Source organism: Chenopodium album, chromosome 5 (assembly GCF_948465745.1).
Source record: "Chenopodium album chromosome 5, dcCheAlbu1.1, whole genome shotgun sequence".
Classification (NCBI taxonomy): domain Eukaryota; kingdom Viridiplantae; phylum Streptophyta; class Magnoliopsida; order Caryophyllales; family Amaranthaceae; genus Chenopodium; species Chenopodium album.
Window position 1 is genome coordinate 49101740 of NC_137838.1, and position 72089 is coordinate 49173828.

At 39.2% G+C, this 72089-nt stretch overlaps 2 protein-coding genes across 2 annotated transcripts; both read left to right on the forward strand.

Moving 5' to 3' along the window:
- Positions 1 to 42647: 42647 nt before the first annotated feature.
- On the forward strand, positions 42648 to 45266 carry LOC145632880 (uncharacterized). The gene is made up of 3 exons (XM_081685209.1): positions 42648 to 43105; positions 43212 to 44168; positions 45089 to 45266. Exons 1-3 carry the CDS (start codon positions 42648 to 42650, stop codon positions 45264 to 45266), a joined length of 1593 nt encoding a protein of 530 aa, XP_081541335.1.
- A 990-nt stretch (positions 45267 to 46256) lies between these two features.
- On the forward strand, positions 46257 to 47030 carry LOC145632881 (uncharacterized). Its single transcript, XM_081685210.1, has one exon. It carries the CDS (start codon positions 46257 to 46259, stop codon positions 47028 to 47030), a length of 774 nt encoding a protein of 257 aa, XP_081541336.1.
- The last annotated feature ends 25059 nt before the right edge of the window (positions 47031 to 72089 follow it).

A 72089-nucleotide genomic window follows, 5' to 3' on the forward strand; every position in this document is an offset into this window, starting at 1 on the left:
CTGAAACCCATATGTGTTCTCCATACGGACATAACCCTTTGGGAATTCATGCTCCATCTACCTGATTGAACGCTCAGAGCAACAAAGGGTACATCTGAGAATGTTGAATTCACCAAACCATGGAAGCGAGTTTTTCTAAACTCGCGGTGTCCCATCCACTCGCGCCAACCCTTTACGGTTAGGCTTCCGCGCGGTGCATTCAGACAATTAACCATGGACCCTTTTTGACTAACCCATATCCTGAACTTTAGAGAACTAGAGCCATGGTTAGGTTGCAAACTCATTGCATCATATTGTGCCTACTTGACTACATGTGCATCTCTTACTTGTGCATACTTATTATGTGACTAAGCTAACCGTTTGGTTTGACTTGTGCTTGTAAATAAGCCTTAATGAACTAATTAACGACTAACTGATTATTCTTAATTAATTAATTAATATATTTGAGCTAATAAAGATGTATAAAATCGAGTCATAGTCCCTTTAAGTCAACCCGGATTTTTATTCACGTATACTGCACAAGCGTCAACATGTTTTGGTCATATCCGGGGTTCTAAGAATAACTACGAGTCATACAACCTGTTGATCTGTTGCCCCGAGTTGTATCTTTAATTTGGCGTTGGTTTCATCCCAATCAAAGTTACAGATCAAAAGTAATGACTAAAATACCACAGCCTGTCCAGTTTAATGCATATACGTGAAGTCTTAACTTAGTCTTTGCTTGAGTCTAGTCACATAGTCTAGCCACATGGTCATGACACGGGTCTTAACATGTCACCTACACACTTTGAGTATATATATCACCATGACCATGTCTTAGGTTCATGCATGAGTCGGTTTTTTCCGTCATTTGAGTTGGGGGTACATTCTATTCCTAATTTTCCACATCTCTCCATCTACATGCTTTCTCCATATCACCACCATCATCTTTCTTCACTTCTTCCATTCATTGCATGTTAAATCGAGTTTGAGTCATGTGATTGACCAAAATAAATAAAAAAAAAAGAGGGTAATGATGAAACAAATGCACAAGCAAGCTTCTCACCAAGATTTCATGCTTTCTTCTTTTTTTTTTCAAACCCTTTCCCAATAAGTCTATCATAGGCACCCATCATCTTCCTTGAATTTATTTATTAGAGTTTGATTTTTACCCTTCACTTATTAAATAAAATGAGCATTTATTTTCTTGCATATGATCATGTCATTACATTGTATTAAAAAAATAAAATAAAAATCCATGTCAAACTAAGCACAAGGTATACCAATGATTCAAGGCACCCCTTGTAGCCACATCATATTACCTTTCACCCTTCAAATATACAATCCTTTTTTTGATAAACCACTTTGAGCCTCGTCTAACGATAGACCTTTCTTCTTTAACCCATATCTACCTAACCTTGGGATGGGATGGTGTGCAACTTATGAAAAGCTTGAGTGACTTCAAAAGATTAAAATAGCAAAAAATAAGCAAAAAAAATAAATAAAAGTGTACAAAAGGGCAAGTTTTCCAATGTCTTTGACATGAACGTGTCTTTGATATGAACACGTCTCAAATTGTGTCTTTGATGTAGAAATCATGCTTAGGTTGTTATTATGATTCCTAGTGTCATGTTAGGGTGTTTTGATCTTCTTAGTATCATGTCTAGGGTAACTTTAATATCAAGAATGATTAAAAGTATAATGCCTTTTATGTTCTTCCTAATATTTATGATTGTTAGTATCATGTTAGGGTTAAAGCTTTGATTTTTATGGTTTAGTGACATGCTAGGGTTTGTTATAAATCTTATTAGTATCATGCCTAGGATCTTCCTATTATTATGCTTAAACATGATTATCATGATTATTTTTAATTATGATTATTATTTTGTTGCTTGATATTTATTGTTATTGCTTGATAACACCTTTTATGCATGTTTAAAGGGAATTAGAACTTGTAATCACGCTTAATAAGATAATTAATAATCATATTAGGGTTAATTTGATTATAATTCAAGTGATCGCCAATAATAGATTTATTTTTGCATTAATATTCAACCAACATAGATAAACAAGTTTAGGGTAAACCTATTGATTGCATGTTAGTCAGAAAGCGCACATGAATACGATAAGAATAAAGTAGAGGCCTATTATTAGGGGAGGTTCAATCTCTTTTAGGTTGGATTTGTACCTTCATCCCCGAACTACCAGTCATGGTTCAAGACCTATTGGAGTTGACGATCTCCTGAATCGTTAAGGGGCGTAACCTTTACCATGTGAACGGTTTACAAGTTCCTAAAATTTGTTGGCGACTCTTTTGCTCTATCTTCTTTCCCTTTGGACGCCACCGTACTTTAGTGTATGATCACTGTGCGGTTCAAGCTAGGGATAATGCTTGAAATATTCCCTACAATAAGCCTAAAATTTATTAAGCTTAAATTAATCAAAAAGTGTTTGGAAAGGGTTTTGAGACAAGGGATCAAAAAAACGTAAATTCAATGTACAAACCGAGTTGTAATCGAAAAAAACATGATTTGCATAGCGCGAAAAGCTGGTGTCGAGTCGATTCTCTTTCACCAGACGTTGATTTTGTCGCCAAGCGACATACCTTGTCGCCAGACACGGTTCCAGTCGTCTAGCGTTTAGTTTTTTAATCCGAATCCTTTCGGGAAACATACTGTACCAATTTTATGCATAAATAGCCCCCAAATCTGCTGATATTTGTATATTTCGAACAGATAAAAACAATAGTTATAGCTTTAATTTTCTTTAAGCAATCATGTAGGGAGTTTGGATAAAATTTTCATGGAGGAATCCAATACCATTAATTGTTGGAGAAACTATGCTTATTTTGGATGAATTAAAGAAAAATCCAAAAGCACCTTTTCGAGGCTCTCCAATTTTATTACAGGTAGAAAAAATATTATTTTTAATTACGGAAATCAAAAACCTATATTTTTGTATAGTAATATTTATTAGTTACATTGAATTTTTGCACATGTGGCTAATAGAGAGGCTAGAATTAATTAGTCCTCCTAATAATATTGACAAATATACACCAAACTGCTTTGTAAGGCAAAAGAAACTCTTTTCCATAAAGATGGGTCGTCGGGAGTGGAGCAAAATATTCGCCTCATGTGATTTTGCTATCAAGTGGATCATCCCTTGGTGGAAAATTGAGAAGATGGTTTGTGTCAACAAGCAACCCTTCTGTCGTCTTCATAGTTTATCCAAATTGACATTTTATTAACCCTGTTCAAACCATTCCCTCTGGAGATCTTCGTCGTCCTTATGAATTTCCTGTTTCACAAAATATAGAGAGGTTTGATACTTATTGGAGTACTAGGCCTTTATGGGAAGTTGTTACCCAAAAGGTTCCTCCTTCTTTGTCTAAGGATGTGAAGCATTGGCTACTTGATAGGCCTAAAAAAGATAAGAAGAGAGTTCAAAATAAAACCAATGTGAAGATTCGTCTTGGAGACAAGATAGCTCTAAGAGGAATGGTTTCCTTCGAACAAGTGTATTATTCTGATAGTGGGTTCAGAATTATTAGAAAGCTAATATATTCAGTAAGGTCAAGTGATCGGAATGCCTAGGTGGAGGCCGCTTCCGATCAGTAATATTAATGAATAATTAATATTACAGCTTAATCTTGACTAAACCCTTCGGGTCACACCCAAGCAATTAACGAACCGACTCGACAAATTAATTCGGAAAAACTTAATGAGTCGCCCGAGTATTAAATATTTAGAAGTCGAAAATTTGAGCTTGGAGCGTCAAAACTGAGCGTCGGAGAATATCAAATGTCGAGCCAAAATTTAGGATATGGCGAGACGGGAAAATGCTTCAAGTAAAAAGTAAAATCCTAGCCACACAAAAGGCTAGGAAAGCGCGCCCAATAAGAGCGCGCCACGTGGCAACACACATGGCAAAACGTCATGTGGCAGCACGTGGCAGCCGCCAAGTGGCAACCACCACGTTGGGAGCCACCTAGTGGCAGCGTGCCATATTGGCAGCATGCCACGTGGCAGCGCGCCATAGTGGCGGCACGTATGGCAAGGGGTCGTGGACCCGAGTGACGGGTCATATAAACGGGCCAAAAGAAAATGGCCCAATCGAACCCAACTTGGGGCTCAAGGTTGGGTGACACATGGTTAGTTCACAATGCATGTGAAATGCCATTGGGACCAAGTGAGAAAGTGGTCCTCACCTAACCATGTGACACTTGTTACTTGTTCCTTGGTTTATTTAACTAAGGGTTGAATTCATGAATCTTTCCATGTGGGATCTTTTTGTGAAAAAGTCCCACATTGAAAGATAAAAGGAATTCACAAACTATTCTTCCTTATAAATAGCCAAAGCATGGCTTGAGAATTCTTAGCTTGAGTAGGAGTTCAATAGAGCATTGCATTAGCAAAAACTCTTAAACTCACATAATACTCGGGTTTTGGTCGAACCTCGCTAATCTCGAGGTAATGGACCTAAAAGTTAGTAGTTGTTTTTGCGGGTGGATCTCCGCCGGAGGTCCTCGTATTTTCGGGGCTAAGCTTCTCAAGTAAGAGCCCAATTTGTGGGGCGAAGCACGCGCCAAAGGTAAATTTTCTATTTTGCCCTTTTAAGTTTATTTATGCTTTAGTGATATTATTTAATGCGAGCGTGATCCTTGGCTCGGGTTTTTTCCGCGGTGAGTGGGACTCACTAAACCCTAACAGCGGTATCGGAGCCCCGCTCGTTTATTTTTAATTATCATTTTTTTTCAAGGTATTTTTTATGGCTTAATTTTTCTGGTTTGAGTTGCTAATTAGATTAGTAGCTCGTATTATCTATTTTAACCTCGTATTAGAGCTGACTTCAGCTCCCGAACCCATTTTTCAACCCAAAAATAGTGAATTTTGGTGGAAAATGTGTTTTGGCAATGGTTTTACCTTTTTAGGACTCGGTTTTTAGCCAAAAACGACCAGAAATGCATTTTTTGAGGGGTTTTTCGTTTTTACGAAAAATTTTAACTCTTTCTAACCCTGAAAATTAATTGCATATTTATGGTGGTTATTTTATATGCTATTTTAAACCTCTTTAGGCATGATTACTTGGTGGTAATTTGTGTTTGAAAGCTTGGTTTTATTTTTCACTTAATTGCAAATTAATTGCATTAAGTGTGAAATTGTTGTATTTTGAGGCTTCTAAGTACTAAAGATTCAATCTTTAATTATGTTAAGTGATTGAAACTTTGAGTTACTAAATTCCATGAATTTTTGTTGAACTTTGTTGATTTTATCATTTTTTTAGTTGATTGTATCATAAATTAATTGCATTAAGTGTGAGAACTTTGTTTTTTGAGGCTTCTAAAGTGCTAAAGATTCAATCTTTAATTGTGCTAAGTAATTGAAACTTTCAAAGCTAGTAAATTCCATGAATTTTATGTTGAACTTTGTTGTTTTAATCATTTTTGGTTGATTTGAAACATAAAGTTTCAAACTTTGTGATAGAAATTTGTTTACCTACATATTGGAAGATATAATTTTTCAAGGATTCACTAATGTTACTAGTTGAATTTTTCATTTGGAAATTAAAGTTCATATTTTTCTAACTCCCTCTTACTTTGTCAAAATCTCAAGATTAATTTAAATTGATTAAATTAATAATGAGAAATTGCCTTATTCATTTTGTTGCACCAAGTTAAACCAATTTAATTAAAGAAGGGTTCTTGAAAATTATTTTGGTTGAATGCACCTTGTTAAATTTTATTTAAGTTAGACTTGTTTAAATTTTAAATTTTTTCTCATTAAATTAATTCTAAAATTAATTTAGAATTAATAAATTGTCACGCGAAATTTGGGAATAAAATCCCGAGGCTATGGCATGCAAATCGAGGCAAAGCCCCCCTGGGCTAGCCGGACAAATATCAGCCCGCATGTGGCTGGTAAAGGGGCTGCTCGAGGGTTGTGTGCGGCCATATGCGTGACAAGCGCATCCAGCAACAGCAGCAACGCAACAGCAGCATATGGTGCGACTGTGCGTGTGTAGACACCCATTTGTATCTCCCCAAAACCAAACCCGCTGATGAGTACCTTTCACGTCGAATCATAATCGAACGAAGCGAAAATTTGGAAAATCTAGTGTTGAGGATAGTTTTAATTTCTTTTCTTTTCTCTCTGTTTTTGAAAATCTATTTTAAGAAAACAGCCAATCCAGTTTGGTCCATGATATGGGTCCAATAGTAGTGTAGTTGGATGGGGCTTGAAAAGAGCTTTCCAACGATATATTATAAGCCCAATTCCGATGAATAATGAGGAAGTTATGGCCAAATTACTAAAGTGGGCCCGGTTTGAACCTTATATGCAGCCCAATGATATAGGAAGGGCCTAATATGGATTTATCATTCCTAATGCAATTAGGAATAGTTTTAGTTATTTAGATTCTTCTAGAAGTTTCTTTTCATTCCTAACTCTATTAGCATTGATAAATTGACTTTTGTTGACTTTTCAGAATTTTAATCAGAATAAAAGAGTGTTTTTGAGGAAAATACAATTTTATCCTCCTGTACGCTTAATTTCTATCTGATTTAGAAAACGCGTCAAAAACTTAGGTAGCGCCTAACGCCAGCATTAGCGCCTGGCGCTAGCATTAGCGTCTGGGGCTAACTCTGTTTTTTCACGTTAGAACTCTGATTCGATTTTCTATCTTTTTGGCTGATTTTCTCTATAAATAGCTCCTAAAAACTCCATTTTCAATCATCTACAATCATCAATTCTTATCCTCTCTAATTTTCTCTCTAAGCTAAAATCTTTTCTCTCTCTTTTCTAAACCTACCAAAATTCCGCATTCACAAGACCTAAATACACCTAGCATTATTCGAAGTTGCCTTCGCCCTAGACGTCAAAAGGTTTAATTTCTGAGGGTTTGGTCCCAAATCTCTCTTTTAATTATTTAATTTAATTTTTGTTTATTGTTTTCCTTGAATTTAATAACATGTGTATTTTGTTATTAGAAAGAGGTACGAGGCATCCAAGTAAGTGCTTTAATTGATTTATTGTTATTATGATATAGAAATCATGCTTAGGTTGTTATTATGATTCCTAGTGTTATGTTAGGGTATTTTGATCTTCCTAGTATCATGTCTAGGGTAACTTTAATATCAAGTATGATTAAAAGTATGATGCCTTTTATTTTCTTCCTAATATTTATGATCGTTAGTATCATGCATGTTAGGGCTAAAGCTTTGATTTTTATTGTTTAGTGACATGCTAGGGTTTGTTATTAATCTTGTTAGTATCATGCCTAGGATCTTATTATTATGCGTTAACATGATTATGTTAATTATGATTATTATAATTATGATCTTGATTATATTTGTTATAATTATTGTTATGATTATTTATTATGTTGCTTGATATATATTTATTGTTATTACTTAATCACGCCTTTTATGCACGTTTAAAGGGAATTTGGTAATTGTAATCACGCTTAATAAGATAATTAATAATCTTGTTTAGGGTTTATTTGATTATAATTCAAGTGATCGCCAATAATAGTTTCATTTTTGCATTAATATTCAACCAACATAGATTAAACAGGTTTAGGGTTAATCCTATTGATTGCATGTTAGTCAGAAAGCGCACATGAATAAGATCAGAATAAAGTAGAGGCCTATTATTAGGGCAGGTTCAATCTCTTTTACGTTGGATTTGTACTTTCATCCCCGAACTACCAGTCAAGGTTCCAGACCTGTTGGAGTTGACGATCTCCTGGATCGTTAAGGGGTGTAACCTTCACCTCGTGAACGGTTTACAAGTTCCTAAAACTTGTTGGCGACTCTTTTGCTTTATATTCTTTCCCTTTGGACGCCACCGTACTTTAGTGTATGATCACAGTGGGATTCAAGTTTGGGATAATGCTTGAAATATTCCCTACAGTTTTTGGCCAATCCACTAGGGAGGATTTCTATTTTAATTCCTGAAATTTATGTCGGCAATGATTTAGAATGAGTGAATGAGACTCGAAAAGTTCTAAGTATTTCATGTGTGTAATTTTGATTAACATTATCGTCATATGCATAAAAAAAGATCTAATTGGAAAGACTATTTGTAATGAGTTAAAACATAGGATTTTTACACGTAGGAAATTTGAGGAATATCTTTCATAACTAGGATCGAAATAATGCTTCGTGAAACTGGAAAATTTTATCGAGCACAGAAAGTTGTGGGGGCATGTAGGAACTAGCGTCAGCGAACAAAGATTAGCGCCAACATTTTGACTTTAGCGCCAGACGACAGCCTCTTTTGCCAGGCGCTAAAGCCAAAAAGTGGCATTAGCCTCTGTTTGCTGGCGCCAAGTTCTTCCAATACCGAGCCAGAAATATACGTTTGAAATTTGACCAATTTTTAGCTCTGTTTGCTCGATCCTATTTCCTGATTGAGTTTTTCTCACTTTTCTGAAACCCATATGTGTTCTACATATGGACATAACCCTCTGGGAATTCATGCTCCATCTACCTGATTGAACGCTCTGAGCAACAAAGGGTACATCCGAGAATGTTGAATTCACCAAACCATGGAAGCGAGTTTTTCTAAACTCGCGGTGTCCCATCCACTCGCGCCAACCCTTCACGGTTAGGCTTCCGTGCGGTGCATCCGGACAATTAACCATGGACCCTCTATTGACTAACCCATATCCCGAACTTTAGAGAACTAGATCCATGGTTAGATTGCAAACTCATTGCATCATGATGTGTCTACTTGGCTAATTGTGCATTCTCTATGTGTTTTTCCTAACCGTTTTCTTGACGTGTGCTAAGATTAAATGAATTAATTCATGACAAAAAGAACTTCGCCTAATTAATTAATTAATTAATTAATTAATTCGAGTAAATAAAGTCTAAATTTTTATCAGAGTTGACTTAGTACGACTTTAGGTATACCCTGTAAAGTAATAATACCGAAAACAGTTTTAGATCGACGCTCCAGCAATGGCGCCAAAATTTGAACTTTAGGGCCACTCTGTGGAGTGTAGTGCTTGGCGACAATCCTGTCGTCTGGCGCTACACTGCAAAGAGAGGTGTCAGTCCTGTCGTTTTGACGAAAGTTCAGTTTAATACTCGAGTCATCAATTTGTGTCTAATTACACAGTTTGCTAATCAATTTGGTTTTTTACCGCTAATAATACCGCATTAAGTCATTAATTGAGTCTAGATACTAAGTCCCATGGTCTTACACAAAAGTGAAAGCATGTCATTTACACTAACCACATAACGCACACACTAATACACACTTTTAACCATGTCTAAGAGAGTCTTGAATGCGCGTTTTTTTCCGTCATTTTTTTTAGGGGGGTATGTCGGATATTAATCCTCCAATTTAAACCATTTGATTAAATACCATACTTGATTCCCAAATATATATACCTTATTTTTGCCTAAAAATATGCACCTATTTTTTTTTATTGTCCTCTTTAAAACCATAAAGTCAAGGTCAATTTGAGTCAAATAATTAAAACAAAAAATGGTTTAATTTACAGCGCGTGGTCAAGAAAGGAAGGGCGTTTAATCAAAGAAAATCTTTTTGTACAAGTCCAAATTTTCGAAAAACCCATTGCTCGTAAGAGGAAAGCTAGGACAATAATGGCAACTCAAGAAGAAGTCAATGAGCTTAGGAACCAACTGATTACCGTAACTGAGGCGTTAAAGGTTCTAACCCTCAAGATTGATGATCCTGTGAAACAACAACAGATGGACCTCATGCAAGAGAGTCTGAGAAAGCTATCTAGTGACTACAAGTTTCAAGGTATTAGCTCACAAGGGGTCTCGGTGAACAAGGATCTTCTTCTGCAGAAGTTCAATGCCAACGACATCCCAAAATTTAAAGCAGTTGATAACCCTTATTTTCATTTAAGAGCCTTCGAAACAATAATGAGTATTAAGGGTATCGATAAGAAAGTGTTTCCCTCTCTGTTCTCACTATCTCTCGAAATCGTTTGCCAATAATGGTTGTTTTCTCTCGAAAAAGAAAAAACCTCCACTTGGGAGTCCATAGTAAACGCTTTCATTGATAGATACAAATGCAATATTCAAGTTGAGACCGACTATAGGGAACTTGAAAACCACAAGCAGAAGGAGAATGAAGGCTTCACCTCCTTCTTTAACAAATGGAGAGAAACCTCAGCTAAGATGATTGAGGTGCCCAGTGAAAAAGAGTCCGTAAGGTTATTCATCAAAAACCTTCAAGAAAAGTACTCCAAGCATCTCAAATATCAGAATAATCTCCATACCTTCAAGGCCGTCTATGACATTGGAATTAATATTGAAGACGACCTGGTTAAGTTGAAAGCTGCCAACAATAACTCCAACAGTGGCTGTAAAGGCAAAAAGAACGACAATCCTTCTTCTTCCAAAACCACCCACTCAAACAATGTTAGCACTTGTAACCTAAGTGAAGTTCTTGCTATGAAAAATCAAGGACAAAAGAAACCATTTAGGAGGAACTTTACTCCTATTGGTATGAGTTATGACACCGCATTTGACCGATTAAATGCAAAAGGTCTTATAACTCCTATTTGACCATTTGGGGACCCACTATTCGAGAAGAGGACGGCCAACTGGAACCCCAATGCACATTACAAGTATCACCAAGGTAGGGGCCATCTTATCGAGAACTGTTGGAAGCTTAAAGAAGCTATCCAAGACTTAATCGACAACAACAAGCTACCATTGCACCCTTCCAGTAAGAAGCCAAGTATTGATAGTGCACCTCTCGATCACTCCTTGGCCATCTCTAATGAGGAAAACGAGGTTGATCCCTCATCTCTCATCAAACCTGTCAAAGAAATCAATGCTATCGAAGAAGAGGAGGAGATCCTTTTCGACGCCATGGATAACCTTCCAGAACTAGCAAGTAAAGAGGACATACAATTGCTTACACTTTCTATGATGGAAGGATCACACTTGTTACGTGAAGCCCTCGAAGTTGTAAAAGAACTTCAGAAGAAATATGACGAGGTTCCACCCTCAAAAAATAAACCTAGGAAAGAGATCACATCCATGGGAACGACTTATGATGCGAAACGCTTTCCTTTACAAGTCACCGATAAACCCAAGAAGAGTAATAGACTCTACACTCCAATAGGGATCCCATATGCACCTCTCCGAGAGTGGCGAGATCAAACCTCTCGAACCGAGACCATTTGAATCATTAAAAAGGACAGATAGATTCTACTGTCAATATCATCAATCAGGGGGTCACACTATTGAAAACTGTTTTAAATTTAAGGATTTAATTCAAAAAATGATTGATGATAAGAAGCTAGTCCAAGTTCCACAAGAAGAGGATGCAAATATTAATGGATTTTGGGACAGCGACGAAGAAAACGTTTATTTGAAAGACATGGTAGGTCCTTTACCTTCGGTGTCATATGCCATGGATGAGTTTTGGGTTGAAGAAGATTCATCAATAGAAGTCCTCACAAGATCCGGGAGAATGCAACCTCTTGTTTCGACACAACCTATGCCAACCACACAGCAAGTTCCCATACCTATCATAGAAGATAATGACATTGTCAAACAGTTCAAGAAAACCAAAGTTGAAATGAACATATGGAAGCTTCTGGCAACGTCTCGAGAACATAGGTTGGCCGTAATGAATGCCTTGGATAAAATAGGGATAGATTCTGACACCACTCCTGAGGGGTTGGCTAATTTCCTCACGAGTGATCTCCCTAGTCCCATCAACTTGATCACCTTTTCCGACAAGGATTTACCCCCCGAAGGTGACAAGCATTATAAGGCATTAAACCTCATAGTGGTTTGCAAGAGAATGAACGTCCCTATGACCCTTGTAGACAATGGATCAGCCATTAATGTATGTCCACCTAGAACTGCGAGAATGCTAGGCATAAGGGATGAAGACTTAACCCCGTCAACGCAAGGAATAAGAGCCTATGACAACAATCGTCGTCAAGCTCTTGGTAAAATTACTATGAATGTAACGACGGGAGCGATAGAACACGCTACTACTTTCCAAGTAGTAGATATTAGAGCTTCATTCAATCTATTGTTGGGACGCCCTTGGCTTCATGACCTAAAGGCCATCCCCTCATCTCTTTACCAACAAGTAAAAGCTATAGTTGGAGGAATTCCCATTAAGATCGATGCTTTTCCTATGAGAATTAAAGCTATAGAGAATCCAATAATTAATGTGGAGCACGATGAAGGCGATGAAGATTTGTGGGGCTTTAATGAAGAGGTCTCCTTAATCGAGGAGAATATATGGACCCCTCTCTGCAACAACCCCCACTCCAATATGTTTGTGAACGCTATTATGAAGAAGCAAGGACATTTTCCTAGGATGACCTTAGGAAAGAAGAAAGGAATAGCAAAACCGCTGGAATCACCTAACCTCCCTAAATTAGACACTTTCGGACTTGGTTTTGAACTGACTCAGAAAGATCTCAAGCAAGCCTAGGAAAAGTCGAAGGCACGTAGGGACGCTCGCATCCAAAACAAAGCAATTCCAGTGGATCAGTATCCTCTTACCCTTTACAGACAATTTATAAAAGAAGGAGAGGACTATCCATGTTATGAATTTCCCGAACCATTTGTCGTAATTGGCATAAGGCAACCGGGATTTGAAATTTTCTTAGATTGCTATTTCATAGACGAAATCCCAATTCATGTCCATAAGGAGAAAGCACCCCCGTGCTTTGACTTTAATGTCATGGGATTACTATTTAGGCGAGAAAAAGATGAGCCAACATACAAAGGGGATAACTCCTCGCTCATTCAGATAGTCCTACAAAGCGAAAACTTCAATACCTCGAAGCTAATCACTCCAGCGGAAGGATCACTACAAGGGTGGCGCAAAACCGTCAAAGTGACTACTCCAATTGGAAGGAAGATCTCCATCACAACGGGGCAAGGACCGATGTTCGAAGAGTCGTCTGAGTCAGAGTCAGAGTCTCTCCCTATATAGTCATCTAGTCCTTAGTTGTAGCACCTCCTCCTTCTATCCATTCCCCCAGAATAATTAGTGATCAAGTCCCTGAGGACATATCTCTATTTGATGTAATGATCTCAGAGTTTAATAATATGGCTTCTTCTCCTTACTCCCTGTGTTCTTCTTTAACCCAAGATGACGAGCATTGCTTAAATAACAATGAAAAAGACAAAGAACTTATTAAAGCAATGGAAACACTTAAAAAGAAAACACCGATAATTGAAGAAACTGAGACGGTTGATATCTCAAATGATTCAACTAATAAAAGAGAAGTTAAAATCGGACTAACACTCAATGAACAAGAAAGAACCGATTTAATTAACTTGCTTGAAGAATTCATCGACGTATTTGCTTGGTCATACGAAGATATGCCAGGCATTAATAGAGAAATAGCTCAACACACCATACCACTAATTCCAGGAATAAAACCTATAAAACAAAAGTTACGTCGAATGAAACCCGACGTAGCTCTTAAAATAAAAGAAGAAGTTCAAAAACAAATAACTGCAGGTTTCATCAAGGTATCCAAGTACCCCGAATGGGTCGCCAACATTGTCCTAGTCCCAAAAATGGATGGAAGGGTAAGAATGTGTGTCGACTATCGATATTTAAATAAGGCAAGTCTAAAGGACGACTTCCCTTTACCACACATCGATATTCTGGTGGATAACACAGCAAATCATGCACTTCTCTCATTCATGTATGGATACGCGGGCAATAATCATATTCTCATGGAAGAAGAAGACATGGAGAAAACAACCTTCATAACACCATGGGGTACTTACTGCTACACGGTAATGGCATTCGGGTTGAAAAACGCGGGTGCTACTTACCAACTAGCAGCGACTACCTTGCTCCATGAAATGATGCATACAGATGTTGAAGTATACGTGGACGATATGATTGTAAATTCAAAAGATCGCCCAGGACATCAAGTAGCCTTAAGGAAATTATTCGAAAAGCTAAGATACAATATGAGGTTGAATCCATCTAAGTGTGCTTTTGGAGTCACCTCAGGCAAGCTTTTGGGTTATGTCATAAGCTTTGGAGGAATAGAGATAGACCCAACTAACTTTAAGGCAATCATGTCAATGCCACCGCCCAAAACCGAGAAGCAGATTTGAGGATTTATTTACCAATTGCAATACATAAGCAGGTTCATTTCAAAATTGACAACAATATGTGAACCAATCTTTAAAAAGCTTAAAAAGAATGTACCAATGATATGGACTGACGAGTGTCAAAAAGCCTTTGAAAAGATAAAAGCCTATCTTGCAAATCCTCGCGTTATAGCTCCAGCACTTCCGAGAATACCTCTTAGGCTGTACTTAACAGTTACCAAAGAGACAATGGGAGCCATGCTAGCACAAGAAGTAGAAGGCAAAGAAAATGCGATCTACTATCTAAGCAAGAAAATGCTCGAATATGAAGCACGCTATACACCACTTGAGAAATTGTGCCTCGGATTGGTGTGCGCCACAACCAAGTTAAGACATTACATGCTCGTGCATACAGTCTTCGTAGTTTCCCGATTAGATCCACTGAAGTATTTATTCGAAAAATCTACACTCAACGGGCGTATATCAAGATGGATAGCCAACTTAGCCCAGTTCGATGTAAGGTTCATGCCATAAAAAGCTATCAAAGGATCTGTGGTATCGGATTTTCTAGTAGACTTTCCAATAGAAGACTCGACGCCAATACACGACAATGAATTTCTAGATGAAGACTTGATGGTCACTGAAGATGATACTTGGACCTTGTACTTCGATGGAGCCTCAAAGCAAAAGGGATGTGGCGTTGGAGTATTACTAGTATCACCTAAACAAGAGCATGTTCCAATCTTCATAAAACTTGATTTCGACGTTACCAACAACGCTGATGAATACTAAGCATGCGTGGTAGGCCTCGAAACAGCTTTGGCATTGGGGGTAAAAAAGTTACGGACATTCGAAGACTCTTCATTGATCATTAACCAAATCTCCAAGAGGTGGAAAGTAAGGAGTGAAAGTCTAGCCCCTTACCAAACCTATCTGGAAACCCTTACTAATCAATTAGAAAAGGTAGAATACACATATCTACCTAGAGAAGAAAATAAATTTGCTGATCCCTTGGCAAGACTAGCCTTAATGGTTAGGATTCCTACGGAAATCGAGCAAATGCCTCTAACTATAGAAAAAAGGCACAAATCAGCATATATCCAAGCTATATAAGATGATGAAGTAATCCAGGATGAAGAAGAAGAAGAAGAAGAAGAACCGTGGTATACGGATATACTCAATTATGTCACCAAAGGAGAATACCCTCCCAATGCTGACAAAAGAACAAAACGAGCATTAAGACTCTTGGCTTCCCAATACGTTTCATAGACAACGAGCTACACAAAAGGTTACCTAAGGGTCGAGCTCTCTTATGTGTAGGAAAAAAGGATGCCCAAAGAGCAATGAGGATAGTCCACGAAGGAATTTGTGGAACTCACGTAAATGGCAAAATGTTAGTCCAAAAGATAATGCGAGAAGGATACTATTGGACTACAATGAATAGGGATTGCCATCAATAAGTAAAAAGATGCCCTAAGTGCCAAATCTACGCTTATTTACAACATGTTCCTCCATCTTTGCTCTACACCTACACGCCATTCTCTACATGGGGAATTGACATCATCGGCAAAATCACTCCCCCATGAACAGGAGGTCACGAATATATCTTAGTGGCAATTGATTACTTGACGAAGTAGGTCGAAGCACAATCATACGCTAAACTCACTGTAAACATGTAGCACTCTTTATTGAAAGAAATATTATTTGTCAATATGGAGTCCCACATGAAATGATAAGTGACAATGGAACTCACGTTCAAGCCAAATGTGAAGAATTGCTACAGAAATATGGTATTCAACATCATCATTATTCTCCTTATAGACCTTAGGCAAATGGAGCAGTTGAAGCAGCTATTAAAAATCTAAAGACTATCATCGAGAAAATGACGGAGAATTATAAGGATTGGCCTGACAAACTTAACTTCGCATTGTGGGGTTATCGCACGTCAATTCGCACATCAATAGGAAATACGCCATTTTCCTTGGTTTATGGAATGGATGCGGTACAACCTGTCGAGCTAGAGATTCCATCTCTACGCATCGCATTAGAGAGCAAACTCAATGAAATTGAATGGACTAGGTCAAGATATTAGGAGCTAATTCTACTTGATGAAAAACGACTAGAAGCTCTACATCACGCTCAATGTTACTAAACTCGTATGGCTAGGCCTTTTAATAAGAAGGTCAAGACAAGAATATCAAAGTAGGAGACTTGGTGTTAAAAGCATTAAGGAAAAATGTTTTAGATCCAAGGGGAAAATTCAGACTTAATTGGTCTAGACCCTACATTTTCAAAACAATCCTGTCAGGAGGCGCAGCAAAATTAACTGACATGGATAGCAATGAGTTCTCGAACATGAAAAATCTTGACCAACTTAAAAAATACTACCCATAATCACTTGAGTAGGGCACTCAAGAGAGCTACGTTTGGCCTGATTCCATAAGAAAGGATACGTAGGCAACCCTTCACGGGTGCGGCCACTTTATTTTTTTTTTAAATCTCGCATCCCAGACTTAATAAAAAATTCGACAGAAGATCGACGACACATTGGCCTCACAGAAAAGATCCTGGCGCCAGCCAATGAACATTAGCGCCAGACGACAACCTCCGTCGTCTGACGCTAGACTGCCGCAGCTGGCGCCAGTCGCAGAATTGTGGCGCCAATTTACTGTAAAAATATCTAGGAATATTTCGGTGTTTTCGGAAAATTTTCGACTTCCATACTCGAAAAAATTTCTGGAAAATTAATTTTTTCGGTTTTCATTGCTTTAATAAATTAAATTTAAAGTAAACAAATTAATTAAAAAGCTTGAACTTCATTAATAAAATAAATTACATTATTGACGGAATTTAAATAAAGCTTAAATAAATTAACTTTGAATTTAAAAACTAAGTCTAATAATTGAAAGATAAGCAATGCTCTAATCTTTTTTCTCTTTCTTTGCCCTCTTCCAATTCTTATCTGCATCTTCTTCCTCATCCATAACCTTAGCTAGTAGGCATCCTTTAGAGGACCTACATTCAATCTTGGAGTAAATAGTTTCTCCCTTAGCTAGGACCCCATGCTTCTTTTCTACCCAAGCCTTATTCTCTGTGGTGTCAGCTTTCCTTTTTCCTTTATCTTTCGCAAAAATTTTCTTCTTAGGCATTGTTGGTGTTTTGAACTCAACTCTCTCACCCAAGCGCTCCTTAACAGGAATCACTTTATCACCTAGACGACTCTTCACATCAGTTTTACTCTGATTTTTCTTTACATCCTTTGAAGGTTTTTTCAGAAGCCACTTTTTCACATCATTGTGCAAAGAAGGAGGAACCTTTTAGGTAGTCACTTCCCATAAAGGTCTTGCGTTCCAATAAGCATCAAATTTGTCTACTTCCTGAGAGACAGGGAACTCATAGGGATGACAAAGATCACCGGAAGGAATTGTTTGAAGTAGGTCGTACTGTCATTTTACCCTGTAGGTATAATAAAAAGTCATTCGGGACAAGCTCGGAAGACGACGGAAAGGCTGCTAGTTGACACCAATCATCTTTTCTATTTTCCACCAAGGAATGACCCACTTGATGGCAAAATTGTAAGACTCGAAGACCTTCCTTCATTCGTGACGCCCCATCTTAGAGAAGCATTTCTTCCTTCTCACGAAGCAATTTGGAGTATACTTCCTAATATTATCTGGAAGGCTAATTAATTCCAATCTTTCCATTAGCAACATCTGTAAAATAAATTAAATACAAATAAATTATTATTACTATACAAAAATATTTTTTGATTTCTGTAATTAAAAATATTATTTTTCTACCTGTAATAAAATCGGAGAGCCCCGAAAAGGTGCTTTTGGATTCTTCTTCAATTCATCAAGACTAAGCATAGTCTCTCCTACTATTAAGGGCATTGGATTTCTCCCAGATTCAATCTCCTCTAAAACACTGGATATAATTGCTTGACCCTCATTATTTTTACCACTAGCGAAAAAATATTGATTAAGCATGCAAAAGAGAAAAGCCCTTCTTCTATAAACATAGAAAGATTCAAAATAAGGTCTATCAAAATAATGGCGGGCAAATTATTTCAAATTAACTATGCAACCATCTACTATTTTGGTTAGATCTTTGTCTTATAAGTTGAAGAAGCGTTCAAAGTTCTTATAATAATATTCGTTTATTTTAGGGATTACTACAAGATCTAGTGCAGGGAAGCCTAAAATAGCACTGAATTCTTCCGGCAAAGGGTTAATTTCATCATACCCTAATCTAAAGCAATGAGTATCTACATCCCAATATTCTAGAGCGGTATGAATAAAATCTAAATCAAGATCTACCCCTTTGACACCATAAATACCCCCCATGTGAAAAACATCTAACTCTTTTCTCTCCTTGGCGGTAAGAGACCGACACCATTCATGAGTGAAGTTGGTAAAAATTTTAGAAACTAGAGACATGATCGTTATTTTTTCTAAAAGCTAAGAATATATTTTATCTGCTGAAGTTATGAAGAAAATCGGCTGGGCAAGGGGCTCTTTATACACAAAATCGGCTAACGTGTCTTATTGTACGAGCTTTCCAAAACCGCGTTTTTTTTACCTGATTCGAGTCTGACCTATGACTTTACGGTCTCTTTATTCTTCTTTTATATCTTTTTCTAAATTTATTTATTTCTTCCTTTTAATTAATATAACTATTATATTACTTATGTTATTTTTCGGATTTTTAAATTTTTATAAATCCAATATTTTTTTGACTTTTATTTTTTAATTTTTCTTTTTTGGGGGAGAAAGTCGGATATCCTCCATGAATAATAAAAATGGCGGAATTTTTGCGCAAAATTTATTCTTCACACACAAACATGCACATGAAAAAAAAACGATAAATGATGAATAAACTCATAATAGTATGTATATACAAGCATGTCTAAATAATGAGTCTAATTAAAGGCAATGTTCTATACAAAGTCAAAATAAAATAATAAAAAGCACAGGAAAAGACTACGACACCGGGGGACGTACACCCATCATCTCATAAAACTACGCCGTACGAAGAGTAACCTCCCCACCAGCTCAAGCTCCAGCTCCAGCTCCAGCTCCGGTCTCCTCGGGAGGTGGAAAACTCAGCACAGGACCCGTCTAAACAAGATCAACCTGAGGCTGAGGCTGCGGAGGCTCCTGCGATGACGAGCCAACCTCATACATCCCAACATCTCTAAGAGCCGAGGTAGCCTCTCCCTGTCCTACCGGCGCAACATGTGCACCCTCAAATGAAGAGCTTGAGCCTTCTACCGCCTCAGTACGGGCAGCCTCAGAACGACCGCCCCACCACCCGAACCAGTGCGGCAACGTCTCGAGCTAGCTCGTCGTTTCCCTCCGTACCTTAGGTCTCGTACGGGTATGAGAAGGAATGGGCTGACCCTGCAAAAGAAACCAAAATCAGAAATATGCAAAATAGAAGCGGTAATGCAAAAACAAAAGAAGGGAAGCTACCTCCTTAACGACGTTGTCTCGACGACATGTAGCCACGTTCCTCATCCGGACGAGCTGGCTCCGGAAGGCATCTATGCATCATGCCATCGCTGAGACCACCTTGCGTGAGAATTGTCAAGAAGTAAGTAAGTAAACATGCATAACATATATGGACAAAAGTTGCAAATAAATAAGCTTACCCGAGTCTGGTGACGAGGAGTCGACCGCTCCACAAAGCACTCGCCCTTAGGTGCCGGAGGAATCGTCTCCTCAAATGGCCCGTATGTCCTCTAATAGTGGATGGACATACGAGGTTGCACGAACTCAGCAGGTCCACCATGACAACGCAAGTCAAAATCAGTAATTACTTGGGGGCTACTTAACGAAAGGTAAAAGCTGAAAATTATACCGCCACCTCCTCAGCAAGTACAGGAACTGGAGCTAACAACGACAGTAGCTCCTCCTCATAGCATCGTCCAGGGTTCGTGTCAGTTTGCCAAGGGGTACCAGCTCCCTCTGACATGCTCACCAACCTCGCGGCATTAAACATGTGACCCGGTGGAGGAGCAGGAACGTCAAAAGTATCTGAGGAATGCTGAATAGCAACTCTCTCCCCAAGATACGCGATCGCTCCATTGGTCCCCAAGAAATAGCGACGCTTAGCATAATACTGAGCGTCTAGCCCAGGGACCGCCAAGTCGACCCACGGTCGGTACAACACGTCAGGCTCCTACAAAGAACGTCTATGAAATAAGAATCTATCAAAGGTATCATAAAATGTTCAAATATGTAAAGAACCATACTGAGATAATCCAATCTCGGACATAAGCAGTGGACATCCCCACACGGCGGCTTCCCCAGGAATCACTCACTAGAAACCTGCGCGGTGACGGTCTCGCCGGCGCACCTGAGGGAAAGTACTCGTAGAACCAGATCTACAAAAGGCGAAAATTATCAACGAGTGCTAACTAAAGCTTAGAGTTAAACTTTACAGGAAATAAAGTATACCTCTATGACCCTCTAAAAGCCGGATAGAGCAACGTTCCCCGTGAAGGACCGATGTCGACACGAGTCCCGCAACGCTCGGATGAAATCAGCATAGGCCAAGCTGGCCTAGTCGTAAGTCCCGATCCGGTGTAGATCACGGACACCAGGAAGGTATTAAAGCAGCGCCCTACTACCCTTGTCAGGGGAAAATGTCCCTGAAAGCAAGATAAGTGCAAAAATGCGCACCCGCTGCTCTCGTGTAGCCGCAACATCATCAAAAGCCGCTACTAGAGTCGAGCGGCGAATCCCCTTCGCGCTTATTTGAGTCGACTCCACCTCAGCTCGAGCCCGAACAACAATTGGACCCAACAGCTCCTCGACCTTGGGAGAAAAAGACGCTAATCTCGTTTTCGAACGGCTGCGCCACAGAGCTAAACTCCAGTCCCGTGATAAAACTAAAGTCAGTCGGGGTGACCATCATCTCACCCCAAGTGAAGTGGAAAGTGTTGGTGGTGTCCCAAAAGAACTCCACCAGAGCACGAACTACATGGTGACCCCCGCTAGAGGCAATCATGTCCTCTGAGGTCTCGAAGAGCGCAGTTAGTCCGCAAGACTCCCATAGAATTCTCGCCTCGTCGTCATTAGCGATGTACATCTTGTACAAGTCGCCCAAAGTTTCGCAACCGAAACCATGGCAGCGCGTCCTCCCAACTGTGATGCCCCGTCTCACCCTCTCATAGATGTGGTGTATAGGAGAGAAGTACAAAGTCCGCTCATCCCACTCAGGGAGTCGGCCGAGTGAAGTGGATGGATCGGCGTCGTCCTCTACGGGCTCATGCTCCCGTCGAACGTCTTGGGACCATGAACTCGAACCTCGCTGTCTAGCCATGCTAAATTGCGTAAAATCATCATAAATTAAAGTTCTATGGTATCTAAGGTTCGCCTAGCCGCATGATACTAAGTTCGCATAAAACAGAGTACGTAGTACTAAAACGTAGCATAAATTCATATTGAGCATATACGGCATTTTTCAAGCATTCAAACAATTTCTTGCAATACTATAGTATTATTTGTGACAAATTGGACAAGAATTTTTAGCAAAAACGTCAAAAATAAGCCACATTATCTTCCCGACCTTAAGAGGTCCAATAATGGTGATTTGTTTGTTTCTTCACCAAATTGTGTCAAACAAGTCTCAAATTACTCCCAAAGAAATATATAAACATAATCCAGCAATTTCATGGCATAAAATTTGATAAACAAAGAGAATTTAGCAATTTAAATTTCGAATTTTCAAGAAATTCGTAAACAAATGCATGCTAAATTCATTAAAACGGGCGTGAGTTTGGAGGAAACTTACATAGATCGGAAAAATGGATGGAATAAGCTTTGATTTGCAACATATTTGTGCGAATTCGGTTAAGAAACGAGCAAGAACATGCCAAATGAAGTTCTGAGCAATTCTCGAGCAAAAACGCGAGCAGCAGCAGCGGAAATGAAGAAGAGAAGGGTATTTATGGAAAACTCGAATCTAGTGCCAAGCGTAAGACCTTGGCGTTGGTCGATAAGGCTTAGCGCATGACGCTAGTACCAGCGTCTGGCGCTACAGCCAAATATGCGGCGCTAGAAATATTTTAGTGGCGCCATACTGTGCAGCCACTCAGTACGGTTGTTCCAACTCTTGCAATATATTTTGGGTTCCTTGGTACGCCAGTTAGCCCCTCTAAGCAATTTGACATGATTTTAGTAATCGGCTTGATTACAATTACATAAAGTGATCGACCTGATGAATGATCGACACACTTAGCTTAAGGCGCCTAAGCATTGGCTCATTACAAGGCACCAACATACTGGGTCATTTAGCAAAGCGCCAACATACTGATTCATTCAGCAAAGCACCGACATACTAGTTCATTCAGCAAGGCACCGACATACTGGTTCATTCAGCGAAAGGCACCGACATACAGGTTCAAAAACAGCAAAAGTGCAGACGTACAGGCATAACGGAAGCAAAGTTCAAGCGAGCTTTTAAGGATCGACAAGCGTAGGTCTTCGGTAATTTTCTTTGGAATATTATCGCAACGAATGAGGATAGCTTCAAGCGAGGATATCTTCGGCAGCGTTCCCTAGCTTGCGGAGAGTTGTCACAAACAACTGAGGGTGATTTTAAGCGAAGTTGTCTTCGATCGTGTTCCCTGGCTTGTGGAAGATGGACACAAAGTGCTAGAAGATCGTTTCAAGCGAAGCAATCTTCGATGGGGTTCTCTAGCTTGCAAAAGTCTATCTTGGCGGAATTGGAGATAATTACAAGCGTAGCAGTCTTTAGGCGGCATTCTTTAGCTTGCTAGAGGTCGTCAAAAATTACAAAAGTACAAAAGTGCAGCAGCAAATTGGTTACCTTCAGAGACGTGTGCTCGACGGTACAAGATACACGTTTTTTTTAACTCTTTTATCTATTTAACTAACGCTAGTTTACAGGTGTCGGTGTTACAAGAATGATTTAAAATCGCAGAACGTTTTGAATCATTCTCCGTCCCTATCGATACTTTGACTTTTGTTTTCGAAACTTGCGTTTCTCCAAACTCAGTCAAAGTGGGGGCTTCTGTAGACACCCATTTGTGTCTCCCCAAAACCAAACCCGGTGATGAGTACCTTTCACTTCGAATGATAATTGAACAAAGCGAAAATGTGGAAAGTCTAGTGTGGCGGATAGTTTTAATTTCTTTTCTATTTTCTCTGTTTTTGAAAATCTATTTTAAGAAAATAGCCAATCCAGTTTGGTTGGTCCATGATATGGGTCCAATAGTAGTGTAGTTGGATGGGGCTTTAAAAGAGCTTTCCAACGATATATATTATAAGCCCAATTCCGATAAAAAATGAGGAAGTTATGGCCAAATTAATAAACTGGGCCCGGTTTGAACCTTATATGCGGCCCAATGATATAGAGGAGGGCCTAATATGGATTTATCATTCCTAATGCAATTAGGAATGGTTTTAGTCTTCTAGATTCTTCTAGAAGTTTCTTTTCATTCCTAATTCAATTAGCATTGATAAATTGACTTTTGTTGACTTTTTAGAATTTTAATCATAATAAAAGAGTGTTTTTGAGGAAAATACGATTTTATCCTCCTATACGCTTAATTTCTATCTGATTTTAGAAAACGCGTCAAAAACTTGGTTAGCGCCTAACGCCAGCATTAGCGCTTGGCGCTAAGCTTGGCGCCTGGCGCTAACTCTGTTTTTTCATGTCAGAACTCTGATTCGATTTTCTATCTTTTTGGCTGATTTTCTCTATAAATAGCTTCTAAAAACTCCGTTTTTAATCATCTACAATCATCAATTCTTATTCTCTCTAATTTTCTCTCTAAGCTAAAAGCTTTTCTCTCTCTTTTCTAAACCTACCAAAATTCCGCATTCACAAGACCTAAATACACCTATCATTATTCGAAGTTGCCTTTGCCCTAGACGTGAAAGGTTTAATTTCTGAGGGTTTGGTCCCAAATCTTTGTTTTAATTATTTAATTTAATTGTTGTTTATTATTTTCCTTGAAGTTACCAACGTGTTTATTTTGTTATTAGAAAGAAATACGAGGCATCCAAGTAAGTGCTATAATTGATTTATTGTTATTGTGATATAGAAATCATGCTTAGGGTGTTATTATATATGATTCCTAGTGTTATGTTAGGGTATTTTAATCTTCCTAGTATCATGTCTAGGGTAACTTTAATATCAAGTATGATTAAAAGTATGATGCCTTTTATTTTCTTCCTAATATTTATGATCGTTTGTATCATGTTAGGGCTAAAGCTTTGATTTTTATTGTTTAGTGACATGCTAGGGTTTGTTATTAATCTTGTTAGTATCATGCCTAGGATCTTATTATTATGCTTTAACATGATTATGTTAATTATGATTATTATAGTTATGATCTTGATTATAGTTGTTATAATTATTGTTATGATTATTTATTACTTTGCTTGATATATATTTATTGTTATTGCTTGATCACGCCTTTTATGCACGTTTAAAGGGAATTTGGTACTTATAATCACGCTTGGTAAGATAATTAATAATCTTGTTTAAGGTTAATTTGATTATAATTCAAGTGATCGCCAATAATAGTTTTATTTTTGCATTAATATTCAACCAACATAGATTAAACAGGTTTAGGGTTAATCCTATTGATTGCATGTTAGTTAGAAAGCGCACGTGAATACGATCAGAATAAAGTAGAGGCCTATTATTAGGGCAGGTTCAATCTCTTTTAAGTTGGATTTATAATTTCATCCCTGAACTACCAGTCATGGTTCCAGACCTATTGGAGTTTCCGATATCCTGGATCGTTAAGGGGTGTAACCTTCACCTCGTAAACGGTTTACAAGTTCCTAACACTTGTTGGCGACTCTTTTGCTCTATCTTCTTTCCCTTTGGATGCCACCGTACTTTAGTGTATGATCATAGTGGGGTTCAAATTTAGGATAATACTTGAAATATTCCCTACGCGTACGTTCGTAAGGCAGCACGTGGCTGCTGTGGTGTGGGTATGAGAGCATATTTGAGTGCATGGTTTTGTGTGGCAAGGGTGTGAGCTGTGATGTGAGGAGTGCGTGTGGGTGTGCTACGTGCTTGCGGCACGATGTGCACAACCCCACACTTGGCACTTAAACCCCGGGTTTTAAGGAAATGCTATTTTTTATTTATTTTGTCGTTTTATTTTAATTAATTTTGTTTTTTTTAATTAAAATATTTTTGGAGGCTAGGCCTCGGTTTAGTGCGACATTGGAAAAATTAATTTTGACAAATTTTGGGTTCTACCGGCTTAATTAGTTGGATTAACTAAGAAGGATGCGGAATTTAGTGGGAGATTCAATTATTAATTTCGTCAATTACATAATCGATTAAATAACTTTGACTATTTTTAATTAGGAGTGTTAATTGGATTAACCACCTAGATTAGTTACTAGTGCGCTCGCATGTTTAATGCATTATTACTTGCTTGTTGTAAAATGCATGGGCCATTCACATATAGTGAATGGATGAATGTAATGTATATTCTCTCACAAGTTTTATAAAATGGCAGCTAGTGGGACCCGATTAGGATAGAAAATACGGACTGTGTGCCTTGATGTATTTTTGTAAATCTAAATACAGTCTGCGTACCGTTGAGTATTTTTGTACCTTAATATTTAGATTAGTCCTAATCGTAGTTACTAGTATTGCATAATTATGGTCAAGTCTTGAAGATGGAAGTTCTTGGAAGACAAAACCATGAAGTTGCAAAAGAAGACCTTTTGAAGACTTGAAGAATTCAAGGGGTCATGCTAGTTGCCAATAGGCATCAAAATGCTTATGCTTTACATATTCATGATTATTTATTATGAACTATATGTTAGATGCATGTTTAGGATTTCAAATGTTGTGATGATTAATTAAGTTCACTTAAATAAACCAACATAGAAACCCTAGGTCCCTAAATATTGAGTGAAATTGTCATTCCAAAACAACACTTATCGACCTATTGAGAGTAGTGATGGGCTACGCCAAAGTGAGGCATCACTTCTACTCCCTAGACTCATAAGGCATACCGGGTATGCAAGTTGGTTTTGGTTGTACTCAACGATATAAGTGATGGAGGCCTAACATGTCGTGGAAAAGTGGATAAATTGTTGAGAGAGCATTAGATACGACGATTTATTAAACCAAGAGTGGCTTAGAGCCATTAGCAATGTGTTGCTTATCTTAGGAGATTGAGTGCTAAGACAAGCCAACGAATGCTTAGTCACTCTTTATTTCTTTGGATCTTGGAATCGACTTATTCTCGCCAAATGGGGACAAATTTAATGCGTGGATAAGACGTTAATAAGATTGAAATTTTGCATGAATACTTTTTAATTTTCAAACTTATTATGTTATTTACTTGATAAATGGTTATACTTTGCACTTATATTTGTAGAATTCAAAATCAAACTGTATTGTTTTCCATGATTGGTAAAGGAAATCTTTGAGAATGGTTCTCAAAGAAAAGTACAGCATTTCTAAAATACAATTCTCATAAATTACTTTTAAGGACGGTTGGACATCATTTATTCAAAATACTAGGTAGTTTTGATAAAACATGAAGTATTGAGTTGCAAACTCAAAATTGTCAATATTGACAACATATCTTTTTGCTTAATACATAGATGAGTAGGACTCATTGATGTAGTAATTCGAGCATGAATTAAAGGAAAAGATGGAACTTTGTTTTACGGCGCATTCGATGCTTAATTATGCCTAACAAAGTATAAAAGTCAAAGACTCTTAAAGAAATGGTTCTTTAAGATTATGAGATAAAGTATGATAAGAAATATAGGAATCGAGGAACAAAGAAAAAGAATGAGATTCCATTTTAATAAGGAGTTCATGTTATTGAAGTTAACTTAGCAACTCATTATCTTCACAAGTATCAAATACTGCTTGAGTGTTCCACTTTGAAAGTGACCTCAAACTATTGAAGATAAGCTACACTACAAGAAAATTGGCTTTTTGTAGCGATTGTACATTCGCTACAATATACAAGTATGTTTGTGAAATAATTAAGGAAATTGTATTATTTTATAATCGTCATGGTTTTCCCATATAAAATTGGTACAGAAAACATAATAATACATATCCACACTATTTTTGCACATTTATAAAATTATGAGAAATCGTATCATTTACAATCGCCACTAAATCCCAAAAATTGATACTAAAAGCCTTTTCTACACTAGACATATAAATATTATTTGACAAAGAATACATAAAATATGTCATAGTTTATTAAAGAAACATTTAATATAAGAGTTTGAGGTTGCATGTTCTGTTTTGGGTGTTTTTGTCCCTTGGGAGAGTTACGACACAAAGTCTGATCCACGCGTGAGTTGTACCTGCAAAACAACGGAGACCCCAGGTGGTTGGAGCTCCGCCTCCGATGGTCAATTTAGTAACTTGAGTAGGAGTAAAAAGGTGCGGAAATTTAGGTGGGGATCTGCTCGGATTCCAAGCTCGAGATGTCTCTATCAAAGAGTAAATGTGTGTAATAAATGGTAAAACGTGCCTCCAAGAGGAGCAAATCTCCCTATTTATAGGGTCCTTGAGAATTGTTCCCTTAATTAGGTCATCAAGCCCTAATCATTGGTGGGCTGCGCCGCATTGCGGCTTTCTCGGGATTTGGGCCATGAAGGCCGCCTTTTTTCCATTTCCTTGGGAGGACACGTGTTAAACCAAGATTGGTCCTATATGGACTAACCCTAAGGTGACACGTGTCAGGGTAAAATTTCCCCAGACATTTGCCCCTCACTGATGTGACATGGCATCTGTGACAGGTGTCACTCTTCCATTGGGGGCGATTTTACCGCCAATTTTTTACTGTTCACCTTATGCGGAAATTACGGGGGTACCCTTGAATTTACCCCTTATATGTAGCCGTTTACCCTCATTTTTTGTACGTTTTACAAAAATTTTATGAGAGATAAACTTTAGAGAGAGAGTCTGCTTTCCCGTCTGAGTTAAGCACAAGCAATCAAGCTCGTTTCCGCCTGCCCCAGACGATTCCGCCTAACCTTCAGTCATGAACTTTTAAAGGTACCGCCTCTGTCTTTCTCAGCTCTTTTCATTTTTTTCCCGCTTATATATACTCTTTGCAATAAATGGATGCATCACCAACACTCACGGCATAACCTAGGTTAGAGTCTAGCCAGTCACCTAGTACGGCTATGTCTAGGACTGGGAGTGCCGCCTCGGGGTCTTGGGACCACCCTTATGCTTGGAATCCGACCGTCTATGTGTTTGTGCAGGACACAATGGCTCGGACTATGCAGACGGCAAGAGATCCCAACTATAAGAGCGAGGGCTCAGGCGGGCAACCGCCAGAGGGGGAGACGTCTGATAGGGTAAACCAGACGGCTGCTGAGAGGTCTCCCCCGAGTGCCCCTTCAACCCTGGGGATTCATTCCTTGATGAGTGCGATCAAGGAGACGGTGAGGAGGTCGTCTCTATGCCCTACTCGCAAGATGAGAACTCATCCGAGGAAAGTTCCGCCTCCAGCTCCGAGAGTAGTGACGAGCCTATGTCACCGCTTGAGGATACTAAGGTGGAGGAGAGGAAAAAATGGAGTGAGAAGGATGACCCCTTCCAAATCCACGTCTCTGCCAAAGATAGGGCAAACATGGATAAAGACTTGGAGAACTTCAAGCTCATGCGCCCCCTAGCCGACAATTATACCATCCGGGTTCCGCCTGTAGAAGGAACCGTCTCTTGGAAAGATGGCGAGAGGAACGCCAATGCCTACTTTGGCTGTTATGAAGCGACGTTCCTGGTTGGGCTAAGATTTCCACTTCACGAGGCGGTGAAGGCAATTCTAAGAGGCTATGACCTGGGAGTCTGGAAACTTACCCCCAATTCTTGGGCTAACATTCTGGGGTACGTTGACGCCTGTGAGTTCCAAGGGCTGCATCCCGGCTGGGAGGCCTTTGCCCACATGCATTACTTAAGTCGCAACTTACCCCCAATTCTTGGGCTAACATTCTGGGATACGTTGACGCTTGTGAGTTCCAAGGGCTGCATCCCGGCTGGGAGGCCTTTGCCCACATGCATTACTTAAGTCGCAACCTAAGCGGCTGGAGGGCGTGGTATACACTGACCACCCTCCCTCAGTACATGGTCTTGAAGATGCTACCCTGTCAACTAGGGAAACAATAAAGGTTCCAAAGAACTGAATTCCAAAAAGCACCTAGTTTAGAGACGAGGACTTTTTATCCGCCTGCAGGCTTAGCACAATGTTCACCAAACGTATGCGCCTGACCTTAAGACCGTCTGGGGTACTTTTGTGCCGAATTTGGCAATTACTAATGTTTTTCGCTCTTTTTTGCAGAGAAAGCTTTAGCCATGCTCCCAGACGAGAAAACACCCAAAAGGTCCTCCGCTGCCGTCCGCCGAGATTTGGCGGAAAAGCAGGCGATAGCTATCAGGGCCAAGGTAAGACGCCTGACCCCTTTTCTTTTACTTCACAAGTTTCATTTCCAGATGCATAACTAACTTGTATCCAATTTGCAGGAAGGCAAAATCTCAAAAACTTTTGAGAAGACTCTCAAACGGGCTAGGGATGACTTCGCCTCTACCCCCTCCAAGAAAAAGACTGGCTCCTCCCAGACTCCTGGGGCCAGAGCCGGGAAAACGCAAATGCGTCTTGGGGGCAGGATGACGGAGGTAGACGGCAACTTTGGCCTTGATCTCGTCAACCCCTTGTTTATTGGAAGAGGGGTTACAGCGGCTGCAAGTGGATCTCGCCAGGCCATCTCTGAAGGTAAGGCTAACCCATTTGAGTCCCCACCTGAGTTAGGGTGGCCTTTGCGAGTGAAATCCCACTCCCAAAAGACTTCTTCCTCCGACGGTCGGCAACAGATTGGTGCCGCCTATTTTTCGCACTCATCAAGTGTTGATTATGGTGTAGATGTCTCTCCCTGCTGGCCAGACGTCCAAAAGCATGCCAAGGCCATGATTGACGCCGTCCGGAAGAGGGACAAAGACAACATCCCTGGGATAGAGACGTTCAATCTGTAACGCATTCTATCCCTTCTAGCTGAGGTAAGGTGTAAGAAAGTAACAAGTGAACTTCAAGTATTATCCCGCCTGTAGATCTAACCTTATTCATTCTATGCAGGCCCTGATGCGGGTAGAAGGTCTCAAACGTCCATACTCCAGCAAGCGGGAAGAGGTAAAGAGAGCCAACAAATCAGCCAGAGACGCTGAAAACGTTGCTTTGTACTCTTGTAAAATAAATGAACTTGAGACTAAAGCCACAATGATGATGCAGGCGTCGAAGATTGATCAGGTGAGGATGAGGGGGGAAATAACCAGGCGGACCCGTCTGCAGCTCAACAGTGACTTTCTTCGGCACTATGCAATTTTCTTATTCAACGGCTGTATGCCAAATTACTTTCTTTTCGGCCTGCGTGGCGAGTATTAGTTGTCTTTACCGGCCGAGGAGCCGGGTTAATTGAATATTTGTTTCACATCCCAAACGGGGTCCGGTTAACAATGTTCTACCACAATTGTTTGGTTGGGTAGTTCTTTCATGAATGCGCCGACTGAGTCGGTTTTGATCATTTTGCGCTTGAATTTTTCATTTTTAATTTTGCAAGTATGCTTGAAATTTTTGCTTTTGCCTAACTTATGAAAAGCATGCGACAAACAGATAATCCGGCTGTTCTTGCCCCTGGGCGGCTGTGTGGTTGGTTTAACCTTTAAATCAATTGATTGTCTTGAAAACTTCTAATGCTTTAAAGAGCATGATATGTTTGCAAGTCAATCAATCACAACAATGATTGCCCCAAACCAAGTGCACAGCCGCTCATGTGACAGGCGCTAAGGATAAGACGGAAAAAGGCCGTCTGGAAATTAGACGAAAGGCGAAGGACCGTCTGTCTTGTCAAGAGACAGGGGGCAAATTACCGCCTGGGGGTCTTGCAACCCAATTAGGCTTTTCCGCCTTCGGAAACGTTTAATTTCGAAGGGTGATTCTTTTAACCCAGGCCAGCGGCTATGAGTTGGACCATGCCTCCTGTATATACAAATGCACTCTGATAGTATTGTGATGAATGCACCCGGAGGGGTGTTACTGGTCGTCTTAATACTGATGGAGTAGACGAAATTCGAATAACCATCCGGCCTTCAGCCTCACGTCCCTTTGACAGTTGCGTAGCTGTTGCACAACCCTTGATGCCCCGGTGGGGTGGGGTGGTGCAACTTTGGAATGAAAAGCTTGGGAACTTCGGTCGGTCACCAGCTGATGTCTTAGGACATCCGGTGTTCCGAAAACTTAGTCGTTCTTCCGACTGTTCTGGTCAGACGGCTATGAGTTGACCAATTTGGTCGTTCAATCTTTACCGTCTGCATAGGTACGTAGAGCAAGCAGGTAGGCTGCTCTCTTCAACGATCGCACCCGGAGGGGTGTCGCCAGACGCCATTGTCCATGTAAGGACAGGCGATTTTATGAAAAAAGCAACCATCCGGCCATTGGTCTCTTGTCTAGGTTGAGACTGACTTTATAGCCAATAAGCGGTTTTGTGCCTAGTTTAGTTATCTGGCAAGTAGCCTCATGTAAAATGATCGCTGAATTGTATACTAAGTTTCAAACTTAAAGACTTCACGAATTGGGCCGCCTGTGAATTTCTCACACGGCCTTAAAACTTGAAAAAGGAAAACATAATTGAATACAAAAAGCTATTTCTCATTAATAGACTTTTTGCTTACAAAATTTTACAATTCAGAAGTAGTTATTTTTCAAATTGTCTACATTCCAAGTCCTAGGCAGGCGCCTATCGTCTGGGGTTTCCAGGCGGTAGCTGTCGTTTTTAACTTCCTCATAGATTCGGTGGGGGCCTTCCCAATTTGGAGTCAGCTTTCCCAGCTCGTTGGCCCTACTAGTTGCCTCCATTTTTCGTAACACAAAGTCGCCAACTTTCAAAGGGCGCTTGTGCAATTTCTTGTTGTAGGCTCTTGTCATTCTCAGACAGTATATCTCGTGACGCAAGGCGGCATTTCCCCTGCGTTCTGAGAGTGAGTCCAAAGCCAGACGCATGGCCTCCCAATTTGTTTCCTCATCATAAAACATTACCCTGAGGGTAGGCTCGTAATGTTCGATGGGCAAGACAGCTTCAGCATCGTAAACCATGAGAAATGGGGTTTCCCCGGTTGACCCTTTGGCCGTTGTCCGGATGGCCCATAGGACATGAATCAATTCTTCTGCCCATAAACCACCGGCTCTTTCAATTTTCTTTTTTATGCCGTCTGAGATGAGTTTGTTAAAGGCTTCAACCTGGTCGTTCGCTTGGGGTCGGCCAACTGATGCAAAACAGCTAGACATCCCTTGATCCCCCAAACAAGTCTTGAGCTGAGGCGTCTCAAACTGAGGGCCATTACACCATAGACAAAGGTACCCCAAACCGGGTGATGATGTTCTTCCAGATGAAAGAGATGACATCCTTAGTCTTGATATTCTTGACCGCCTCCGCCTCCAACCACTTGGTGAAGTAATCCACAGCCACTAGAATGTCACGTTTTCCGCCTGGAGCAGGCGTATAAGGACCTAAAATGTCCATGCCTCATTTAGCAAACGGGACTAGGCTGTGGATGGCCGTTAGATCATTAGCCGGGCGGTGAATAAGTTTGCCAAATTTCTGACATTTGTCACATTTCTTCACTAGCTCTTTGGTGTCTGCCTCAAGGGTAGGCCAAAAGTATTGTCGCCTGGCTCTACCAGCTAGGGATTTGCCGCCTATGTGGGAGGCGCAATACCCCGCATACAATTCTTCGAGAACTTCCTTCCCCTTCTCTGGGGTAACACACTTTAGAAGAGGCTTCAGAAACCTCGCCTTGAAGAGTTCTCCGTTTCTCATCTCGAAGTTTGCCGCTCTCTTTTTCATGGCGGTTGCCTCCTGTGGCGAATCAGGGAGAGTGCCGTCTGTCAAGTAATCCCGGATGCCATCCATCCAGGTAGAGCTTCGGTCCAAGGTTCTAATGGGCTCTTCAAAAATGCTTCTTTTTTTCCAGAACTTCCCAAAAGACTGACTGAGGCGTATCACAACAGCCGGAAGATGCTAATTTGGACAAGGCATCCGCCTGGTTGTTATCAGACTTGGGCACATGGCTCAAAGTGAACCCTTCGAGTTTCCCATCCTCTTCTTTGACAGCTTGAAGATATTTGATCATTGCCGGATGGGTAGCCTCATATGTACCTTCGTACTGGCTAACGACCAATTGAGAATCACAGTAGGCGTCAACTTTGGTTGCCCCTGATGCCTTACACATGCTGATTGTTTGAGGCCTGAAATTTGAACTGTAGTGCATACTCATATTTATCTCCTTCAGGAGATTCATAGATTACGCCTGCACCACAGCCGTTCTTTGTTAGGTTCGTCTACATACACTTTCCAAACTTGATCAAGATTATCCAGAGCCGCTGGACGGGCTTCTTTTTAGGATCCACGGCGAGTTTGTGGATAGCAAGATCCTGGCTGACGCCTGTCATCTCTTCCACTTCAAAGGCAAAATTGTCTTTGAATTTTTTCAGCAAAAGGTGTAAATCTGCACCCAACTTTGTATAGCAACCGTCCCAACCATTTACAGTAAGCTCAGGACGGCTGTCGTCCAAAGGTATATCAATATGTTCTCCAGCCGGTTGGGGACGGAGCTCATCTGACCGTTCCCCGGTCAATGATTGCTATTTTTTCTCTTTCTTCACCTCCACCAGTAGAGGGACCTTTCTTTTCTTCCCGGCTGCTAGTGGGGTTGGCGCTGGGGCGGCATCCTTGACATTATCAAGGTCTATTGGTTCTTGCCCTTGGCTGTCTGGGGCCATAGTATCCTTGACGGCTGAGAGGTAGCACTCCCAAGCCATCTTTTGATTCCTATTCAAGGAACCAACAGAGTCGTCATCCCTCTCATACTTGATGAGCAAGAGAAAAGGGATGATTACATCCTTGGCTTCGTTGAGGGTTGGCTGGCCCAGAATAATGTTATAAGCGGTCAGCTCCTCAACAACCAAGAACTTGACGACCAGGTGTCGTCCTTTTCCTTTCTCACCCAATCGTATTAGTAAATCAACCCTTCCGACTGGGTAAACCATTCCACCCCCAAAGCCAACCAGGGGGTGTGTTACCAGATGCATGTTGATGACATTGTATTTCAGCTTTTGCAGGCACCGAAGACTGATGATGTCCGACGAGCTGCCGGTGTCAATAAGTATCCGCCCAACCAGCTGGTTGGCGACCTTACATTCGATGACGACCGAGTCGTCATGCGGACGACGAACACTACCCCGGTCCTTCTCAGTGATCAGAACGTCTGGGAAGGAGGAGCTAGCAGACGCTTGCTCGTCATCATCATTGTCCATCTTTCAAAAATGGATCTTAGTGCCCCGGATGGTAGGGCCACCGCATGAGAACCCGCTTACTATGGTGTAGACCGGCTCCTTATCGGTGTCCGAATTACTAGCAGAATGGGGTGTCTTAGACGACTGCCCTGGGTTCATCTTATTAGTCCCTTTGGACTTATAGATATAGGAATTTAACATCCTCTTGTCAGCCAAACGGTCTAACACCCGTTGAAGGCTGAAGCAGTCGTTGGTGTCACGGCCAACTTCCTCATGGTATTGGCAGAATTTATTCTTTTTCCGTGACTGGACAGAACTCTTCATTGGATTCGGCTTTTCAATGGTCAGCCGGTCCTTTATCTCCATGAGGATGGAGTTAGAGTCCTTGTTAAACTTGTACCTGGGGACGTACGATTTAAACTCTTTTTTCTTCTTCTTGGATGGCTGGTCAGAGTCACTAACTGCCCAGACGTCTTTTCTCTTTTTTCTTTCTTCTTTCTTCTTGGCCGGCTGAGTAGGCCGGCTGTCCTTCTGTTTGTCAGACTTCTTATAGTCCGACTGGTTACTAGGCGAGCAGAGGTCGGTTGCTTGAATTTAGCTTTTCGCCTCCCTTAGGACCGCCTGGAAAGTGGAAGCCCCTTTTCTGGCTAGGTCGAATTTAAAAGTCGACCCTTCTCTCAGACCCTTGAAAAATTCTGTAAAAGCTACCTCGTCAGACAGTCCTTGAATCTTATTTCTAATTAGATTGAACCGCCTGACATAGGAGTGCAACCCTTTTCTCTCCCCCTGCTTAACGGTGCTCAAGTCAAGACTTGTTTTCTTCGCAGGGATGTTCATCGAGAAGTTGGAAGCAAATAGGAAGGCAAGCTTCCTAAAACAATCAATGGACCCGGCTGGCAAGTTGCCAAACCATTGTTGGGCAATGCCCTTCAATGTAGTCGGGAAGCATCGACACTAAGGAGCATCATCCAACCCCTGTAAGTACATTAGGTTGGTGTAAGCCATGAGGTGATCTTCCGGGTTGGAGGTACCGTCATAGGTGCCTACCAACACATTTTCAACCTTGGCTGGTTGTGCCGCCTCGGTTATCTCCCGGGTGAACGCAGAAGGTTGTTCACCCAGGCGGAGCAGACGAAGCTACCAGTATAGTGGCTGGACGTTGTTGTATGCCACCTGATCTCCGAAGAGGGTCGGCTGCATGAAATAAGGAGAATACTGAACGTAGACCTAAGAAGGTACATACGGTGCAGTCCCAATCATCTGAGGACCAGAATGGACGGTATTACAGCCTATTTGGCTCTAATGCAAGGAAGGTACATTCCCTGTAGAGGTGTTGTTGAAGCTGTCTGGAAAGTTCGACGTAGAAGCCGACTCAGACAACTGCTTATTTCTCTTGCGGGTGATGATCTCCCGGGTGTCAAGAGTTGATTTTTTTATTCCCACTGGCTGTTGAGTCCGGCGAGGATTGTTGGCATTCCTCTTAGGAAGAAGAATTTTGGACCAATCAATGGTCACGGCTGCCTTCTCCTTTGGATGAGGAGTTGGTTGCCGATCTCTGACTTACTTCCCTTTCTCAAGAGGAGTCTTTTTTTGCCGACCGACCCCTGCTTGGCCCAGCCTGGCTCTTGGTGATCAGATCCTTAATTTCACCCTTAAAACTTGTCATGAATTTCATGAGTTTGTCTCGAGTGACGGGAGCTGATCCACTAGTCGTATGGGTTTCCCCTTCCGGCTGCCCAGGGAGCTGATCCACTAGTCGTATGGGCTTCCCGCTCAGGAGTGTCTCTGGGCCAGATGTGCTTGGTTATCAGGGAGCCATCATTGGCTATATAAGTTTCAACCTGAGGATCTTCATCCTCTTGGTCATTGAAAACTTTCGGGTCGTCGCCCAGACGCTTAGGAGGTGGCACAGACTCTTGAACCATCTTTAAGGTACTCTCCCCACAAACGGCGCCAACTGTTTTGGGTGTTTTTGTCCCTTGGGAGAGTTACGTCACAAAGTCTGATCCACGCGTGATCTGTACCTGCAAAACAACAGAGACCCCAGGTGGTTGGAGTAAAAAGGTGCGGAAATTTAGGTGGGGATTTGCTCGGATTCCAAGCTCGAGATGTCTCTATCAAAGAGTAAAGGTGTGTAATAAATGGTAAAACGTGCCTCCAAGAGGTGGAAATCTCCCTATTTATAGGGTCCTCGGGAATTGTGCCCCTGATTAGGTCATCAAGCCCTAATTATTGGTGGGTTGTGCTGCATTGCGGCTTTCTCGGGATTTGGGCCATGAAGGCGCCTTTTTTCCATTTCCTTGGGAGGACACGTGTCAAACCGGGATTGGTCCTATATGGACTAACCTTAAGGTGACACGTGTCACTCTCTGACTGGACTACGTGTCAAGGTAAAATTACCCTAAACATGTTCGAATCTTGTAAAGATGATATGTATGATTTTTTTTTTTATAAAGAAAATGAGTTCAACATTTTTAGAGATTATAATCGCTACTATAATCACCACGATTGGATGTAGTTTTTCGTATCGATTATAAAGGCCAACCCCACCGATATTGAAAACCACTACTAAAGGCTAAAGCAACGGGGGATATTGTATCAAATGACCATTCGTTGGGAAAGCTTTTTGTTGCAATTACAATAGATACTAAAGGTTAAAATAATCGCTACGTACGAAAAGGTTATTTTCTTACAGTGCTAAGTTATTGACTTACAAGCTTTGAATGAAGCAAGTGGTGCTACATCAGTTGTAAGGTTGTATGCTTTGTTTAAAGACCTTTAAGCTAAGGCTGGAATAAAGAAATGGTTATAGTGTTCCATAATCAAAATTAGATCAATTTACACACGGAAAGACTCACATTCATAGAAATGGGCAATAGTTGGAAATTTATTTGAATGGCATGGTTGTCTAAACCATGAGTCAAGAATGCTTGATTATAGACAAACATTTTCTTAACATTATAAACTAGAAAAATCTCAAAGTCATGGGCATGATTTGCGTTCCGAACATCTTTAGAAATGTCACATCGACAAGAACGTACTCAACGCTTTATTAGATAGGCTCTTGATAGTTGATCGATTCGAAATTGTTCTAAGACAAGCAAGTCTTACTTGTTGAAACTGACAAAGTAAAGAGTTATTGTTCTTGGTATAGACAATTGACTCCGAAAGCTAAAGAGGATTCATTTACTTCAACGTTTCACAAAGAATTAAAAAGAATATGGCTATATTCATCAAACATGAACAAACTTGACCTTGAATAGTTCAAGAGTTTAGTGAAGTACATAATCGACTTAGCAAGATATCAAAACGTCTAGATTAGATCAAGCGATGTTTGCTTGAGCCAAGCCAGACCATCAAAAAGTTATGAAATTGAAATTGTCATAAATAACTACACAAAGAACATAGTGTGTCTTTACAGAGACCTCGATGCCATTTAAAATTACTCGAACAATGATGGATCACATTCCTTCCTATAAAGTTCTTAAGATTTTCACGAAGGACTAATGTTACACGAAACAAAATGTCGGAGCTAGAAAGGACACCATATTCAGTTATGGATAGAATTAATTTCTAAATGTCTTTTCAAGTATATGTCTAAAACTCTTAGCCACAGTGGGAGCTAAGTGACTCAGTGGGAGCTCACCGGCTTAGCAAGATCTAGGTAGTTGAGTGGGAGCTTAATGGCTCATTAAAGGCTAAGATAGCTCAAGTGGGAGCTAACTGTTTGTTTTACAACAAACTTTTACCCAAAGACAATATACATGTCTCTTTATACGCATTCAAGTGCTACCACAGGCATTACCTCAACAACCTAATTGAGAACATAGTGTTTCTTGCTCTAAGTGGTGTCTTTCTGGAAAGTAACACCTTTCCCAAATGACAAGTGGGAGGAAAATGAACTCAATGACAATCGAGCTTAGCAACAAACTAGAACTGAGAATCTCAAAAGACCTTAAAAGGGATTCGTTAGAATACTTGATCAAGAATACTCAAAAGGTCTTTACAAGTGCCTTAAAAGAGAATTAATTTCTCACAAAACTTTTGAAAAGTTGGAGTAAGATCAAGAAAATCAAAGGGCTTTGGAAGCGCCTTGAAACTCAGTGTTTGATGCAATAACCCCGTATGGGTATAGAATTCACCAAAGGCTTGGGTTGAATCCTAAAAATTTTCTATTAAGTTAGAAATAAACCTAAAACTTACAAGCATACTATTTACTATTAGATAGTAAAGGAATAATGTATTGTAAGATAGCTACGACAAATCCAAATTCCGAATAATGGTTAGAGGCCATGAAAATCCGAAACAGACCCCATGTTTGAAAATCATGTTTGAAACTTGATTAATTTTCATGAAGGGTGAAAGACCCATCGATTGCAAATAATTTTTCAAGGAGAAAACTAACAAATGTGGAAATGTATATGCATACATAGCCAGATTGGATGAAAAGGATACAATTAAATTCACGAAGTTGATTTTAATAAAAACCTATTCACCAATCGGAATGCTTAAGTCTTTTCGTGATTGATCTAGCAAAATTGCACATATGAAATATGGCAAAATAGATACCCAAACCTCCTTCCCAAAATAGGATTTTGGAAGTGACTATGGAATAGTCTAAGGGTTTTGAAAATCTAAATAATGCTAGATTTTAAAGCAAGCTCAAGAATCTGTCATGGGATTAAAGGAAGCATTGCATATAGGAATTAGAACGTGTTTTCTCATAAAGTTAATAAGAGGATTGGCTTATGGAAAAACATAGAAATTCTGATGAATAAGAAGTTTAGTGGGAGCAAAAGTAAAGGTCCAACAAGAAGTTTACGAACTCTATTGCGAAATAACTATCAAATGCTAAATGCTTAGATTTGAAAGTATTTTCGACAATGGACCAAACAAAAGACGATACTTAGTACGTATTGAGTATTAAGTTCTATTGTATAGACTTAATAAAATGTTTGAGCGTGTAAAGGAGTTTACTGTGTTAAACATGAATTGAAGGACTTTGAAAGACTTTCGACCCGTATGTATAAAATAAAGTAAATGTTTGAACTAAGTATGAGCTAGGCTAAATATTAAGTCAAACATGAAAGACTCTAATAGGGACTTTCAACCATATCACACAGCAAACAGTTTTAGCAAGACTCAGTGAAACTGAATGAGCTAAAATGTCACATGGATGAAATAAGATTGAGAATTACTCTGCAATTAAATCCATCATGTAAAGCTATGATGTGGAATCGTCACACGACTTACTTTCTTAGAGCATGTGAAGTATGTATATAGTACCAATCAACTTGAATCTAAGTATTAGATTATAGTCAAGAACATCTAAAACACATGGATGAGTTAGAGGATGATTTCTTGACGCGTGGAAAAAAATAAAATTTGAGAATTGATGTTGCAAGCACAAACCTTAACAAGGATTAAATCCTTAACAAGGAAGCCATTTATAAGCACGAGCTAACAATAAGTCGTGGCTTGAGAATGGTAGCATGGACGTGCATCCATGTGTAATGTGCAGGAATTTAAGGAAAATTTTCATGGTCACAAGTGATTAAGGTATCCCAAATCATTGTGAGTCGTTTGGAGTGAAACCCAAGCAAAGCATCATCAGGAAGTCTACTAAAATATATGTTGAGAATATTGTTGCCTTAATGGAGATAATAAAGAAGATGTTCTTTGGAAAGTTCGTTGTTGTACGTTAATGATTATAGGTTGTCAAGTTGAAGGTCTCAATCATGAAAATGAGTGGGAGCCATCACTTGGACAATAAATCCTAAATCACATATAATCCATGACACTCTCAAATTTTATCATCTTATTATGAAAGTGATCAGTAATGAAGATGCTAAGATTAGCAAAGTAGTTATAACTAAACCTATGCAATAAGTGAACGACAACATTCACAATGGCATGAAAGAAATCAAGCATATTAGATATGAGTGTAATTTCTATAGATGTTTTATGAAGAGTGATACTCTTAAAACATTCGGAAAAACCATTTATCATAAGATGAACCATTCAAGTTTTGGAGTAATTTAAAATTTCATGCAATTTTTATCACTCTGTTTACTATTTAATTGTGGTTTAAAATTAAATAATGAGTCTATTTGGTTCTTGGAATATACAAAATAGGGTATCAAGACCAGTCTTGATAAGGAAACACCTATTAAGTGAACGTTGAATATTGTAATCGAAAATTATCCCTAATCAAGGTCATTTAAAAAATGGATGATTAATGACCAGTTGAGATTAGTGTGTAGTTTGATTTATAGCACCGTTTCATGCGCTACAAGGACATGATTTTCATGAATCATTTACACAGGTATTGGTTTAGAACCATACAGGATCGACCTATGAGAATACTTTAAGAGATTCAAAATCGTCATAAGTATATTTCTCATTATTACTATCGAAACTCTTTTCCTTGACCATGAGTATTGTGAGGTGTCTTGTTTGAATACTAGTCCTTTTTTTATGTCGGTCAAACGTCTGCCGTAATTGGGGATTATAACGACGGCTATTAGGCGGCTAGGTCCTCTTAGCAAGAGAAGCTACATTACAAGACTGGGAATGTCCCCCTACTAATAACAGGGAGCATGTCTTGTTGTTTACAAGGCCTCTCGACGAGTGAGACTGTGAAAATGCATGGTCGTGCTCAGATGGATTTTTGAAATCATCTACGTATTGACCGTCAATCTCGGATTTTTAGAAACACTTTTGACGTAATAGGGATGACGAATAATCTTACCCTATAGTTCATGAAGAGACATAAGAAAGGGGTTATACACTGAAAGCTCACTTATCCGGAAGGACAAGTGGGAGATTGAAAGGAATGGTGTCCTTTGAACAAGTGTATTATTCTGATAGTGGGTTCAGAATTATTAGAAAGTTAATATATTCAGTAAGGTCAAGTGATCGGAATGCCTAGGTGGAGGTCGCTTCCGATCAGTAATATTAATGAATAATTAATATTACAGCTTAATCTCGACTGAACCCTTTGGGTCACACCCAAGCAATTAACGAACCGACTCGACAAATTAATTTGGATGAAATTAATGAATCCCCAAAGTATTAAATATTTAGACGTCGAAAATTCGATCTTGGAGCGTTAAAACCGAGCGTTGGAGAATCTCAAATGTCGAGCCAAAATTTAGGATTTGGCGAGACGGGAAAATGCTTCAAGTAACAAGTAAAATCCTAGCCACGAGAAATGCTAGAAAAGCGCGCCCAATAGGAGCGTGCCACGCGACGGCACACATGGAAAAATGTCATGTGGCAGCATGCGTGGTAGCGCACGTGGTAGCCACGTTGGCAGCCACCTAGTGGTAGCGTTCCATGTGGCAGCATGCCACATTGGCAGCATGCAACGTGGCAGCGTGCTATGGTGGCGGCACATATGGCAAGGGGCCGTGGACCCGGGTGACGGGTCATGGACACAGGCCAAAAGAAAATGGCCTAACCGAACCCAACTTAGGGCTCAAGGTTAGGTGACACATTGTTAGTGCACAATGCATGTTAAATGCCTTGGGGACCAAGTGAGAAAGTGGTTCCACCTAACCATGTGACACTTGTTACTTGTTCCTTGGTAATTTTACTAAGGGTTGAATTCATCAATCTTTCCATGTGAGATCTTTTTGTGAAAAAGTCCCTCATTGAAAGATGACTGGAATTCACAAGCTATCCTTCCTTATAAATAGCCAAAGCATGGCTTGAGATTTCTTAGCTTAAGTAGGAGTTCAATACAACATTGTAATAGCAAAAACTCTTAAACTCACATAATACTCGGGTTTTGGTCGGACCTCACTAAACTCGAGGTAATGGACCTAAAAGTTGGTAGTTGTTTTTGCGGGTAGATCTCCGTCAGAGGCTCTCATATTTTCGGGGCTAAGCACGCGCCAAAGGTAAATTTTCTATTTTGCCCTTTTAAGATTATTTATGTTTTAGTTTTATTATTTATGCCCACCATGGGGCTGATAATCAATTAACCTACCAATTCGCCAAAAACCAAGACAATCATCATGACTGGGCAGCCAGTACCTTTCACCATTGCCGAAATCAATGAAGGAAAGAACGTATTCCGTCAAACCTTAGACCAGCAAAAAAATCCATATCGAAACACTTTTTGCCCAAAAGGTCTAGATCGAAGCCAAACTCACTAGCTTAACCAAACAAAATGAAGCCCTCCGCAGCCAAATACAATCAGTTGCGTCCAAAACCATCAATACTAGGAAAAGCACTAAGAGTATAGCCATGCAGCTTGACATGTCCGGAACCTTCCATACCCCTAACGGGGAAAAAGGATCTAAAAGCAGGGAAACACCCCTGGACATAGATTTTCTAGATGCAGAATCCCTCAAGAAGAACAGGCAGGAGGGAACCAAAGAAGGAAAAATAGAGAAAGTGGTCAAGGAGTATCTCAAAGCATTTGAGGCCAAGATCGCCAAGATCCCTGGAGTGCCTAAACCCATGGAGGAGGAAGCGGCGGATGGCTGTATAGAATCTCGTTTTCCAGAAGAGATCGCCATGGTAGAAGTGCCAGAAAGGTTCAGCACGCCCAACATAGCCATGTATGACGGAACAACGGACCCTGATGAGCACGTATCCCTCTACAAACAGAAGATGATGACAAGTTCAATCCCTAGAGACATAAGGGAAGCCATCATGTGCAAAGGCTTTGGAGCCACGCTATCAAGTCCAGCCCTAACTTGGTTCATTAATTTAGATAATCTCGTGCAAAGGCTTTGGAGCCACGCTATCATATCTGTACCATGTTGTGCAAAGACATGGAGAATCCTTAAGGGATTATCTTAACAGGTTCAACAGGGAGAAGATTGGGATACACAAGTATGATGCTCATACAACAATCGAAGCATTCCGAATAGGGTTGCTAGACCATAGTGAGCTCTATAAGGAATTAACCAAGTATCCCTGTGCGACCTTCGAGAATGTGCAAGCCAAAGCTATGGCACAAGTCAGATTTGAAGAGGAAGTTTATGCAAGAAAGACTCCCAAACCAGATCATCAGCCAAGGAGAAGCAATAACTTCTCCAGGAAGGACCATCAATTCAAACTATATCACCGTTCTCGTTTTGATAAAGGATCAGTCAATGCTGTCGAGGAAGAATTTTCAGATTGGAGGGAAGATCCTGAACTCCCACCTAAATTACATGAATATTGTTTCAATGTTAACCCTACAGGAGTGATTAGGACATTGAACAAAATGGGAGACACTATGCAATGGCCCAGGAAGAGTGATAGGCTTGGGGAAAAGAAGGATCCATCAAGATGGTGCGATTTCCATTTAGATATTGGCCATACAATCGATGAATGCGTCGCACTCAGAAAGGAAGTTTCTTACCTATTGAAGAAGGGCTACCTGAAAGAGCTCTTGTCAGACAGGTCCAAAGTTGCAAGAAGGGAAAAGGAATCCAACCAAGGTGGCCCCCCACCTCCTCCTCCAATCGTCAAAACTATCTGCTTCATATCAGAAGGGTCAGAGGTGTGCGGCCCAACGTACTCAGCAGCAAAGCGGCATGCAAAGGAAAGCAATAAGGATCAACCAGACAGAAGGGAAAGGCCAAAAATGGATATCCCCATCATGTTCGAAGAAAGCGATGAAGTAGAAGGCCATCATGACGGCCTAGTAATTTCACTCCCAGTTGGAAACTGTATGATCAAGCGAATCCTTGTAGACAATGGAAGCTACGCAAACATCATCATGCTTGATACCTTGAAACATATGAACATCGATGAAAAGAACATCATCAACAAGTCAACAATGCTAGTAGGATTCAGTGGGGAAACCAAGAAGACAAGTGGAGAGATCACATTAGCCACTTACACAAAAGGGGTTAACCTACAAGACAAGTTCCTAGTGATCGACACCTTATCATCATATAATATGATTCTGGGCAAACCATGGATACATAAGATGAAGGCCATCCCTTCCACATACCATCAAGTCATTAAGTTCCCTACCAGGTGAGGTATCCAATAAATCAGAGGGGATTCTAAAGAAGCCAAAGAATGCTAAAAGATTGCACTAAAGGTAACATCTGTAGAGAAAAGTTCAGCATAGCAATCAGAGGTTTAGTTGGGTCAAGGGAAACTGATCATAGCAGAAGAACAAGAAGCCATAGAATTCCAACTGAACCCTAGTCATCCAGATCCAAAAGTAAGGATAGGGTCAGAGTTGATTAGAGATCTTTGTCAACAAATTTCTTAATTCTTGGAAACAGAGAAAGATGTGTTCGCTTAGACTCATGAAGATATGAAGGGAATTCCCCTAGACGTAATTACTCACAAGCTAAAAATGGACCCAATGCATACACCAGTAAAGCAAAAAAGAAGGAAATTCGCGCCAATAGAACAAGATCATCAATGAAGAACTCCAAAATTTGCTGAAGACAGGAAAGATTAGAGAAGTAAAGTACCCAGAATGGCTTGCCAATGAGTGGTGGTCAAAAAGAATAATGGGAAAGGGAGAATCTGTATTGACTTCACAAATATCAACAAGGCCTGTCCAAAAGATCTCTTCCCGTTACCTCACATTGATGCCATGGTGGACGCAACGCAGGGCACAAATTACTCTCCTTCATGGACGCCTACAGTGGGTACAATCAAATACTCATGCAAAAGGACGATCAAGAAAAGATCATCTTCATTACTAGTCAGGGAATCTACTGTTACAGGGTAATTCCTTTTGGATTGAAGAATGCAGAAGCAACGTATCAAAGGCTGGTAAACAAAATGTTTTCAGAGAAAATTGGGAACACAATGGAAGTCTACATAGACGACATGGTAGTCAAATCCAAGAAGGTAGTTGATCACGTCAAAGACCTCAGGGAATCCTTCGCCATCCTGAAGTAGTACAGCATGAAGCTAAATCCTACAAAATCCACGTTCGGGGTTCAGTTAGGGAAGTTCCTAGGTTACATGGTAACATATAGAGGAATACAAGGTAGTCCAGATCAAGTCAAAGCAATCCTGGATCTAGAACGACCAAACTCAAAGCAAGATGTACAGAGCTTAATAGGTAAAATCACAGCACTAAATAGATTCATCTCGAAGTCTTCCTACAAGAACAGAGCTTTCTATGAAGTTTTAAAGAAGAACAAATAATTCAAATGGGAACAAGAACATGACAAAGCATTTCAGAAACTAAAGGAATACTTAGCCAACCCATTGATACTCTCCAAATCGAAAGAAGGGGAAACGCTCCAATTGTACCTTGCAGTATCTGAAGGAACGGTCAGTGCAGTCCTCACCAGAGAAGAGGACAAAGAGCATTTCTCTATCTACTACGTAAGAAAAATCTAACTCAGTGCGGAAACAAGGTATGCATCCTTAGAGAAAATCATTTTAGCTTTAGTCATTGCTTCGATAAAACTACGCCCATACTTTGAAATCCATTCTATACGAGTACAAACCAACTACCCCATCAAAGCCATCATGAGAAAACAAGAAATGTTAGGAAGGATGGAGAAATGGGCCCTACATCTAAGCAGGTACGATATACAATACGAGCCAAGAACCGCAATTAAGTCACAAGCACTGGTAGACTTTGTGGCAGACTTCAGCCCAACCCTTAAAGAAATAGCACAGAAAGAGGTATTGGCCCTACAGGAGCCGAAAGCTACACAAAAGTGGACGCTCCATACAGATGGTGCAGCAAATATTCGTGGTGTAGGCCTAGGAGTGGTGTTGACATCGCCATAAGGGGATAAAGTAGCACAAGTAGTAAGGTGCAATGTCAAAGCAACCAATAATGAAGCGGAATACGAGGCATTGATCACAGGGTTGACTATAGCAAGAGACATGAAGATACAACACCTTGAGGTGATATCAGACACCTTACTCATGGTAAATCAAATTAACGGGGAATATGCAGCAAAGGACGCCAAGATGGTAGCCTACCTGGAAGTAACAAAGAAGTTGATTAAGGAGTTCAAAGAATTCAAGATAGACCAAGTCCCCAGGAACTTGAACACTGAAGCAGACGCCTTGGCAAACTTGGGATCGAATATTAACCCTGAAGAATTTGGAGCTACCCTACTAGTGCACGTACTCTCACCAGCTATAAAGAAAGAGTCAACTGTGAGCGTCTACGAAATACAAAAAGATCCTGCAGAGAGGGAAGAAAATAGGTGGACAAAACCTCTCAAAGACTACCTTCTAGACAAAACAGCACCAACAAGGAATGTGGCAGCACAAGCACTCGCTTTGATAGCCTCAAAGTATTGTCTAATCAGCAACGTGCTCTTCAAAAAATCTACAGCAAGACCCTTCCTACGATGTCTAGAAAAAGAAGAAGCAGAACAAGTTCTACAGTCACTACACAGTGGCGAATGCGGAAATCATTCAAGGGGAAGAAACCTAGCCAACAGGGCACTCAGAATGGGATACTACTGGCCCAGCATGAGGAAAGACGCTGCAGAATTCTCTAAGAAATGTCTAGCCTGTAAGAAACATGCACCTCTAACATACAAGCCATCTAAAGAGCTGCGCCCAACATTGACACCTTGGCCATTCATGAAGTGGGGAATGGACATAGTAAAGCTACCTCTGTCATCAAGGCAAAGGGTGTACTTCTTAGCAATGACAGACTACTTCTTAAAATGGATAGAAACATAAGCATACAAAGACATCAAGGATAAGCATGTCATCTCATTTATCAAGAGAAACATCCTAAGCAGATTTGGAGTACCAGTAGAAATCATTACAAACAACGGATCCCTGTTCATGAGCAACAAGACAACGAAGTTTTGCAAAGAATGGAACATCTCCCTTATCACATCCACACCAAGATACCCAGAGGCAAATGGACAAGCAGAGTCAAGCAACAAGGTCCAAATAGGCAACATGAAGAAAAGACTGGAAGAAGCAAAAGGGAAGTGAGCAGATGAACTACCCAATATATTATGGAGCAGACAGAACAACTCAAAAAGGTGTTACAGGTCATACTCCTTTCTCACTAGTATACGGATGCAAAGCAGTAATTCCAACAGAAGTGGAAGTCCCCACTATAAGGTATGGGTTGATGACAGAAGAAAGTAACCAAACCGAATTGGTACATAAACTGGATACCGTAGGAGAACTTGGAGAAGACGCAAAAATGAGGATGGCAGCCTATTAGCAAGAAGTAGCAAGGTCTTTTAAAAAGAATGTCAGAGCAAAAGTTTTCAAACTAGAAGATTGGGTCCTCAAAAAGGTATACGAAAACACCAGGGAAGTAAACGTAGGAAAGCTAGCACCCAACTAGGAAGGACCCTACGAAATCATCAAGATAGTAGGCAACGGAGCCTTTAGACTCAGGAACGTAGAAGGAAAAGAGGCATAGAGAAGCTGAAATGCAACACGTTTAAAGCTCTATCATTTCTAAAGAGAAAAGGTACGTAGTTATCATTTCAATTTCGTTTTTACAAAAAAAAAAAACAAAACAACAAAAACACAAAAAAAAAAAAGCAAAAAATCTCCAACAGATAAGCGCATCACGAAAAGTACACTCCTTCACTTAAACATAGTCAATTCATTTTATTTTCACTACCAGTATTGACTTTGGCGTCGGAGGGCCGTTGGGGAAACCCACGGCCACAACTCACCCAATTCTGTTTTGCAAGGACAACAGTTACGCTGCCATACAAAGTACAGGAAGGAAGAACGTGGTAACAAAGGTCCATCCCTACAGAACAAGCAAACATCAACAAATACATGTAAGCAATGTTCCATACGTAATACAACTGTAGTACAACTGCATTACAATAAGAAACGCAAGGTTGGCAAGAAAGCACGCATAACATAACAAAGTAGTAAGATTACTTAGTTGCAAAGAGCAACAAAACAAGCAAAATATCCAGCTGCAGCAAGGCAGCACAAAAACAAAAAGCAAATATCCAACTGCACTAAGGCAGTAAAAACAAACATAACTTAAAATTATTTAGAACTAACAGGTGACACAGCACCATTGAAACTAATTCTCCCCAGTGTTGTCAACAGAGACCTTCTCTTTAGCAGCAGACTTTGAATCCTCAAGACCATCCTTAGCATCCTCGTTCATAGGAGAGTCAACTTCTTCATCAGCATAGCTCAACAGCAGTGTGCCAGGAGCAGTAGTCCCTGAAGGAAAGGTTTTTTCAAAAGCAGACTTCTCAGCATCATAGTCCCACGCCTCATGCTTTCCTTGCTGATAATCCTCCATCATTTCCAAGCGTGCCTTTCCAAAGTAATAGCTAGCCGCGTCAAGAGAGTCATTTGCAGCCTCCTTCAGAGTATTCTTCAGCCCATCCCGATCAGCAAGGCACTCCTTGTACTTGGTCCTTTCAGCTTTCAAAGCATCAGTGGCAGTCTTGTACTTATCAACAAGGGCATCACGCTCCTTCTTCATGACATCATATGCCCGAGTGAACTCTAACACCTTGTTTAGTACACCTAGGCACGACTGAAAGCTCTGCAATAAAAAGTCAGGTGACACAACTAGACATTCAATATTGTTTTGTTGATTTTTTAATAAGGGAGTATACTATACCTAAAAGGGCTATGTTGCAGCCTCATAAGAAAGGTCTGCGAAAGTCTGCGAAGATTGGCGCTCCTTGAAGGCTGGGAAGAGCAAATTACCCACATGAGGGGCTAGAGAGTCATAAGAAAAGTTGACAACATCAACATCAGCAGGAATCTTCAGTTTTCTCTTAAGATTACTGCAAGGAGGAGGTGGAGGAGGAGCACTCCTTAGAGGCTTCACATTAGCCGGGGCAGGGACATCCTCTGAACCCTTAGAAGAGGCCCGCGATCTAACAAATTCAACAGGGTACGTAGCAAGTTCAAAAGGGAAAAAACGAACAGGGAAGTTAATTGAAGCAGAGTATCACTATACAGAAACAACAAAGCAAAAGACATAGCCACACTACCACAACTAAATCCCCAACAGAAGAAACATAACAACGAAACCACGACTCGCCAAAAAGGAAAACAAACCTTGAGATATAGTAGGGGCAACCTTCCGTTCAGAATCTGAATCGTCCAAAGTCTCAATCTGGACAACTACTTTATGCTGCGTTAAATTGATGAAAGATCTCTCGTCCGCACTGATAAGTTTATTATATATATATTTGTGCTTATTTGAGCTTTACGAAGCTATTTTTATTACTAATATACGTTTTCTAGTGTTTTTGTAGAGTTGGTATTATTTTTAAGAAATTTGAAGAATTATGACGATTCCCGAGCTTATTGAACCACTACAAAGATATTGGAGTTTGATCATATTTTATGACCAAATATTTTAAGCCCAAGACCGAGCTAAAAAAATTTGGTTCGAAGATTAAGGGCTCGATATATGAAGAGGTCCAAGGTATTACAAGTTATTATTGAAGACCAACCAAGAAAGGAATTTGGGTCCAAGCTTCCAATCCTAAAAGAGCAGCCCAAGCCACGAGCCCTGCTAAGCGTGATGTTGGCCGGGCCTAATTAAGTAAGCCTCAATTTAGGCCTCGAGAATGTGTGTGTAGCTTCTGCTTTGGTGGGATGATGATGTGGCTTTGGCCTTTGAAGATTACTAGATATTAGTTGGCAGCTTTATATTTATCCTAGTTTTAGTTAAGTTAGGATTATTTTTCCTAGTTGTTTTTAATTAAACTTCCTTTTCTTTTTCCTTTTCTTATAAAAGGAGGTAGTAATATTAACGTAGGAGGGTAGTTTTTTTGTCATTAGTTTCTGATTAGTTTTAGTTTAGTTTTTTTTCTTTTCTTTTTCTCTCTCTAACTTTTCTCCCTATCTCCTCTTAATTAAACTCTTAGAATTATATCTCTCTTGTTTCTCTCTCTATAACTCTTGGTTTAATTTCAGTAATTAATTCTCTTTCTTTGATCATGTCTCCTTTAATTGCTTTGTTTAGTTTATATTTAATTATGTGTGAGTAGTTTTATTTCTAGGCTTTATGGGGATCCATAAATAATATGAAGGGGTAATTTATTGTTGTTGATTATCAATGCTAGATTAATTTCCTATTGATTGATTTAATGCTCTGTGACTAGATTAGGCATGATCTTTTATGCATGAGTTTGACAATATTGTTTCGAGATTCAAGAGATGAGAATTGATCTTTAGGTCTAGTTTCAATAAGCAGGTTAATTTATAAATTGTTAAGTCGAGATTCGAGAGATGAGATTTAATACCGGTAGATTAATCATGTGATTGTAATACGTAGAGAAAGCCCTTAATGATCTGATTAATTGATGCATCGATGATTGATTATTATGTTTTACCCTGAAATATTATTTTTTTGGTGAACCTATGCCCTAGGTCTTTTATTCATTGTTTCACCTCCTACTTTTATTCTTTCCCACTTTTACTCTTAGTAGATTAGTTTCCCTTCGATAATAATAATTTGTTACTCTATAATCTAGATTATATTAATTTTTTAGGAATAAAAAGATTCGTTTCCCTGTGGATTCGACCCTACTTCCCTATCTATTTTAGTTAGTGGTTTTAGAAATTACTTTTGATTAGGTGATACGACTTTAGCCTCTCAAAATTTGGCGCCGTTGCCGGGGAAACGGTTTTATTTTTATTTCTAATTATTATTAGAGTCTAGATTATTATTTTTTATAAATTTTTTATTTTTTTTATTTTTGAGTTGAAAATATCCATGCTTACGTCACTACAAGAATTATATGATTTTTATGCAGCACCTGACTACTGTTGTTGTCAACGTCTTTGTCATGAAAATCCTGAATGCCCTTATAGTGAGTTTTTTGTGCGTGCTCCGGAGATTTTAGAGTCTTTCCATATACATATGATCATATTTGGAAACGATTAGTTGATAATGAAAGTTATTGGGAGGCCCTTGATGAAAAAGTCTATGGACACATTAATAATAAGAATGTTATTGAGGATGAAGAACCCGTTATAGAATATGTGGTTGGAAAATCATTGGTTGATGAATTGGTGATTGGAAAATCATTAATTGTAGAAACGGTGGTTGATAATTTCTTTGTTGATGATGAGGTTATTTGTGAGGGTAAAATTTTAAAGTCATTATTGGATGATAAAGGCAATGACTACCTCCATGTTCGTTCCATTAATTCTAAATTTTTAATGGAGGAAGTAAAAGGATGTGGTGTATTTTCATCTCTCTCTTTTGATTTTTCCTTCTACCTTGAGTTCTCTTTATGTGCTCCTAACCTTTTCTTTTTAGGGATTAATGTGCTTGCAATTAAGCCCTATATAGTGTTTAATGAAATTTTTGCGGGAGCGTTTGATATGTTACTGAAGGCGTTGAATTCTTCCGATTTAGAGAAGGAGTATGGTCGAGCGGGACCTTGATAAACTAGCGCTTTGCGGGAGGCAACCCGTATTTTGTTTTTTTTTTTAGTTTTTTTTTTATTCATTTATTTTGTGTGTTTTCTTTTAGTTTTGTTTTAGAGAGGTAAGGAGAGAGTATCTTATACTTGTGGGAGTACCTTTTTATGCAGGTTTTGATCAAGAGAGCGAAAAAGAAAAAGACGAACTAGTACTAAAGATATTTGGGCAGAGAGTAACAGCAATCAGCGTGGTCGAATTAAGAGCACGTGGTCGGGCGCGGGTTCGCGTCAGCAAAATTTGTCGACTTTGACATGCCATAACTTTTGCGTTTCTTATCGGATTTTGGTGTGTGACCTATCGCTGGAAAGCTCTTCAAGTATAATTTCCAATGTAATTAAAATCATTGCATTATGACTTATATATAAACATTCATGATCGAAAGAGTACACCTGACTCAAATTTGGACTTTTTCCCACTAACACTTTGTTTCATTCTTGCCCAAATTTGTTCTACAGAGATGCATTGCAATCCTCGAGGCTTTGGTGACATTGATGTGGTGATGATGATGAGTAGTCACCTTGATTAATAGCTTCTTTTTTAGACAATGAGGACATTGTCTAATTTAGCTTGGGGGGAGGTTCTCGTGTCATATTGTATATCTTTCACTCTCTCTTTTTATTTTTATTTTTTTCTTTTGGTGTGCTTAGTATAGATTTCATTGCTTTCTTAGGTAAGATTTATTGCTTTAAAAAAATAAATAAATGATCCAAAAATTTTTTCCAATGAATTATTAATCATGCTTCCCTGTACCCCTTGATAAAAAATTTTCGAAATTATTTTGATTCATGGTTATTGATGATAAATATTGTGGATTAGTTGATCAGGATTTAATGTTTGATTGCATTGGAACCTTAACATGCGTCAATTTTGCCCAACTATTTGTGAATATAGTGCTTGACTAGTTAATTTGGTGAGGAATGTGTGTTAGTTCCTGGTATGTCAATGAATTTGAGTATTGGTTTGCAACTATGAGTAATGTTTCATGGCTCATTATTATGCACATGAGGAGGACGAAGGCATTTGTTCTTTAGGTGGCCTTCAGATGATATTAGATACATTTGTTCCCTTCTTGCTACCCATGTTGTTGCCTTGACTATTTATTGTTTATTTAGCCATATTACAAGCCGATTTGCCCCATTGGTTACTAGTCCCAAGCTTGGCTTGGGAGAGCTATTAGTGAGTTAGGTGAGGGAGTTTGTAGTGTGCTTATTATTTGCACAATTTGGGTGGGTTTTGAGAAGTTATTTTGTTTTTTTATCATAGTTTATTCTTGATGAGTTTGAATGTTTAATCTTCTTGAGAAAAAAATAAAGTATGATGTTATGAAAAAAAAAGAGAAGTTTAAGGAGAAAAAAGAAAAAAAAATAAGTGAACTTCAAAAGAAAAAAACATTGTTCAATGTTCAAATGTTCTAGTTGGAGGTATATCAAAAGAAAGAAAAAAAAATTGAGCTTCAATGGAAAAAAATCAAGTTTGGAAATTAAAGTTTGTTTATTCACTCAAGTTCTACATTATTATATTTTTATGAGAGAAATTGTAGGTGTTGGGATTGTTTGATATGTTTGGAGTTGTATTTGGTGGATTCTTGTTGGAGTTGGTTATGTTTGAGATGTTGATCATTATTTATTTTGATCATGGGTTTTATTAGGATTTGGCTCCCTTAAGCATAGCTTTTCCCTCACATTTTCCCAAATATATCCTACCCTTTTCCCTAGCCTTACATTACAAGCTTTAAAGACCTTCCGACCTTGTGCATAGAGTTGTGTAGACGTGAAAGTGTTGCTTATAGATGCAAAGGATGACTTGACATATTTCGAGTCGACTATCTAGGTTGAGTGCTTATCTCTTTAAACACACGAGTGTTGTGAGTTTAGGAGGGCATTGTTCACATTACAAGGTTTGGTTGGAGAGCGATCGAGTACATCTTTTACTCGCCACATAAATGAGAGTTGAGTGTGTGAGCACTAGTGTAGACACCTAAAAATGTCTCCCCAAAACCAACCCGTTGATGAACACCTTTCACCGCCATTATTAGTCGGGTTGAGTATTTAGTCTTTGGAGTGCTTAAATCCATGTTCTATCCAATATATTTCATGAACCAATCCAATTTCTAGTTCATTTCCCTAAACCATAACCTATTTTCCACGTTTCGTGTCCACATCGCAAAACCGAGAGAAACTGATTTTATGGATATAAAATTTAGATCCAATTATTATTTTGTTGGATAGTCCTTTAAATAAGCTTTCCAACCATATATCATAAGCCAAATTCCGAGCTATAACAAAAAAGAAATGAGCAAAACACTAAACTCGGCCTAAAACCGACACCCTTCCACTAAAACGGACATATCTTAAAATCTACAAATTATTTTAACCTGATTCTAATTGGGTTGGAAAGTGGACTTGATAAGCTTCCCAATGATTTATTATGCCTTATTCCGACTTACGGATCAAAAGTTATGATTATTTTAAAAACGGGTAAAAAACTGAAATTACCGCGCAGCAGCTAAAACGTCGCGACGCGACAAATGCTGACGTGTCACAAGGCTTATTCGCGTGACACGGTGCCCTTTTGTGTAATGCTGCACATTTAATCCACTGTGTCATGGGATTTTGCACCGTGTCATGGTGCAATTTCCCGTGTCACGGTGCCCATTCCATGACAAGGGGATATTTCGTGTAATTTCCGTGTACTTTCTACACCATGACACGAGATACTGCACTGTGCCATGGTGGACAATGTCGTGTCACGGCATGTCTTCCCGTGACACGGGATTGCTCCGTGTTTTCCCCGCGTAATCCCTAAACGCGTTTTCACTTCCCGTAACCAAATTATTTCTCGCGTCACTCAGTTTTCCCCCATGTCACGGGATCTTCCCCCGTCTGACGGTGCCTTGCACTGTGTCACGGTTGATCGCGGGGAAATTATGTTGTTGACTAACCTCCTCACGACCAAACAAAATTTATTATGATCCTAAACTAACCCCTAAACAAGTCTAGTGGTAAGTTCGGAGTCGAACCACAAGGAACGGTAATGTTGGATTGTTCTCGGTCTAATGCTTAAGCTACGCCGAAGTCGGTTTATGGATACTGGACACTACAACTACACTAACACACATATAAATATCAAGATATTACAAAGTCTACTAGGGGCAAAGATCCACTTTGAACAATTAACAAGTTTATGGGAATCGATTTGATAATCAATCATGCAAAGAAAGAATTAAAATGGGAATTAATTACCATCAAGAGAAATCTCTCAAATTCCTAGCCTAGATCCCTCATTGACTAGGTGCATAGAAGAAATTTACCCAAAATGTAATCTAATATATAAATTCTAATTCACAATCCCTTGTCAAACTAGAACTAACATGCAATTAAGTTTGCTATCTTGGGATATCAATCCAATCTAAAACAAACAACATGCCATCATCAATTCAATCAATTTAATCACACAATTATCATCAAATTTATCTCAAATAACTCAATTAACCATAACAAAGCTTCACTCAACACCTAGTAGAAGGAAATCTACTCAAACATGATTAACAAAGCAATTAATAAAGCATAAAGAGATAAGAGAGTAAGAAATGCTCATTGATATAAAATGGAGATCTTCAAATCATCCAATTCCTCCTTTGATTATCCAAAATCCATGAAAACCATTGTTTCTCTCACTTTCTCTCTCCAAAATTTGAGAGTTTCTCTCTCTAAAAACCTAAAACTAACCTAAAACTATTGAAAATATGAATTCCCCTCTAAAATGAGCAAAACAAATCTATTTATAACCCTTACTAAATTGCCTAGGAAGCTCCGCAAAAAGTCGAGCAGCACGTAGAGGAGCGGGCGTACAGGAGGTGGAGCGCCCGCTCCAGGTCCAGGAGCGGGCGTGCAGAAGGTCGGATCGCCCGCTCCAAATCTGGAGGAAACAATCTGTTTTTTTATTTTTGATTTCCTGTGAGGAGCGGGAGTGCATATTTTGGAGCGCCAGCTCCTGGTGGTGGAGCGCCCGCTCCAAGAACCGGAGCGCCCGCTCCTCTCGGACTTGGCAAACTACTCAGCTTCAAATGAGCATATCACCCACGTTTTACATCAGAATTGAGCATATGACCTGTCGTTGGAAAGCTCTCGAGATAAGCTTTCATTTCCAATAAGAATCGCCCCAAAATGTTTTGTAGATCAAAAGTTATAGGCGTTTGAAGTATGATCTTTGCAAATCAAGTGCACATTTCTTCATTACTTGTTCTTTTATGTTTTATATTTCTTCAATCTTGAGCAATGAACTTATCCAAGTGTTCCTAAACATAAGAGTAAACCAATAAAGTTTAATCTAATGTCATAAGCCACCAAAATTGAGCAATAACGAAATTTCACATACAAACATGATAAATGTAGTAAAACGCTATTAAAACCAAGTAAAAAGATAGAAAAACTATAAAAAACTAGCTACAAAACTCCTAAAAATAGCGACATAAATGACACTTATCAAATTCCCCCAAGCTGAACTTTTGTTTGCACTCGAGCAAAACAAAAGAAACACAAGGGAATGTGATGCATTTTATACAAACAAAGAAAACTAGAAGGAAAAGAATTTACACTAACTTACTTTCGTAGGAATCACGAATACATTTAGCGTATTCATCAAGCACTTTAAACCCTTAGATTGCTCTAGAGGACAAGTAAGCTCTCGTAAGGGTGTCCTAAGAGTTTAACCCATAACTCTTGACAAAAATCAAGGCAAAGCAATAAAAAAATAAAATAAAATAAATCGAAGTAAGAGAAAAGTTACAAGCGTTCTAGAGTGGACTTTTATGATGGAACAAACACTAATGAATGTCAATATTTCTAAAATAATAAAGGTATGCACGTTCTAAGATGTCCAAGGTTGATTGAAACATAACATATGCTAAGCATAGAGAACTAAAGGAAACACATTCCACCTTTTGTTCCAACCAATCAAACCACGTTCTCTACTAGTTTCAAATCCACTTTCAAGTTAGCTTCTCATGATTCCACGAAGGAACCGGAAAATAAATAAGAAATTAAAAACATTGAGATGGTTACTCGACATCTTGGCTATGCAAACTCGCTCTATAAGCTTGATTCCTATTTCCCGCCATCATTTAATGACTTAACCCTCTAGGATCAAAAGGACTTTCAAGGTTGTAACATATAAGCTAGGAGAGTAAAGGTGTGGAGAACTCTTGAAATTGGCGGTAAATCTATGTGAAGCACAGGTGGAACTTCTTTCACAAGATCCAAACGATTCCAAAACAAAAGGGCCAAGCTTATTAAATAACTTTCCCCCAAGCTTATTTAACACAAAATAACAAAAACAGGGAAAACAACAATAACAAAACCTCTTTTTTTTGTGCTTTACATTCTTCTTTACTTTTTTTTTCGATATCTTTTCCAAGTTTTTGCTTTTGCTCTTTTTTTTTTTTTTTTTTTTTTTTTTTTTTTTTTTTTTTTTTAATGTCCTTGCCTCTTTTAACTTTGGGCGGCTTTTTCTAAAAATGCATTTGGTTTTATGCAAAAAATTATATACAACACATACTAGCTTTGCAAATGAACTCATAATTCTAAACTTGCACCATAAACAATAAAACAAGCTCCAAAACAAAATTGCTTCACAAACTAAAGGTAGGAGTTAAAGTGAAACCAAGGCTGGAAGGCTTGTATTGTGGTTAGAGAAAATAATGTATATGGCTCAAATGGGCTAGTAATAGGGGCAAATGCAAACCAAATCCAAAATTGAAAATTAATCCTATAAAAAGAGAAATGTCTTTGTCATCCCCTAAAGTGGCTCAGTCGCGATCTTGGGAGCTAAAAGTCAAGTTCTAGATATGAGAATGCAATAGCCAAGGATCCAAATATGCCGCTCAACAAAGTATGATGAAGGCTAGAACAATTATACCTCACTAGGGATAGCAATAACTAACTCTTGATTTCATATCCACTATAGAGAGCAACTCCATCTTACCACAAGCAAGTGAACTAGAGCTTCATGGTCCCAAAGTTCTTAGCCAACTACCTTAGCATACCATATCCTAGAGTCAACCTAACACATTCTCAAACCGTGCACACCTCTAAAATTTAGGAAGAAAGACATTCAAGAATACAAGTCCAAAAGTATTATGTCCAAAGCAATAACAAAAGAAAATACATTGCAAATTTGCCTTGATAGAAACAAAAATCTTTTTGTGATTTTCAAGACATAGAAAATGGAAAAGCATATACAAATGTGCATGGAATATATATGTATCAAAATCTACCAAATATGATAGAATACCTTCCCCCAAGCTTGAATGAGATAACATGCTCAAACATAAATCAAATAATCCATGGGAGGGGAAAACAAGGAGATCAATCCAACAACCTAACATATCTCCTATTTCAAAGCCACTTTAGGTATCAACCAATGGAGAAAGAGCAAGGAATGATATTACCGGATTTTAGGTGGGTGTACTTACCCGCAAATGACCCAATTAAACTTTTCAAAGCCACTCTTCTCAAGAATTGAATCTTGTTTTCCATATGCTAGCAATTGTGGTGCCAAACATCCTTGATTCTTGATCCAAACCAATGCACCAAAGTATATCAAGTTATGTACCTAGAAAAAGGCACACAAACATTTCTATGAGAGAAAATCTATTCTAAAAAGAAAAGAAAATGAAAGCAATAAAACACGGGTTACTTCCCGAGAAAGGCTTGCTTAAGGTCCAAGCTTGACCGCTCTAGTAAATAATATTGCAACGATCGCAAGAGCTTGTCAAATGCACTACTACACATCTCATAAGATAACAAGTAAGCAAATGATATAAGAAGAGCATGCACCAAGATTAGTGCACGCAAAAGAAGGTGAAGAGGGAGTTACCAAGAAGAAGAAGAATCAAAAGAAAATTCAAGAAAATAAGAAGAAGAATAGAAAGGCAAACTCTCTTCACAAAAATCTTTTTGGGTGGCAAAATCACCCTTTTCCTCAATAGAAGACGAATGAGGGACATAAAAATCTTCATAGGCAAGGGGTCCCCAATAGGCTCATTAACAAAGGAAGGAAGGGATATAGAAGTGTAGGGGATATGGTTGAAATTACTTGAAAAAGGGACATGAGAGAAGGGGATAGGAGCAATGGTCTTACAAATGGTCTCTTCTTCACCACCATTCCTCAAATCACCAATTTGAGCATGAAAATCAATCATAGAATCCTCAAAAGAAGAACACTCATGATCATGATCTCCCTCAAACATCCAACTTCCAAGAGGAACTACATAATCCCCTTCACTACAATCATGAACAACAACTCCCTCAACTTCCTTAAAGCCTAAAATCTCAAAGCCATGCATGAATGGATGCAAATTCATTTCAAAATCATCTCTCTCCCATGAAGCATTCTTAATGAACTCACACAAAAGGCTATGGGTTTTCATTTGACACTCAATAAACACATTAGACATAACCTCAAATGAATCCAAATACTCATGGATAAAAGGATCACAATCATGCACTTGAGACTCATCAAGATGGGAAAGAGGGTTAGGATTTTCAAAATCAACACTCTCTTCATTCTCAACTCCTTCACCATCACTCATATGCTCACCAATGGGATCCTCACACTATCTTGGTTGCTCAAAATCATCATCATCCTCAACACACACATTAAATTGGGATTTTTCACAAACAAGCATCAAGGGTGACAATTGGCTTTCTAGCTCTTCTTTTCTTCTCCTTCCCTCCTCAAGACGCTCCTCATTCTTTTTCATTATCTCTAATTGACCTCTCATAGAATTAAGAATCATTTCCTTACTAGGCCCAAGCTCATTATCAAGCTCAATGCACCTTATTTGAGATTCAAAAGTAGCAATAAGCGATTCAAAAGGTGTTGAAGGTTGAGGCTCAACAAGAGAAGAAGAAGTACAACCAAGATTGGAAAAATCAACATTAAGATCATGAGCATATACATCACATTGGGGAGTGGGGGCACAATCAAACACATGATATTCATCATTAAGAGAACGAAGCACATCACAAGAAGGCATGGAAAATAATGAAGAATATTGAAACACACCATTAGCATCAACTTGAGCATGTACCTCATCATCATGATCAAAAGAGGAAATAGAGTTGAAATCATGTGTTTTAGGTTCACTTAAGGGATCATGTAACAAATCATGGGAATTCATGCTAATATTAGAAGTATCAATACATTGCATATCAATAATAGAATCATGATTACCCTTATTATAGACATCCCAAGCAAACCAAACATAAAAATCCCAAGCATCATCAATTGATAATGCTCTAAATTCACCATTATGCATGCATTCAACTTCATCCCTAGTTTGCTCATTCAAACCAAAATAACAAATCTCACAAGCCTCCAAAAGACTACAACAATCAAAATCCAAATATCCCTCAAGTCTATTGAAATATTCACAAAAAGGCTCATTGTCATATTAAGGAAACGAGTTACTTGCCATTTTTTTTTACAAAAACAAGCAAAAATAAAAAAAAAAATAAAAATAAAAGTATACACAAAGACCTAGACTCAAGCAATCAAAAACAATCAAGCATTGACACCGTTCCCCGGCAACGGCGCCATTTTGAGCGCGGGGAAATTATGTCGTTGACTAACCTCCTCACGACCAAACAAAATTTATTATAATCCTAAACTAACCCCTAAACAAGTCTAGTGGTAAGTTCGGAGTCGAACCACAAGGAACGGTAATGTTGGATTGTTCTCGATCTAATGCTTAAGCTACGCCGAAGTCGGTTTATGGATACTGGACACTACAACTACACTAACACACATATAAAGATCAAGATATTACAAAGTCTACTAGGGGCAAAGATCCACTTTGAACAATTAACAAGTTTATGGGAATCGATTTGATAATCAATCATGCAAAGAAAGAATTAAAATGGGAATTAATTACCATCAAGAGCAATCTCTCAAATTCCTAGCCTAGATCCCTCATTGACTAGGTGCATAGAAGAAATTTACCCAAAATGCAATCAAATATATAAATTCTAATTCACAATCCTTTGTCAAACTAGAACTAACATGCAATTAAGTTTGCTATCTTGGGAGATTAATCCAATCTAAAACAAACAACATGCCATCATCAATTCAATCAATTTAATCACACAATTATCATCAAATTTATCTCAAATAACTCAATTAACGATAACAAAGCTTCACTCAACACCTAGTAGAAGGAAATCTACTCAAACATGATTAACAAAGCAATTAATAAAGCATAAAGAGAGAAGAGAGTAAGAAATGCTCATTGATATAAAATGGAGATCTTCAAATCATCCAATTCCTCCTTTAATTATCCAAAATCCATAAAAACCATTGTTTCTCTCACTTTCTTCTCCAAAATTTGAGAGTTTCTCTCTCTAAAAACCTAAAACTAACCTAAAACTACTGAAAATATGAATTCCCCTCTAAAATGAGCAAAAAAAATCTATTTATAACCCTTACAAAATTTCCTAGGAAGCTCCGCAAAAAGTCGAGCAGCGCGTAGAGGAGCGGGCGTGCAGGAGGTGGAGCGCCCGCTCCAGGTCCAGGAGCGGGCGTGCAGAAGGTCGGAAAGCCCGCTTCAAATCTGGAGGAAACAATCTGTTTTTTTATTTTGGATTTCCTGTGAGGAGCGGGCGTACATATTTTGGAGCGCCCGCTCCTAGTGTTGGAGCGCCCGCTCCAAGAACCGGAGCGCCCGCTCCTCTCGGACTGGGCAAACTACTCAGCTTCAAATGAGCATATCACCCACGTTTTACATCGGAATTGAGCATATAAACTGTCGTTGGAAAGCTCTCGAGATAAGCTTTCATTTCCAATTGGAATCACCCCAAAATGTTTTGTAGATCAAAAGATATAGGCTTTTGAAGTATGATCTTTGCAAATCAAGTGCACATTTCTTCATTACTTGTTCTTTTATGTTTTATATTTCTTCAATCTTGAGCAATGAACTTATCCAAGTGTTCCTAAACATAAGAGTAAACCAATTATCTAATTTCATAAGCCACCAAAATATGCAAGAAAAGCCCAAATTGAGCAATGACGACATTTCACACACAAACATGATAAATGTAGTAAAACGCTATTAAAACCAAGTAAAAAGATAGAAAAACTATGAAAAACTAACTACAAAACTCCTAAAAATAGCGACATAAATGACACTTATCAACGGTGCTCTTTGCCGTGACACGGTGTTATTTTTTAGGTTTTTTTTATCTTTTTAGGGTTCCGCATGTTCCCTCTTCTCATTTTCCCTATAAATAGGACCCCCCTTTCTGCAGTCAAGGCACCAATAATCATTCTCTCTCACCTTACACCAAAAATCATTCTCTTCTCCCCCTTTAACCTAATTTCTAGCCTCCTTATTCTTCCATAATAATTCCCCTTATAAGCGCTCCAAGGAGTCCATACTTAACCTGAGGGTTTGGACCAAATCAAATCTACATTTATTTAATCTAATTTTCATTTGATTTATATTTTTTATTGAATTTACTAACAGTTTATTCATGATGTAGCAATTTAAAGGAACGCGCAGAATGTGAGTAATTAATTAATTTAATTACTTTTACTTTATTTTAATATTGCTAGTATCATGATTAGATTAATTTATTATTCGATTTGACTAACATTATTATTGTTGAATTGCTTCCAATATTAATGTTTATTCTAGTATATTATTTATGATCACTATATTGCATGTTTAAAGGGAATATGTAATTGAAAATCACGCCTAATAAGATAATTTGGACGACCGGTTTAGGTTCCTTTTTAATCTTGTAATTAATTCAAGTGATCACGATATTTTAGAATAATGTGTTGCATTAATATTAAACCAATTTAGCTTAATAATAGTGGAGCAAATTGAATATTTATTTGTATGCCTTTGAGATTGCAGGAATCACTTTTCACAATAAGAATCGAGTAGAGGCCAATACGGGCGAATGTGACTCCATGACTCATTTTGTACCATCATCCCCGATCCTCCTTTCGTGGTTCCGAACCATATGGAGTTAATAATCTCATGGATTATGAATGGGATGTAACCTTCACGGGTCAATCGTTGTTGCCTATCGTTGTCCCTTAATCGTGGTTGCCTTTTATAATCCGTGAGCGGTTTACAAGTTCCTTAAAAACTTGTTGGCGGCTCCCTACTTTCCTTGTCCCTAATCGTATATGTTAATTCCCACTTCCTATGTGTGCCAAGCATATTCACACATGCTTTAACGTAGGCGCACTTCGAACGACGCCTACAATTTGGCGACTCCACTGGGGAGGATTCTTGGTTATTTATCGATTTGAGTGATCGGTATTTAATTAAGATGAGTGGATGAGACTTGAAAGATTCTTGAAAAATATTCCTGTGATTAATTTGGCATTATTTCATAATCATAGACGTTTTAACGTCGCATTTAGGTCTGTCTCGTAGAAAAAATTGAATAACTTGATTACGTACAAAGGAAAACAGGGCACCAGTCAGATTGTCTGAATGTCGTGCCACGACAGAATATGTCGTGTCACGGTGCAGTACACCAACTGACGGTATGCAACACTGTCGCACGGTGCTCTCTGCCGTGTCACGGCAGTCCTAAAATCAGTCCGGTGGCTTGTTTTATCTTCTCACAGTCAACTTCCTTCGATTTTTCTGAAAAAACGTGTGTGTTCTACATGCGTCTTAGCCCCGGGGGATTTAAGCTCTATCAACCCAAAAACGCTCATGGCAATAAGGGTTGATCCGAGTTATTAAATCCACCAAAACCATGGAGTTGAGTTTGATTTCATCACGAACTCACGGAGCCGCCCGTTGGCGTACACCCTCAAGGGAGGCTACCTTGCTAACGCGTCCAAACTCTTAACCATGGTACCCTATTGACACCAAATAAACCTGACCATAGTCGAACATAGAACTTAACCTTAGGTTGCGAACTATTCGTTGCATCATTGTGCCTATGTGTTTTATGTTTGGTCGTCTTGATCCTAACCTTAACGATCTTTCTTTGTCTATGGTGGATTATTTTATGACTAATGATTGCCAATGGACCGTACTCACTTAGTAATTAGCGCAAAAAAAAAATAAAAAAAATTACCCGTGCCACATCAGCATCCACCGTGTCACGGGAAAGTTCACCATGTCACGGCAATTTCCACCGTGGCATGGTGGATTTCCAGCAAAAAAAAAATTCGTGCCACATCAGCATCCACTGTGTCACGGGAAAGTTCACCGTGTCACGGCAATTTCATTTCCAAATAACAAATAAAAAAAAAATAAAAATCCCATGCCACGGTGAACTTTCCCCTGACACGTCAGCATCCACCGTGCCACGGGAAAGTTCACCGTGTCACGGCAGTTCCACCGTGGCACAGTGGAAACCCAGCACAAAAAAAAAAAACCACCGCGTCACGACAGATTGTACCGTGACACGGTACAGTTTTCCGTGTCACGGTGCCCTTGAAATAAGTCCAGTCAGCTTTTTTTTTAGTCTTTTGTGTTAATTTGGTCCTCGCGTCAGTCATTTTGGTTATTGTTCACATGTCTAGCCATATGATCATACCACGAGTGTTATAACATCACTTAGTCACTCACGAGTCAAGTATAGTCCACACAATTTCTTTATGTTCCGACTCGAGTCGTGCACCATGTCGTTTATGATTGTATACTAGGTTCATGCACCCTTTTTTGTCATAATAAAAAAATGAGTCGAGTTTTCTCACCTGTTTTCAAATGTCTATTTTTTCCTTCCTTTCCTATCTTGAACAATGAGTCAAACAATTAAGTGAATTATTTTATTTCACAGGTGTTGGTCAAGGAACAGGGATAGATTAATACGGTTCGAGTCATTATCGCAACAATCTCTCAGATCTGATAGGCGTTCAAAGAGAACTTTTCCATCTCCACATTACTTATCACCTTTCAATGGCCACTAAAGAAGATATTGAGAACATCAACAAATCCATCGAGGCACTGTCTACCATGATGCAAACCCTTACCACTAGGGTCACTACCATGGAACAAAACAAGGTCACTGTTTCCACCCTTGACAAATTGAAGGAAAAAATGAGTAAGATTTCTGAGGATTTCACTTATGTGGAACTGCCTCCCACTCCTTTGGATGTGAAGGACAGACTCCCTAAAAAGTTCTCCACTGCTGATATTCCAAAGATCAAGCCTATTGACAATCCAATATTCCATTTGAAGGCGTTCTCTGCAACCATGGCTCTTAAGGGATTGGACGTAACACTCTTTCCTACGGTGTTCCCTCTCTCCTTAGAACATGCTTGCCAACAATGGTTTTATTCCCTAGATGCCAAGCATACTGCGACTTGGCAAGATGTCACCGACAGTTTCATGAATCGTTACAAGTGTAACATTCAAACTAAAACTTTTGAACGTGAACTCTCTATTCTCAAACAGAAAGAGAATGAAGGCTTCACCGCTTACCTGAACAGGTGGAGGGAAACATCTTTACTCTTGGTAGATCCTCCCAAAGAAAGAGAGATGGTTTGCCTCTTTATCCAAAATCTGACTCATAAATATAGGGAGCATCTCAAATTTCTTCCACTGAACACTTTCGAAGCTGTATACGACATCGGCATCAATATTGAGGATGAGCTAATAAAGACTGTTGGTAGTAACAATAATAACACTTGGAAAAACAAGAAGCACGACCATCCTTCTTCTTCGTCTTCTAAGCACGAAAATACTACCAACAATATAAGCCAACTTGATCTCAATGAAGTGTTAGCTCTTGATGCTCCATTGCCCAAGAAGAAAAGAACTTACACTCCTTTAGGAATGACTTATGATGTGGCCTTTGATCGCCTTTACGGTCAAGGCTTGATCACACCTATTGGTCCATTACCAGAGCCAAAACCTGAAGAAAGGAGCGCCAAAAGGAATCCCTATACCCATTGCAAGAACCATCAAGGAAGGGGCCGCACTACGGAGCAATGTTGAAATTTGAAGGACGTCATTCAAGACTTGGTGGATGCAAACAAACTTCCTGTCCCTCCAGGCGGCAAGAAGTAATGAACACAAGGCGCACAGCAGATCCTTCGTGCAAGATTTCATGATTCCTTTCTTTATCATTCATCTCCATTCCCCCATTCATGTCTAGCATAGGTTTTCCATTTTGAATTTTTATATGTTTCATGTGTTTTGTTCACCTTTTCCATTAATAAATTAAGAAAATTTCCTTTACATCTCGATCATAGAATATTTCATTCATTCATTCATTCTCAAAAAAAAAAGTAAAAAAAAAACAAATCAATTACCGAACTAAACACAAGGTACACCAATGATTTCAGGCACCTTTGCAACCCTGTCATTCCATGTTAACCATACAATCACATATCCATTTCTTCATCAACCATTTTGAGCCTCGTTTAACATTTGGCCTTTATTTTTTTCAACCCACATTCACTCAACCCTAGGATTGGAAGATGTGTAATTTGTGTAACATTCAAAAAGCAAGTAAAAAAAAAACAATAAAGCAACAATAAAACAATGTCTAAGGGCAAGTGTTCCAATGTCTTTCCTATGAACACGTCTCAAATTGCGTCTCTCATCGAGTGCTTGGTATCGTGCCTGAGAAACATGAATGCTAAGTGAGTGATGGGCCGCATGATCTGAGATTGTCCACATTGATTCAAAAGAATGAAAATAACAACAACCAAAGAGAAAAAAAAATTTGAAAATAAACTTGCAAAGTCCAAATTTTCAAATACACAATTACCCATCTTGGGGGCTTCTCTCGGGTCTTGAGCCTTTTACCCTTTTCTTCCTTAAACCATCATCTTAACCACATTACAACCCTTGAAAGACCTCTTTGAGGTGTACATACACTTGTGCAAAGTTTGGTTAGAGCTACGTTCGGCCTGATTCCTAACGGATATGTAGGCAACCTCATATCGAGTCATATACATGCATATTCATATACATTCATATCCATCTAGAGCTAGACTTGGAGGCTTGAACCCATATCATTTAGCCTACCCAGCCTAAAGAGTCATCAGCTTTGACTATTCTCACATATTTTTCCATCACCATAACCTTTGCAGCCAGCCTTAGTAACACATTCACACACTTCACTCACACATCCATATCCATATTATCCTCACTTTAAGAACCCTTTATCATGGAATCTTGTTTCAACACTGTGCATGTTTCATCATCTTTCAGGACAACATTCATTAGAAGAAACATTGTATACTTGCTTAGCTTCCTAACCTGAGCAATATTCATTGTTTCACGCATCGCATAATGTGCTGAGCAACATTTTTCAATCATACAAAGCATATCGTGCTTAGCTCCTTGATCTAAGCAACGTTCATTATGCAATAATCACTTTATCTGTATACGTGCTTAGCTTCCATACCTAAGTGACGTTAAAGATCGTTTCTTTACACCATATATGATGCTTAGCTCCATGACCTAAGTTCATTCATCGTGTCACATGATGTAATTGTCCTTAGCCTCCTGGCCTAAGGACATGCATCATGCATACATTACTTTTCAAGAAAAGCAATTCAATCCATGCGATTCATTTTGTCTTGCTCAACGAGGAAGTTCAAAACTTCTTTCCTTTTCTTTTGGAGAAGTTCGAAAACTTTTTCAAAATTTTCGTATCGAGGGAAGTTCAAAAATAGAAGTTCAGTTTTCACGTCCTTCTTTTTCGGGAGAAAGTCGGTACCCTCCACTTGTCTCATGACAAAAATGACGGAAAATTTTTTGCTTTTTCATTTTCAGTTGCTTGTGTTTGCACACGCACACACCATATACACACACGACCACAAGTTGTACACATGTCATGTCATGTCGTGTCAAGTCAAACTTGGTCAAGTCAGTTGGTCAAGTCAATCATAGTATATACGAGTCCCTTAGCAAATTTTATTTTGCAGGTCTCAATTACATCCCACGTCTGGGGACAAGCGGACCATCTATAGCCCACGTCCGGGGACAAGCGGACCATATACAGCCCACGTCCGGGGGCAAGCGGACCATCTACAGCCCACGTCCGGGGACAAGCGGACCATCTACAGCCCACGTTCGGGGACAAGCGAACCATCTACAACCCACGTTCGGGGGCAAGCGAACCATTTATAACCCACGTTCAGGGACAAGCGAACCAACTACAACCCACGTCTGGGGACAAGCGGACCATCTACAGCCCACGTCTGGAGACAAGCGGACCATCTATAGCCCACGTTCGGGGACAAGCAAACCATTTATAGCCCACGTTTCGGGACAAGCGAACCAACTACAGCCCACGTCCGGGGACAAGCGGACCAACTACAGCCCACGTTCGGGGACAATCGAACCACCATCATTTAATGACGCAAGGTTCTCGATACACAGAGACTTACAATCGCATCATCTATCGACTTTCCTCAAGCATGGAAAGTATTTTAACCGAACGTCATTCGGTGGATTCCTTCAAGCATTGGAAGCTACCAAGCTCATTTGCCACCGATACACTGGTGTTAGATAAGCATTCTATTCCTTTACTCTTTTATCTATAGAACTAACATTTTTCTACAGGTATCGGCGTATACAGAGTGATTTAGGATCACATAACGTCTTAAATCATTCTCCTTCCCTATCGTCTACTTTGACTATCGTTTTCGAAACTGACGTTTCTACAAACTCAGTCAAAGTGGGGGCTTCTATAGACACCTAAAAATGTCTCCCCAAAAGCAAACCCGTTGATGAACACCTTTCACTGCCATTATTGGTCGGTTTGAGTATTTAATCTTTGGATTGCTTAAATCCATGTTCTATCCAATATATTTCATGAACCAATCCAATTTCTAGCTCATTTCCCTAAACCATAACCTATTTTCCACTTTTCGTGTCAACATCGCAAAACCGAGAGAAACTGCTTTTATGGCTATACAATTTTGATCCAATTATTATTTTTTTTATAGGCATTTAAATAATATTTCCAACCATATATCATAAGCCCAATTCCGAGCTATAACAAAAAAGATATGAGCAAAACACTAAACTCGGCCTAAAACCGACACCCTTCCACTAAAACGGACATATCTTAAAATATACCAATTATTTTAACCTGATTTTAATTGGGTTAGAAAGTAGACTTGATAAGATTTCCAATGATTTATTATATGCCTTATTCCAAGTTACGGATCAAAAGTTATGATTATGTTAAAAACGGGTAAAAAACTGAAATTACCGCGCTGCAACTAAAATGCCGCGACGCGGAAAATGCTGACGTGTCACGGGGATTATTCCCATGAAACAGTTCCTTTTGTGTAATTATGCACATTTAATCCACCGTGTCACGGGATTTTGCACCGTGTCACGGTGCAATTTCTCGTGTCACTGTGCCCATTCCGTGACACGGGGATATTCAGTGTAATTTCCGCGTACTTTCTACATCGTGACACGGCATACTACACTGTTCCATGGTGGAAAATGCCGTGTCACTGCATGCCTTCCTGTGTCTCGATGCACATCCCGTGACACGGGATTACTCCGTGTTTTCTCCGCGTAATCCCTAAACGTGTTTTCACTTCCCGTAACCTAATTATTTCTCGCGTTGTCACGGGATCTTCCCCCGTCTGACAGTGCCTGGCACTGTGTCACGGTGCACTTTGCCGTGACATGGTGTTATTTTTTAGGTTTTTTTTATCTTTTTAGGGTTCCGCGTGTTCCCTCTGCTCATTTTCCCTATAAATAGGACCTCCCTTACTGCAGTTCGAGGCACCAATAATCATTCTCTTTCACCTTACACCAAAAATATTCTCTTCTCCCTCTTTTACCTAATTTCTAGCCTCCTTATTCTGCCATAATAATTCCCCTAATAAGCGCTCCAAGGAGTCCATACTTAACCCAAGGTTCCGTCCTTAAACCAAGGCGTGAAAGGTACATATAACTGAGGGTTTGGACCAAATCAAATCTCCATTTATTTAATCTAATTTTCATTTGATTTATATTTTTTATTGAAGTTACTAACTTCATGATGTAGCAATTTAAAGGAACGCGCCGAATGTGAGTAATTAATTAATTTAATTACTCTTATTTTATTTTAATATTGCTAGTATCATGATTAGGTTAATTTATTATTCGATTTGACTAACATTATTATTGTTGAATTGCTTCCAATATTAATGTTTATTCTATTATATTATTTATGATCACTATATTGCATGTTTAAAGGGAATATGTAATTGAAAATCACGCCTAATAAGATAATTTGGACGACCGGTTTAGGTTCCTTTTAAATCTTGTTATTAATTCAAGTGATCACGATATTTTAGAATAATGTGTTGCATTAATATTAAACCAATTTAGCTTAATAATGGTGGAGCAAATTGAATCTTTATTTGGGCGATACTTTTCACAATAAGAATCGAGTAGAGGCCAATTTGGGCGAATGTGACTCCATGACTCACTTCGTACTATCATCCCCAATCCCCCTTTCGTGGTTCCGGACCATATGGAGTTAATAATCTCATGGATTATGAATGGGGTGTAACCTTCACAGGTCAATCGTTGTTGCCTACCGTTGTCCCTTAATCATGGTTGCCTTTTATGATCCGTGAACGGTTTACAAGTTCCTCAAAAACTTGTTGGTGGCTTCCTACTTTCCTTGTCCCTAATCGTATTTTTCAATTCCCACTTATAATGAGTGCCAAGCATATTCACACATGTTTCAACGTAGACGCACATCGAACGACGCCTACAACTAGTCTTGATTTCTATGTGCTCTTGTGGTTTGCTCTATTTGACAATTGTTTGGGAAGATTGGTGGTTGGATGGATTTGATTGATTGACTTTCATACTTATTTGACGGATTTACCTTGAATCATATTTATTGACTTTAATTGTATTTGGGGTGAAGTATTGATTTATTTATTCATTGCTTTGCTTAGGGACAAGCAAAGGTTTGGCTTGGGGGAGTTTGATAAGTCTATTTTATATATATATTTATTCCCTGTCCACGGTCATATTTGTGCTTATTTGAGCTCTACAGAGCTATTTTTATTACTAATATACGTTTTCTAGTGTTTTTGTAGAGTTGGTTTATTTTGTAGGAATTTGAAGAATTATGACGATTCCCAATCTTATTGAACCACTACAAAGATATTGGAGTTTGATCATATTTTATGGCCAAATATTTTAAGCCCAAGACCAAGCTTAAGAAATTTGGTTCGGTGACTAAGGGCTCGATATATGAAGATGTCCAAGGTATTACAAGTTATTATTGAAGACCAACCAAGGAAGGGATTTGGGTCCAAACTTCCAATCCCAAAAGAGCAGCCCAAGCCACGAGTCCCGCTAAGCGTGATGTTTGCCGGGCCCAATTAAGTGAGCATAAATTTGGGACGCGAGAATGCGTGTGTAGCTGCTGCTTTGGAGGGATGATGATGTGGCTTTGGCATTTGAAGATTACTAGATATTAGTTGGCAGCTTTATATTTATCCTAGTTTTAGTTAAGTTAGGATTATTTTTCCTAGTTGTTTTTAATTAAACTTCCTTTTCTTTTTCCTTTTCTTATAAAAGGAGGTAGTAGTATTTACGTAGGAGGGTAGTTTTTTTGTCATTAGCTTTAGATTAGTTTTAGTTTAGTTTTTTTCTTTTCTCTTTCTCTCTCTAACTTTTCTCCCTCTCTCCTCTTAATTAAATTCTTAGAATTATATCTCTCTTGTTTCTCTCTCTATAACTCTTGGTTTAATTTCAGTAATTTTTTTCTCTTTCTTTGATCATGTCTCCTTTAATTGCTTTGTTTAGTTTATATTTAATTATGTGTGAGTAGTTTTCTTTCTAGGGTTTATGGGGATCCATAAATAATATGAAGGGGTAAATTATTGTTGTTGATTATCAATGCTAGATTAATTTCCTATTGATTGATTTAATGCTTTGTGACTAGATTAGGCCTGATCTTTTATGCATGTGTTTGAAAATATTGATTCGATATTCGAGATATGAGAATTGATGTTTAGGTCTAGTTTGAATAGGCAGGTTAATTTATAAATGGTTAAGTCGAGATTCGAGAGATGAGATTTAATGCTGGTAGATTAATTATGTGATTGTAATACGTAACGAAAGCCCTTTATGATCTGATTAATTGATGCATTGATGATTAATTATTATGTTTAACCCTGAAATATTATTTATTGGTGAACCTATGCCCGAGGTCTTTTATTCATCGTTTCTCCTCCTACTTTTATTCTTTCCCACTTTTACTCTTAGTAGTTTAGTTTTCCTTCGATAATAATAATTTGTTACTCTATAATCTAGATTATATTAATTAGTTAGGAATAAAAAGCCTCGTTTCCCTGTGGATTCGACCT

Coding starts and splice junctions, on each gene's coding strand:
- LOC145632881 (XM_081685210.1), top strand. CDS start 46,257: ATGGTAAATCAAATTAACGGGGAATATGCAGCAAAGGACGCCAAGATG.
- LOC145632880 (XM_081685209.1), top strand. CDS start 42,648: ATGCAGCTTGACATGTCCGGAACCTTCCATACCCCTAACGGGGAAAAA. Junction 43,106..43,211: donor TCAAGTCCAGCCCTAACTTG/GTTCATTAATTT, acceptor TTATCTTAACAG/GTTCAACAGGGAGAAGATTG. Junction 44,169..45,088: donor GAAAAGAACATCATCAACAA/GTCAACAATGCT, acceptor CTACTGTTACAG/GGTAATTCCTTTTGGATTGA.